General features: G+C 32.1%; 2 protein-coding genes across 3 annotated transcripts; one reads left to right on the top strand and one right to left on the bottom strand.

Annotated features, from left to right (window-relative positions):
- Positions 1 to 21,733: 21,733 nt before the first annotated feature.
- Positions 21,734 to 36,008, bottom strand: LOC119606824 (ataxin-2 homolog). Its single transcript, XM_037960457.1, has 5 exons — positions 34,928 to 36,008; positions 25,834 to 26,198; positions 23,172 to 25,721; positions 22,539 to 22,684; positions 21,734 to 22,454 (listed from the first exon to the last, which is right to left on the bottom strand). Exons 1-5 carry the CDS (start codon positions 35,008 to 35,010, stop codon positions 22,158 to 22,160), a joined length of 3,441 nt encoding a protein of 1,146 aa, XP_037816385.1. The 5' UTR covers positions 35,011 to 36,008; the 3' UTR covers positions 21,734 to 22,157.
- Positions 36,009 to 49,301: 13,293 nt separating this feature from the next.
- Positions 49,302 to 59,526, top strand: LOC119606823 (sodium-independent sulfate anion transporter). 2 transcript variants are annotated; one of them, XM_037960455.1, is made up of 9 exons: positions 49,302 to 49,517; positions 55,191 to 55,466; positions 55,542 to 55,712; positions 55,800 to 56,002; positions 56,509 to 56,845; positions 56,915 to 57,076; positions 57,141 to 57,241; positions 57,315 to 57,500; positions 58,432 to 59,525. In XM_037960455.1, exons 1-9 carry the CDS (start codon positions 49,487 to 49,489, stop codon positions 58,771 to 58,773), a joined length of 1,809 nt encoding a protein of 602 aa, XP_037816383.1. In that variant the 5' UTR covers positions 49,302 to 49,486; the 3' UTR covers positions 58,774 to 59,525. The 2 variants fall into 2 exon arrangements, with proteins under 2 accessions (XP_037816383.1, XP_037816382.1); XM_037960454.1 differs by lacking the exon at positions 49,302 to 49,517 and adding an exon at positions 54,920 to 55,080 and having other exon boundaries at positions 58,432 to 59,526.
- The last annotated feature ends 12,167 nt before the right edge of the window (positions 59,527 to 71,693 follow it).

Here is a 71,693-nt window from a genome sequence, read left to right on the forward strand (position 1 = left end):
AATACATCCCTAATTTCCTGCTACCACCCTAAATTACAAAATCTATTCCCCAACTCCTGCTCAAATACAGACATACATAACTATTCTTACTATAGAAGTTTTCCCTGTGTAAATATTCCCCTAAAAATTCAATAACTTTAAAAAGTTATAAAATCTACAAAAAAAACAAAATTTTATAGTTGTTGCTACAACAAAAACATTATTATTTAATTAACAACAAACTAAGTATTCCATAAAAGCAAAAACAATAAAAGAAAACGCATACAAACTCAAATTAACAGGAAATTTTTCAAAATTCTAAGAAAAAGCGCTTGAGCATAAACATTTTTCAAAGTACAAACGTAATAAATAAATTAACGAAAAAGAAAAAAAAAACAAATATTCGCGCCATCAAAATTGAATTTTGTAGCAACCCTTAATCCCCACTACAAACAGTACCTACACATTTATACCACATACACACATTTCCACACAAAACACACAAACACACTTTTATTAAAGTATAAGGATAACAGGAAGAACTGAATACCGTTAAAACTCTAATAGTAGTAGTTGTTGTTGTTATTATATTTGCTCTACACTCATTATTCATTGTCTGTCATATAGTTGTTGTTGTTCTTGTTTTTTTTTTTTATTTCATTTTCCTCAATTCTAAACTAACTGTTTATTCCTAAGAGTGTTTGTTGTAACGTATACTTAACAAAAATATTGACTATTTTCCTTTTAATCATCAACCCCCTTCTAACGTTATTTTACACTCTTAACACAAATTGAGCGTAAGTAAGTGAGAGTGAGAAAGTAGATTTTCTCATTTAATGTTCTTGCTAATGAGCGAGCCAACGAGAGAGAGACTGTATAAAAGAGGGAGTATTTCAGTATTTTGTTGTATTTTTTGCGTAATATTTTTTTCTATTCTTATTTCCTTTTTGGTCGTTTTTTTTTTTGCTTTCTTCCTTCTTTTTTTCGTTTGTGTTTTGTCTTTTGGTGAATGTTTAAACAAACAAGTGTAAAAGGGCGTCAAGGCGTTCAACTTTAAAGGGCGTGTGAGCAACACTTACAAAACTTTATAAACATTGGTTTTGTTTTGTGTCGTAGAGTTGCCAGGCGAGTAAGAAAATGCTTTTAAGGATAATTGTGAGGGAATGTTTTGAAAGCAATACAAATAGCCCCAATATTGACTTAAAGGAATTTTCACAAATAAGCATTACTTGGCAGATATAGACCATTTTAGTCCGATTATCAGAAAATTATTTTATTTGTGTTTGGTATCTATCGAATAGTTGCCTGATGGTGTAATCTGTGGTGTAGACAAGTCTGTAAACAAATCTATAGACGACTCTATGGATTAATCTATTTACTCGCCTTTGGAATAGTTTATTTGCAGTTTAATGGTCTATGGGCCAGTCTTTTAAATTGTCCATAGACTAGTTTATGGACTAGTATATGAACTATTCTATGGGCCAGTCTATTGTTTCTTGGTCCAATAGTCGGAAAGTGACGCCTACGCATGCAATGCATTTTGTTTAAACTAGGAAAGTATGCTGTGGTAGGGAGAATTGAGGAAGTACTTCTGAAGAATGAATTTTCCCTGTAATGTGTTAAACCACAGCTACTACTTGGATCCCGAAGGAACCCCAACCAACTGACCAGCCAGAACAAGTCCTGAAGACAACTGGCCACCCGCAGTACCGAATTATGTAGTTCTCTGGTTCGACCCCATATCAAATCATTCTATGATCATCACCAGCTTATTGTCACGCAAACTAAAGGTATTGGTAGCACCTCTTTTCCCCGGGGTTGCTATCACTTCAAGGTCATCAAGGTAACATTCCCCCGAGGAAAATTCCATTGTAATATCGCTAGAACAGTAGAATACTGCACACATTGCTCTACTGAATCAATAGAGTCGGAAACCTTATTGTCTCCAATAGGTACCTACGGCCCAGACCTGGGCGATTTCCATTAATTTTGCATTAACATTAAATTAAAAAAAAATTAATTTAATGTAAAAAATATTGCATTAACATTAAATTTGTAAAATTTAATGCATTAAATATCCATTAACATTAAATATTTTTGAATTTAATGCATTAATTTTACATTAACATTAAATATTTTTGAAATTAATGCATTAATTTTGCATTAACATTAAATATATCTGAATTTAGTGCATTAATTTTACATTAACATTAAATAAGCAATAAAATTAATGCATTAATATTCCATTAACATTAATATATATAAAAATTGATAAACATAAATAAAAATACAGCACAAAAGACCTCGATCTAACTAAATACAACTAAAATTAAATAGGTTAAAGTCCTTTCTAATAACTCCTATATTCCATTCAAACTTGTGTGTTTTAAATATGATATTTATGTAAGATTCCACAGACAAAATAAACTAAAAAAGGAATATCTGGGAAGTGATACTATTCTTCTAATATGTATTATCGAGTATAGGACTTATTAGAAAGGACTTTAACAAAATAAACTAAAAATAGAATATCTGGGAAGTTATACTATTCTTTTAATATGTATTATCGAGTATAGGACTTATTAGAAAGGACTTTAACACATTCAATTTTACTTGAATTTAGTTAGACCGAGGTCTTTAGCGCTGTATTCTTATTTTTATAAATTATTTTATACATTAATGTTAATGGAAAATTAATGCATTAATTTTATTATTTATTATTTAATGTTAATGGAAAATAAATGCATTAAATTCAAAAATATTTAATGTTAATGCAAAATTAATGCATTAATTTCACAAATATTTAATGTTAATGTATAATTAATGCATTAAATTTTAAAATATTTAATGTTAATGCAAATTTAATGCATTAAATGTAACCATGTTAATGTTAATGCAATAAACTTGCATTAACATTAATTTTTTTTAATGTAGAAAAAATTGTTAATGCACTAACACATTTAATGCATTTATCCCAGGTCTGCTACGGCCTATACAGTAGAGTAACCCTAAAATAGTCAACGAAGCTCTAGATCATATATGAATGTTGTATTCCAATTTCGGATGGAGGAGATCAGATGGACACCATTTCAAAAAACAAAACACTTCAATACTTCCTTCGAAACTTGAAAAATATGTTTAGTCCAGCAGAGATCACACTGAATGTTCATACTCAAATTATCAAAAGTTTCTGATACTTAAATACTGACTCCATTCAATAATATATAGATGGAACAACATTATATTCATTATAAGCGACTCTATTAATACGACCCCAGTTAGAGATTTTTTCATGGTTGAGCGATTCATTCACTGATTGCTCCCAACTCCAAAGGCCTTGGGCTATAACTGAATGAATAACAATGACATCTATTACTGTCTTCGACAAAAGAATATATAGAGTTTAAAGTTTGACATAGAAGTAGAATAGGGAAAAGAACAGATTCTTGCAGTACCCCTGAATTAATATTGAACTCGTTTGATGAAATTACTACCGACACCAAATACAATTAGTTTAGATATAAATGAACCATGCCACAATCTATCAAACGTCTTGGGTATATCTAGAGACTCCACCTTACTGTTCGCAACACTTCTCCGAACAGAATGCTAGTATGTCTCCCGTAGAACGATCTTTATGAAAGTCTTACTGCCGGTCGTTAAGTAAAGTTTTAGTCTCTAAATACTTGGCAACATTTAATAAGTTTGGAAAGTGCAGAAAAGATTGCTTTTGGCTTATAATTTTCAGGGTTAGCAGCCTATACCTTTTTGGGAATTGTCGTTACATTGGAATTCTAGGGTCTCCAGGTCCAGAAGCCTTTTTAATACTGAAATCAGATAAAACTTTTTGAGCAGCACGAGTTTAAAAGAATATACTATTTGTCATAGTTACTGATACCCTTTCAAGCTGGGCCAGTAGGCTAAAAGATTAGCTTTATCAATCGGGTATGTTTAGTTGTCCCTGAAAAGTGCCGGAATTGAGAACTGGTATTGTCCTTTACACTACTAACGAACAACCAAAAAGTTTTACAACTCCTAGGCATGAAAACACTTCTCTTTAGAACTTTTTTGCCATGATATTTCCTTGATCGAATGTTTTCCTTTTGGTCGTTGAAAAGTCGATTGTATTCCTTTCTATTATCTGAAGACAATTTGTTCCTACGGTCTTTATTTAAGTACATAAGTTATTAAAATTTTACATTGCACTTTTCATTCCAATCTAAATATCGTTTCAAACGCTCTCTGATCCAATCAGATTGCATTATTTTTTTCATGCGACGTCTGTCTATAATTCTTTTGAATCCAATTTAAAAGAATGAAAATTCAGCCCGGTTGTTCGTTCTCCTTCCAGATAAATATTTATGTACATATGTATGTATCTAAGTAGTCTTAATATTTGGTTTCGTTTGCTGCACTATACCAATCAATCCTCTTTAGTAGTGGACTCTATTACTCATGCTGATTCTTTTATTAGACAAAGTAATTTCTATTCAAAACAAGAACTGAAGCATCGATCTTTTTCAGTACACGGTGCTGTTGACAACTCAACAGATACATGCTATGCGACTAAGGGTTGGGGGCCCTGACCCAACCTGTAGAAGCAATTATTGGATTCGTTTGACTTTAGAAATTTCTACTTTCCTTGTCACACCATCTTGTCATGCAAAGGGATCCTGATTTATTGATAGGTCATTTCAGTCTACCAAATACATATGTCTCTAGGTGCTGTTGCCGAATCAACAGAGCATTGTGATGTGATAGAGCGTCATAAGGACGATAAATCTGCCTGAGCGGATCATTTGTGGATGAGGAAGCTACGGCGTTGCTCAAGATATACCAGTTGGTCCATCTCAGAGCCATTCCCGAGATTATAAATTCATCAGGTGTGTTTGTTGGGTTTTGCGCAAACCTTTCTCATTTCATTCAACTGGCACTTCTCCACCTTGTCTGAAAATTATTCCTCTATATGATCGCTTGGCAAGAGATTAGATAACCCGAATACTCCAGCAAAGTGCTCGCACATGAACAGGCAGAACCAAAATTGCCACCTGTGAGTTCTTCATTGAAGTCTTTTAGGGGCGAGTGATAAACCGTCCCAACACTACATAGTAGATGGAAAAGATCACCGTGAAATAAGGCCGTCAAAGCCTCATTTTCTATGTCTCTCTATAAAAAGTCCATAACTTAGGCTGGCAAATTTTTAGCCCAAAGTACACTTTTCTAGAGAATTGAGTAGCGCAAATAAGGAGCTCAAAAGTCACTGATCTATGCTAATAAGATAAAGGCTTAAAGCCCAGGACATTACACAAATTTAACCAGAATTTTCAAACAAAGTTTTGAAAATTAGAAAACCTTTTAATTTGTTGATTTATACCAAAAAGTCCCAAAAATTTTAAAACACTTTTATAAGAAACAATTTTTTTGAGGTAATTTTGAGTCCAAGGACCTTTATAAAACTTTCTACATTTGAATAATCTCATACTATGGCAACCCTTCTCAGTTATAGTTTTAAATTAAAAACGTAATAATCAAAGGAAATTACTTTCAATATACTACGAATACAAACACTATAATAGTACAAAAACACTAATACTACTACTAACACCATCACCACCGCCATTACAACTATAACTATTATTAAACACAACAAAAATAACTGTAAATTTGTTAATAAAAATAAAAAACAACAACTTCATAATGTATTCTAACATATAGTGTATTAGAAAGAAAGTGTGCTTTTAGTTTAAAGTGAGTAAGAGTGAGCGTTATTATAACAATGTAAATGATTGGGAGTGTATGTGTGTGTATCTGAAACTTCCTTTAATTTTATTGTGCTCGTAAATCTTATTATTGTTGTTTTTGTAGTTTTTTTTTTTCATTACTTTACTTTATGTTTAGTATGTGCAAATTTGTAATATTTTGTTGTTGTTAGTGTTGAAGATGTTGTTTTTGTTGTTGTTTTTTTATATTTATTATATATTATTGTTATAAGTAAAAGGTACGTGCGCGACAATGCTTACCAGATAAATAGCAAATACAAGAAAATTTTATGAAAAAAAGAGAAAATAATTTTATATTTTTTTTGTTATATTTTGGTTGAAAAGCTTAAGGAGAATTAAAAAATTTTCTCAGATTTTTTTCCAAACATTTAGCCGGTCGAGGGCGGTGGTTATTTTATAATGTTGAAAAAGGAAATGGAAAAAATTATTAAATAAAAAATAAAAATTAAAAAAATATAAGAAAATAAATTAAATTATAAAAAAAATTGAAATAAATATGTTAAGTGTTAAAATTTTTTATTATTAAATAATTAAAAATTTTGTTTTTTGTTAAAAAAATTAAAAAAAAAATTGTTTTTAATTTTTTTCAAATTTTTTATTAAAATTTTATAAATATTTTTTTAATTTCATAATTTTTTAAATATAAAACAATATTAAAAATTTCCTTTAAAAAAAAATTTCTTAAATTCTTAAAATAAGCAGAAAATTACTGTGTATTCTTGTATTCCAAAAGGTTTTTGTCCTCTTGCAGTAACAGACAGCAAGTAAGTAAGTAAACCGTTATCATATGTACTTGTAAACCATTATATTATACACACATACATACACCTTGCTACATAGTATATATTCTATATTAAAGTGTAACGGCTTTTTAGTAATTTTGTATGTATAAGTGTGCTAAAGAAAAGAAAAACAGACAAACCCTATAACAACAGAAGCAAATCTCCTCTTCTTCTGCTCTTCTGCTCATATGTTGTTTTAGTATACTAAAATTAATAAGAATAAAAAACAACAACATTTGCTCTCCAACAAACTAACGGTAACTGTAAAGCAAACAAAACTAAACTCAATGACTGACTGACTAACAAATGAACAAAACTGAGAAAAGAAAAAATAACAAAACAAAAAAGAAAAAATAAGAATAAAGAACAAAATTAAAAAGGAAACGAAGGAAGTAACGAACTAAACACACACACACATCTAAGTATTTGTATGGACAATGTCATTGTATGTATTATTCGTTTGATTGTTTTCTATTACGAACAACACAAACAAACGAACGAACTAAAGAACGAGAGTAGTTTTTTTTTGTTTCTAACTATTTTTATTTCCTTAAAAACGAGTACGACGAGTATTTTGGTTTGTGTTGTGCTATGTGTTCAATACGTAATAATATTATGTATACGTAAGAGGCATCTTTTTTCAAAAACAATGTTAACAAGTTGGCGATTTGTGTAAAAGGAATAAAGAGCATATGGAATTGCAATTTTGTAATGCAAATTGAAACTGCAAGCTAAATACTACTACAGTCGGTCAGGACATCTATTCTGATCAAGTTCTTCTTAAAATAACGCGTCAAAATAATTTTTAAGTAGGAGCTTAGGGCCAGTAGGTGGTCCAACAAAATTTCTAAATATATATAGTTTTTCAAAAGATATGCTTACGTGTGTAGTTTATATCTTTCAGATCAAGAGCTCAGCTCAAGACAATTTGTCCAATCTTCTTTTAAGTTTGGGGGGCTTCAGAAGCCGGACAATTTCTTTAAAATATCAGCAGTAAAAGTTAAACAACTTGCTAATAAATATATTGGCGCAATAACAAGTTCAAAGCATCTAAAGCTCGCACAAACAGCCTCTATACCGGACATACACCCAAACAACGCTGAACTCCCAGTTGTGGCATTATATGGCTTTTTTCCATAACAGTCCCCCAGTGCATAGCTCTCAACATCGATATTATTTGTTCTTTCTATCCGTTCAAGCCTCTAAGTGATTTTAGAGGATAGTTTCCGATCAAAGATTATGCATAGGAATTTCAAATTGTTGGTCAATAATATCATCATTTCCATGAACAGTGGTTTAGTATTGGTATGAAATTAGGTTAGGTAAACATTTAGCCTTTTTGGTTGAGCACAGCCGTAGTTGAAGCATCCTTCATTTCAAGTAGGTATCCTCTTTCATCGATTAAGGTCTTTAGGAGGCTATTATACGTGGTTACCCAGAGTAAAAGCGAAAAATACCACCCTGTAGTGTAGCGCAAAAAACTAATTTCTTGATAGTTATAACCTCTATTTCACAGCTTATCCAACTATTCCTTAGTGTAGATTGATCCAGTAACGTAACGCCCGGTATATGGAAATTTCAAGCAGTAAACTGATAATTGAAAACTAATTCCGCCTCCATCTCTAGAAATGCCCAAAAACAACCGGTTCTGTAGCCTAATATGATGCAAAACTTTTGAATGCACCCTTGATAAAGCTAGTTGTAACAATTAGCACCCTGATAGTCTCCTCTTTATGCTACTCGCTTTTCCAGTTGAGAAATGAGGGTCTATCAGGCATTTAATAGCTCCACATACTCCAGCCTCTTGCTGATCCTATTGACCATCTGGTTAGACATGGGTTTTTGATATTTATTCCAATATACAGCGGTCCGATTCGAAAGATTGTCAAGAGACTTATTACACTATTCTTCTAACCGAATCTCCAAACTCGTACAAGACAAAGATCCATTTAACTAAGACATTTTGAGCGCATCTACATTGGCATCTATATCCTCTCTATTTTGTTTTATCTATCAGCATGTTATTTGATGTCACGGGTCCATTGGAGGTTTATTTGAATGGCCTTAATCATGATGCTTCATAATTAGACTTCTAGCGAGTTTGTGATTACCTTCTCGCTCTTAAGATTTAGTGCTAACAGCCTTTCCCATAAGCATCTTCTAAATTTTGAGGACACAGCTAAAATGTCCTCTTGCTGCTGGCGGTGGAGCTGCCCTTCTAAATGCCCTTTTAAAGGCTATCTTCCAAATTTTAAAGATGACATATTTACACATGACTAGTCTTGAAGTTCTGGTCAATTTCTACCACAATGAGAGTGACCTAAGGGTTCTCTTTCCTGTCAAACACCACTCATTTCTTCTGTTAATCATTTTGGCGGTCAAGATTTGAAAACACAAGAAGATACCTCTTCTGCCCCTAAAAGCAGAGATATATTTTACCAAGTTTTTTAGGAAAGAAGCACATTGGTTTGATGCACAATCTCAACACCCCTGCCAAACTCTCTGCTCACGTTCCACAGTGGTATAGGAAAAAAAAGAGGGAAATAATTCGGTAACTTCTAAACGGTTAATCCGATTTTAATGAAATTTGGTATGCACAAAGAGGAGGTGTTGTCGAGGCCAACCAGGGGCCGGCGGGGGGTCCTCAAATTAGGACACCTCGGCTATGTTAAATTTTTAAAACGATCCTATTTCTTCATTTGAGTTCCGATTTAATAATAATAATAATTAATAATAGTGCTAGGTAAATTTTTGGTTTTTTGCCTATTATATCCATACCAGGGGCGGGGCTATCGAAACCCGTTACAAAATGATTAAGAACATATTGGGTCATATAAAACAGGTCACTATAATTTGATATCGACTATGCGATTTGAGAATTTTTGCTCAAAATTTAATTTTCCATAAAAAATAGGGTTTTTTTGGATGGACCTGGTCCCCTCGGTATCAAAAATTTTTAGGTTTTGTTTCATTTATCGTATTTTATGTAAAGTCAGCTTTCCAAAAAGTATAAATTCTATATACATCTTCTTAGAAACTTTTTAGATAACTTAAAAAGAAAAAGATACTTTTTTCCCAAAAAAATGACAAAAAATCGCCTTTTTTTAATTTTTTAAATTAAAATGCCTATAACTTTGGACTCAGTCATGATTTTTACATAATTCTTTCACTGCTTGATATATAAACTTGTTGTTAAGCGAATAAAAAAAATGGCGAAAATCGGGAATATTTGGACCCGCTATTATCAAAAAACTAAAGTAAGGACGGTAATAATTTTAAAATTTTAATTTTCAAATGCGAATATCTCCTAAACTATAAGAGATAATTTACTGCTACGACGACATTTTTTATAGTGCTCGATGAGGAGATTCTATATACGAAATCGGAACTCAAATGAAGAAATAGGATCGTTTTAAAAATTTCACATAGCCGAGGTGTCCCAATTTGAGGACCCCCCGCCGGGCCCCTGGTTGGCCTATAAGGTCCAAATTCAAAACCTAAACTCGACAACACCTCCTCTTTGTGCATACCAAATCATCAAAATCGGATTAACCGTTTAGAAGTTACCGAATTATTTCCCTCTTTTTTTTCCTATACCACTGTGCGTTCTCCATTGGTTGTTGGCCCTTGTATCGTTGTTGACCAAATCTTCTACCTTACTATACTGACCCACTGGAATTTTGTCAGTCGTGTCACCGGCTACGTATACTTTATGGCAGAGATCAGGGTCCTCATGACACCCACCACATTTTCAAATGCCTAGCCAACCCTACTTCACTCCGCCCAATGGATTTATGGACGCATACAGTTGATGTAGCCCAATTTTTCGGCCTGGACATTGATGTAGAACCCCTTAACTAGATTATTGTATAGTTTTAACTGTTACAACGACAGCAACAACTGACTGACAACACTTAATTGACTTTACTAGCGATAAATAAGAATTCTTAATATACCTTATACAATAATTTAAAAATATTCATAGCATACTTTTAGCATAAATTAAAAAATTTTAATGAAGCATATTTCTTAACAACTTTAAACATTAACAACACTGTAAAGATAAACGAGTTTCTGTGCTTTTTTTCTTGTATGTGTGCATTTGCAGGTTCACATGATTTTGTTTTTTTTTTTTTGTGTATTTTTTGTTACAGTTTTTCTTTTTCTAGCCTTTTAGTACGAGTAAATGAGAGAGTATGAGAGATAGAGAGTTAATGTGATGACTGTGAAGTGAGTAAAGTAAATGTGTATAGCGGTATGTAAGGGGGAGAGTGTTCCTGTGAGTGTGTGTGTGCGTTTGTGTGTATTATAAAAAATATTCTTGTTGAATTTAACGAATCGTAGAAGAAGGCAATTTCAATGTCATCAAAAAGGGCTGTTGTATGATATTTTGCATTCGATTAAGTATCACAGCCAGCTTTGATGAGCATTGCAAAATACCAACAAAATCATCTGTAAAAAATCAAGCAAATAAAATGACAAAAATAAAAATAAAAAGAATTATCTATTTTAATCTATTTTACTAAGAGTAAAGAGTTTGTGTGTGTTTAAAATAAAAAAAATGTGCCTAAAAGTATGCTTCGTTTATTTGAGTTTTAGTATTTTAAGTTTTTTTACCTCTATTTCATTCTTAGTATTTTGTGCAAGTGTAAGTAAGTGTACGTGTGTGTGTGTGTATGTATGCGAGTTTGCGGGTGTGAGTGTATTATTTTGTGTATTTTCTGTGCAACTTCCGGTGAGATTCAAACAAGTTGTTAGTGTACGTTTCATCATAACTAAAGTAAATGCTGTGCATAGTGTGTTTTTTCCTTTTATTTTTTTATTATTTATATTTATTTCCTTGATTTCTTTCAACTGATAATAATTTTCATAAAATTTCTATAGTTATTGGCAGCATTATTATATTATTTAACAAAAGTTTGATTTATTTATTTTAAGGGCTGCTAAAATAAAATTAACATTATAAATCTTACAGTTTTTCTTTTAGACAATACATACACAAAATTTTCTTGCTTTGAGCTTTAAAAAAAGGCGAAAAAATATTGGCCACAAAGGAAAAATCAAACTCAAACGCTAAAAAAAAGTGCTTAAAATAAAAAATATTAAACTAAATCTTAAGAAATTGTAACAAATTCTTGCGTAACTCTTCAAGATGTTGTGAAATGTTATTATCTTTTAAAAGAAATTTATTCAAAAATTCATATCACAGCCATTTTGATGAGTTATGAGGGAATTGGAAAACATCAACAATTCATAGTTTGTATACACCAACAACATCTCCACCACCACCAGCAGCATCATGACTACCAACGAAACTAACAAGAACCACAACAGCGGTACATCTAACTATCCATTTAATCATACAGCCATCGTTGCGTTCCATTTCGTCCTAAAATCATCATCATCATCCAAGTATACATACAAAGAGTTTTCTTAACAAATTCTTTTACTTTTGTATACATGAGAGTACATGTATGTATGTGTGTATGTTTTTTTTCTTTTTTTCGTTTGAGTGTGTGTATCTTAAAGTTAATTTAATAATTAGTTTCTTTTTACCACTTCGTTAAAAAGGTTTGTGATTTATGTTCTATTATCATATCACAGCCATTTTGACGAGTTTGAGTAAAGAAAACTTCAACAATTCAATTGAAATATTTTACATTGTTCATAAAAACAACAAGTGCATTTTCCAACTACAAACAACAACAACAACAACATCCTAATCATTATCATTTTACAAACATTCCTATATCCTTCAGATCCTTTTTAGTTATTTGTATTACTTCCTTGCAGTTGTGTATCTCTTAAAAAGCAGAAGTTAAACGTTGTAAGAGTTTTTCTTTTTGTACGACAGTCATTGCAAGTGTGTGTGTGTGTGCATGTGTTTTTTCGGTGACAAACTCTTCTAACAATAGAAAACTTTTTAAATTTATTTTGTTTAAATAATTTTTTTTTCCATTCACAGATTTCCTTATCAGGGTGTGGTTGTTGAAATCTTAATGGTGTTTAAGTACAATTTAAAAAATGTTTTATTTCTTTATTTCAGGTTTTAATGTTTTCTATATAATTAAGAAGAAGAACAATCTAATCTGAGTCAGATCAATAAAACTCAATAGTAGTTACTGAATATCATTGAACCCAGTTTATCTTGATAACTTCAGTTCATCGTTCAAATTGGAACCACTATCTTACATTTTTTTGTGAAAACCCGTTAAAATAAACCTGATCCATAAATGGGAGTATATGGAGGGTCTGATTATTGACCGAAAATCATGAAATTTTTTAAATAGATATATCAAGACATGAAGGCTAATGTCATTTTCTAAAGGATAAGTATAACCAATTATTCGCCTTACTTAACAGTATATAACAAAAGTATATATGTTTAAACTGCATTTCGTGGGCCCCATACAGGCTGTGATAGGTGAAATCGTGTACCGATATTGCCCATTTCCAAACAAATCCAGTAAAATATTTACAAACTTTTGTAATGAGTATTGTAGGTGATGTAGTTATTTCATACATTATTTGGTAATGAATGTTTTGAATAGGATTAGTAGCCAATTGTCCAGAGCGTATGTTTTATAAGGAATTAGTTAGTTGTTCTAATCCTAATCGATATTATAAGTTTTTTTAATGAAATGCATTTGTGTAAAAACCATGAGAATGATAAAATAACTTTATAATGGAGCATTGAGTAAGAGAATAGACCTATAAGCATAGAAAATAACTGTAAAACCGATTTTAAATTCGGAAATGTCGGGTAAGCACATTTGTAACCAGTTATTTTTTGGTCAACGTCGAACAAAAATAAATAGTTATTCACCCAAAAAATAAGTATTTACACTTTGCTACAATATTACTTGCCTACCTACCGGGTAAGTAAGGATTTAGCTGGGAACCTTTGAAATAGGGAATATTTGTGAAAGATTTTAACCTTCTAGTAACGTCATTTTGGCTTATTGAGGTATAGATATTACTGCGGTAACTGTAGTAACATCACTAAGGAGATGGCCGTTACTTATGCAGTGCATTGTCTTGAAACTAGAAAAATAGGTTATGGGAAGGAGGATAAAGGGAGTAGTTGACATTTGAATGCAGTACACTGGTGTGTTCTTGATTAAGACGTATGTTGCGCAGCATATTTCACTCTTTTTTATAGAAAACGATTATAAATGTTTCGATAAAATACAAAAACATGGCACTGAAATGAATATAATTATTTATAGCCCATTCAGATCGAGTTAAAATTAAGCAATTTGAGCCCGAAATTACGAATGAAATCTTACCTGTTCAGACCGGTATGTTTGACGCTTGAATTCATAAAATTTAAAACACAGTATTTTATTAAAAAATCCTTTCCTAAAAGAATTAGGATCAAATCCGATCCGCCCTGTTGAGTTCTCTTTTTCATGGAAAATGTTTGTTGGTAAAAACAAACACATTGTATATAGAACAACTAAGGCATCGTCCGATGTACAGAGACTCAGTTTTCTGGACGTAATTCCTAAGAATTTTCCAATCAGTGTTCGTGCGGGATGTTATATCCGGAACAATATCACTTCCAATATATTTGTATCTAATTTCGACGAAAGCCTGACAATGGCTATGAAAGTGCTCCAGAGTTTCTCTGACCTCTATCCATTCTCTAAATTCCTTTGAATGCGCACGTCTCCTGAGTGTCCACTTAAAATACGTATCATCACTAACATCGGATTTATTGTGTAGGTTTCACGTACTTCTCTCGTTAGGGTCACCCTACTCATCTTTATGGTTCTAACTACCGTTTCATTATTGTAAAAGGTCTTATGGGATTCATTCGCCCATATTTTTAATTCGATCCTGTGATAATATTCAATTAAGACTTTTTTACAATCCAATACGGTTTTAGATTTAATCTTATCACCTGATATCGCCCTAATTGCCTTCTGTCTGTCGATATACATATTTATTCTAATCCAATTTACGAATTCCGTTATTGTTTGGACTTCTGCCTGAAAGCAATTATTGTGATTAGATAAACGGTAGTATACTTCTGTTTCTGGGTCTTCAATACAGAACTTCAGGCCCGATAAGTCCCCTAGTTTAGAGTCATCATCCTTGTTGCAACAGATTCTTACGGGTTATTGATCTCATGTTCTGCTTGAAAAAGAACCACTTTAGATTCTTGAACAACAACTTCTGAACTAGTGGTGTCGTGATTAATTTAGGAAATCGTTGTTTGAATCATTATTGCCATTTCAAAGAAGTTCAAAAAAGTTTGGCCCTATACTAGTGGGTTTAAAGTCAAAAATTATTTAATGAAGTTTCTAAAGATCTCCAATAAACGATATGACCAGGAGAAGGGAAGTTATTATCACGAACTGAATTCATTCTACAAAATAATTAATTTTAAGTGAGATTATATCAAATTAGCCAGAAGTTTCGTTGCATTTTTAACCAGAGGCGCCGGTAAGCGTTGCAAGCCTTAGATTGTATATGTGGATTCTCCACGTAATGATTTATGTATATACCTACACCTCAAATTTTTAATTAACGTTTTGGCGATTTAAGTGAAATTAAATTAATAGTACTAAAATTTAGTACTATTAGTTTTAAAACTTAACAGGAACTCTTTACACGACCCCTCGAATATGTTTTTGAAGTTTAGTCACTTAAGGCGCAGTAGTTGATGAGTTCTTGAGATCTATTAACAAATACGAATTATATTTTTGATGATGAATGAAGACACATTTCAGACAGGTGTTTTTGAAGTTTAGTCACATAAGGCGCAGTAGTTGATGAGTTCTTGAGATCTATTAACAAATACGAATTATATTTTTGATGATGAATGAAGACACATTTCAGACAGGTGTATATGCCATCGGTACAGCCGCGAGAAGGATCCGGGACTTGAATCTCGAAAATTTGACTATACATATCTACTTGGACAGCCCTGCATCAATCAAGGCTCTTAACTCCAATGTTATTAAGTCGAAAAGTGTTCTCAATTGTATCCAATAATTAGTGCAAATGACACAACATCACGTTCAGTTGATATGGTTTCCAGGACAGTAGGGCATCCGGAGAAATGAAATATTTAATGAATGTGCAACCAAAGAGTCGACCTTAACTCGACTTAACTCTTGCGCAAATGGATATTCACACTCCCCTGGATCGGAACTCATGTGGTCAAATATCAGCACTGCTTTGGGCCACTCTGATAAAGGATAGAACTAGGACACTCTTGTCCTTTAGTAAGAACTCGATCGGGCACTGCATGATTGGATATATGTCAGAACGTATGGGCTATCCAAGTTATAGCTAATGTAGAAATTATTTGTATAAGGAAGAAGAGGAATCGGTACAACACCTACTATGTGACTGACCAGCCCTACAAAAGCACATACTACTCTATCTTTGTAGAACTCATTTCCATGATCTGGACTGTCTCAGAGATGAGTCAATAGTAAATATAATCGGATTTATTAGAAATAGCGGCTGGTTCACAAGAGAACCGCAGGAACAATATAGTCAACGTAATTAGGAAAAGAAACCATGTATGAACTCTCAACCATGTATAAACTCTCAACATAAGGGTATGGTAATGCTAAGGGTATTACAATGTGCCACAAGGCCTCCAAGTGAACTCGCTAACTATCTAGCAACCCACGTATCCTAACCTAACCCTTAATAAGTAGCTATATATTGAGTTTGTTATTAACGAAGGAAAAGACAACGGTAAGATAAAAAATTTTAAAGAATTGGCTTAATATTTACTTTTTCACATACCAGAGATTCTCCTCATTATAGACGTTTGGACCCAAATTGATTTTATGATTTTCGAATTCAAAACTATAATTAGAAAACATTTTCTCTTCAACCGTTTAGAAATTACTGTTTCTTATTTTCTAAATTCGCCCACTGTGCAGCATTCGATATAAATCGAATTTCTCCTTTTAAATTCTATATAATTTTCTCTGGAAAGCTTTCGCCCCAAAGACACATTGGTATTACTTAATCTTAAAGACAATTCCAGAGTTGGGTTAACTTCTTCTTCATATTTGTGACAATTTTTAACTTAATTTATTGCAAAGGAATTCCACTTTTAAATGCGCAAACTCTATTTCTTGTACACATTTCTATTAAAGGTTTTCTATGATAGCTGTTACTTGAATTTATGGAACTGATAACTAGACATCTGCACTAGTGCGTTAAAAATGACTTACAAGTCACTTGTTTATTTTACGAATACTGTCTGTAGTGCGGCCGAAGTTAAAAAAGCAGTTGATCATCCACACACAACAATAAAAGTGTAAAAGCAAATAAATACAAAAAAAATAGAGACAATAGAGTTAAAGTGAAAAACCAATCGGAATAATGTATGATCTGTTTCGAAATGTTTCGAGACAACTTATGAGTGATTTTATAGATTTAGTGTTAATTTAAACAAAACGCTTTGTTACAAGAATAAAATACAATTAGTAGAGTTTAGAGTTTACTTTTAATCGACAAAACGCAAATAATCAATGGGTGTAAAATATTTTTTAAATTTTTTCACTCATATGCATTCCATAATTTGTAATAAATTGTAATTTCTGAAACAAAGCGACATCAACATGCTTTGTTGAATGCTTTGAAACAACTAAATAAAATTGTTGTATTTTTTACGCCCTTGTTAAGAGGTTTGTTTATGATCGTGTTGTGCACATGTAAATTGCCGAAAATCTTCGCATTCAAAACAATACTAGCGCAGTACTATGGTTACAAAGCATGAAAGTTGTTTGTACGTAAAAGTTCGAACTGATCACACTGATCACTCGTAGGTTTCGAGATGTTTTTGCTATCATAAAGATGTTTTTGCCTAACTATATCAAACACTACACAACTCTCAATGAGCGAGACGAGTAATATTCCGTTTCTATATTAAGGAAGTTGTGTGTGATTATAACTCATTTGTTCGAACCTACACATCCTGCACATGCTTGTTTAATATTTTCACAATAGTGTACGTGTATTTTGATACTATGCAGTACTGTGAATTTAAGAACAAGTATACCCATGCAGATGTTTACTGATAACGGCTGGAATGTTAATGTTAAAGTTGAGCAAAGATCCATGATGAAGTTTTAAAACTCAGCGCTTGACATAAACTCTTTATTGATGAACACTTTGTAACACTTTATAAAGTTTATTTTTTGACCTCTTTATTTGCAAACAAATTTTAAATAAAAAACCAACAAGTATTTTTTGTGTTTTACGTTTTTTTATTATAATTACACGCATATTTGATTTTAAATATTTTTTTGTTTTTTATTAGACTTTTTGCTCCATTTTTTTCCAGAATCTTTTTTTATGTTTTTTTATAAGAAACATTAGATGTACTAAGAAATTTATAAATAAAAATTAAAAAAAAAAATAAGTAAAAATCTCCATAATTTAAAAAACGGAATGATAATATTTATTAAATTTTTATTTCTGTAAATAAAGTGTAATCAAATCTATCGAAAATGTCTATAATTTCAATTGATTTACAGTTCAAATCCTTTCGAAATAGAAATAGAACATTCAATTCTTTAAAAGCCACAATTAAGAAAAACTTCGATGAACTATGAACCCTCGCAAATGTAGCAAATAAGAAAATATAAAAAAGTTTGATTTGTAAAGCCAAAACAGATTCGCAATGCAACCTTGCAAACATAGTAAGTATCAAAATATACGTAACTTGGATTTGCTACAGTTGATTTTGTCTTGTAAATATGCAAAGGCAAAACAGATGGAAGTTTTGAGGTTAAACATACGCTTCATTTTAACAAGTTTTGTGATAAATTGTGATGCTTCCACAGTTTTGTCTTGTATATTTACAAGGTCTATTTTTAGTTGGTTAGTAAGAAAGAAGGATATATGATACAACAGATCCCAAGAAATACACCTGGTCCACTATTTGTTGCCAAAGTCTCTGCTGGGAATCGAACCCACGAGCTTCTTACTGACAGACTAGAACACCTGCAACTAACCTATAAAGGCTAATTTGTAGTTAACCAGGGTTCAAAATACCATATACGTGATCATGTAAGGGAAGTTACGACTAAAATTTTACTTGATTTCGTATGCGTTAGTCCGCCCCCAGAAATTTGTGTGACTATATTGCAAAAGTTTGAAGTATTCAATTCTCCTTTAAATAAACCCTATTTACAAATCTAACCTTCGTAGCATATTTACTATGATTGCAAAAATGCAAAGAAGAAATCGTTTATATTGTTCGATTTCCTATTTTCCATTCCGTACCAGAATAAATTTTAATACTTTCAGGAAAAAGTTGAAAATTATATTAAAGAAGAATATGGTGAGGATTTTTTCTGTAACATTTTTAGGATTGCAAACTTGCTACATTTACAAGAGAGATTTCATTTAAATTTGAAAAGTTATTCTCAAGAATTTTAAACATTTTTGTGACAAATGTCAGGGACCGAATAGCTACTACATTCGATATCGAACATGAACATTTTAGCTTAATTTTGATATTGAAATGATTTCAAAGCCTATTACATCATGTAAACGTATTCGGCCCCGGAGTTTGGAACATATGGCGGAAATAGTTTTGTAACATTTCAACAGAATGTCGGACATGTTTCTAGTTATAGCAGCCAAATGGACGCATAGTTTTATAGCAAGAATTTTGATTTCAATAAATAATTATCTATGATTTGATAAATCTTCTAGAATATCATTTTCGAATTGGCCCAAATCGTTCTATAAATAGCAGATCTATAAGCGAAAATAAACTACTTAGCCATCAACATTTGTATTTTCCAATTTTGCAAAAAACTGTATTAGTTCCAAAACTAGTTCTCGAACGCTTAATGACACCCTGTTTACGTACTATTTTGCCAGAAATTGTCACTTTCGAAACTGGTTCTTGTATCGAATTCTTCAAACTCGTAACTAGTTCTAATAAACAGCTTCTTTAGATCAAGGGTCGAACTAGCGCAAAAGTATATCGATATCGAATGTCCTCACTTTTAAAAAGTAAATTACAATCAATTTTACTCGATCGAGTATGCGATAATTCAATACCAGTTCTGGAACTAGTTCTTTTTTAAGCGATTTTGTTTAAAACTTTAAAATTACTTTAGAATCACAAGTAATGGCGGTTCCAAGGTTGCTATTCAAAAATATGACGTTCGATATCGAATGTCCGCGCTTCAGAAAAGATAATTACAATAAATTTTACTCGTTCGCGTATGCGATAATTCGGTCTTAGTTCTTAAACTAGTTCTTTTTTTCGCCGATTTTGTTTAAAACTATGGAAATACTTTAGAATCACAACAGTGTTCCAGAGATCATGTTCTAGAAGTAATGGCGACATTACTAGTTCCACGGTTGCTATTCAAGAATATGGCGTTCGATATCAAATGTCTGCGCTTCAAAAGGAAAATTAAAATCAATATTACTCGTTCGCGTATGCGATAATTTGGTACCAGTTCTGGAATTAGTTTTTTTTAAGCGATTTTGTTTAAAACTTTAGAATTACTTTAGAATCACAACAATGTTCCAGAGATCATGTTCTAGAAGTAATGGCGACATTACTAGTTCCACGGCTGCTATTCAAGAATCCGATGTTCCAAATGTCTGCGCTTCAAAAAGGGAAATTAATAAAGGGAATAGCATCACAACGATAGAGAACGAGTTCTAGAAGTAATGGCGACGTCAATAGTTCCACGTTTAAAACTTTACAATTACATTAGCATCACAACAATAGAGAACGAGTTCGAAAAGTAATGCCGACATCAATAGTTCCACGCCTGCTATTCAAGAATCTGAAGTGATTCGCTTTGCACTCATTCTAGAACAAAATTTAGTATCTCGAATGGAATTTTATTTGTAAATATTTTAAGATAGAATTTCCATCCGAGAATTACAATGACCTTCTTCTGGAAACTAGTTCTTTTATCAGTGAGTTTATTTAAAACTTTAGAATTACAAGAATGTTCCAGAGAAAGAGTTCTAAAAGTAATGCTGACTAGTCACTAGTTCTATGGTTTTTTTCAATAATCTCTAGTGATTCGTTTTGCACTCATTCTAGAACAAATTCTCAAAATTGTCTGTTTAGTTTAATGAAAGATGTTTTAGGATTTTGTCAGCCTAAATTCAACTTATTTAGAACAGTTCTACAATTACTTGCTTTTTCAGCGATTTCGTTTGAAAATTTAGAATCACAACAATGTTCCAGAGAACCAGTTCTAGGCGTAGAACTAGTTTTTTAGAACAAAGTTTCAAAATTTTCCAGAAATTTCATAACAATCTCAATATTTTTAAAAGATTCAAAAGATTCAATTCTTACAAAAACGTTCAACTTAGGATTATATCTTGATATCTTTTGAAATAAGCAGCATACTTTTAGGATTATTTAAATTAAATTTTTAAGTAAAACATCAATATTTATAATTAAAATTTGATGAAAAAACCTAAAAAACAAAGATTTTTTTTCGACCAAACTAAATATTCTTAAAAAAACGAATATCTGAAGAATATTCCAAAAACATATTAATACAACATTTATTTTTCAATGGCCTAAAAGTATGCCAACTATTTTCTAATTTTTCCAATACAACAAATTACAGAAAATAATTTATAAAAATCCTGTACATCTAATTTTTCTTATTCAAGTTCTAATTGTTATTATAGTTTAGAATTGAATTTATATGACATGTTTTATTTAGGTTCTTTTAACTATTTTGCGACAACATTTAAATAATAACTGAAAAAAAAAAAACAGAAAAACAAAAAAAAATAATAATAATGAAACAAGTATTAAACAAAACAGACAGACAGGGAGTGGGAAAATAAAAGTGGTTGAGGAGTAAAGGAATCATTACAAATTCTAAACATGAGCAAATTTTTCAATACTTTCACTGTTTAAAAAAACATGAAAACGGAAAGATAGAGAGGAGTGGAGAGGAGAGGAAATTACCTATAGGGGGGAACAAAATAACCAAAAAATAACTCATAAAAAAAACACTGAGTACAAGTCAGAATAGAACAGTTTACGACTTAATTTATATGGTAAAAGTAATAGGCGTTGGGACCTTTAGAGGAGATAGGGGAGCTTTTAGGGAAATATCTTTGTTGCAAAGAATTATTTGGACATTTGATTTTGTTTTTGTTTCTTTTTTAATGTGTGATTTTCACAATATTATTTATATCTTTTTGTTTTTTTTTAAGTTTTAAACAGGCAACAATTCACATTCACAGAAGTTTCATTAACCACGTCACTTTTTTTATGATAATTTTTTTGTTGTTGTTTTAATGAGAAAAAAAATAATGAAATTTCTTTAAAAAAGACGTTTTTAACAAAGTAATTACTTAAAAAAAGAGGGACAACATGGGCTTTATCTTCATTTTTGTTTCTATTCTTTAATAATTATGAACCAAAAGGATCTTTTTGTTTATAATGCTGCGGCATCTTCAACGACTTCTTTTTCTTCTTCTTCTTTTGCTTCTTCTTTTATAACTTCTGGTTTCTGTTTATGTTCTTTGTTATGAAAAATTTGTTTTTTTTTTTTTTTTTGTTTTGTTAATAATGAAATAAAAATTTGTTTTAATTACGAACACACAATTTGCCTAAAAACTTCCCCTACTGGGCCGGATGCTGTGGCATTATCAGCTGAGGCTGAAGCAACTGTTGTGGATGTTGCCCCGCCGCTGCTGGATAATAGGGGCTGGTCATCAATTGTGAGGGATGTATTGTTAGGGGGCACACAACATGGTATGAGGCTTGGGTTTGTGGGGCAAATGGTGGCTGTGGTCCCCCGCCAGCAGGGGAAGGTTGTGGCTGTGGATGGAACGTTTGATGTGGTTGACCCGGCGATGGTGTAGTCGATGGTGGTGTTTGTGTTAAAAATTGCAACTGTTGTGGTTCATACATACGGACCTGGAATAGAGAATAGATAGATCCACATTATATGAAAATTACTTTTTAAAGAGAACTTGATCGTTTTTTTGTAAAACAACTTACCATTGGTGGAGCATAAGGCTGCGATTGGAAATGTGGTGCATGTGGTGTTTGTGGATATGAGATGAATTGTGTTTGCAATGGTCCGGTGGCCAATAATGGTTGACCTGTTGCCGCTGAAGCATGCATTTGTGATGGTGTCATGGGTCCTAAAATTAAATTAAAAAAGTTAAATAAAATTTATTTGTTTTCATTAAAAATCGCCTTTTTAAGGCCATTTGCGAAAATTCGAAATTAAGTTCAATATTTCGAATATAGTGGGAAAATACCTTCATTTTAATAAATTTTAAAATTTTCGAAGTTCTAATTTAAAAAAAAAAAATCGAAAAAAACTCGGCTTTTATCCTAATTTGGCATTTCTACAACAACTTTTAATATTTAAAGTAATTTTCGAAAATTCGAATTTAAGTTCGAATTTTTGAAAATACCTTGAAAACTAGCAAAACCGAGTTGCAGACTTGGAAACGTTTCAAAGCTTAAAATTGTTCATGTATACCAGGAAAAAACTCGGGTTTAAATCGAATTAAACTTCGAAATAAGTTCGAAATTTCGAAAATACCTTGCATTTTTGCACATTTAATTGAAAATTAAACAATAGAGCAGATGCAATTCATAAAGAAGACCGCTGACACTTACCATAATTTCCTCTTCTCATGCGCGGCTGTTGGGCGGCCTGTGGATGACCGGGAGCATGAAAAGCTGTTGCCGGTTGTTGTCCCGGCATCATATAGATTGATGCCTGTTGACCACCAGCCGCTGCCAATGGCGCACCTTGTGTATAAATGGTTGTCATAGTGACAGGAGTTTGGGGTGTATGAGGCCGCGAAGGATTTGGAGTGCTGGGACTGCGAGGTGTAAAAGGCTTAGCTGAGGGATTAAGGACATGTGTCTTTTTGACGAGTGGTGCTGAACTCGAGGCCGAACTAGTTGTACCGGTTGTGCCCGATGAAGATGTATTGCTAGAGGGTGGTGTTGTTTTATCCGAGGGTGTAGAGCTACTGTTTGAGGACGACACCGGGGTACCGGCAGCATCTGTTTTTGTAATGGGTGTTTGCTGTTGTTGCTGCTGCTGCTGTTGTTGTTGTTGATTGGGTGTGTTATTATCGACCGCAACGGGTGGTGAAGTTTGTTGTTGCTGGCTATTGGTTTGTCCTGCACCAGTTGGTGTTACATTTTGTGTTGTTGTGGGCTGTTGGGGCTGGGTTGAAGTGCCGACAGTATTTGTTTGTGTTACCTGTGTAGTTTGTTCGGGTATAATGTGTTGCTGTGGTGTTTGTGGTGCCACGTGTTGTTGTGGAGTCTGTGGTGGTGGCACATGTTGCATCGGCATCGATGCTGGTCCTGCGCCATGTTGTTGTGGTACATGTTGCATTTGTTTTTGTGTCTGTTGCTGCTGCTGTTGTTGTTGGGGTGGTGGCAAATTCTGTTGTTGTTGTTGCTGCAAATGTGGTGGTGGACCGTGGGGTTGTTGTTGCTGCTGCAAATGTGGTGGTGGCACATAGTGTTGCTGCTGTTGTGGTGGTGGTCCTCCATGATGTGATTGCTGGCTCTGCTGTGGTGGTCCAGCATGATGTTGCTGTGGCACATGCTGCATAGCAACATGTTGCGATGGATGACCGCTAACATGTTGTTGCTGCTGCAAGTGGGGTGGTTGCTGTTGAGGCGGTGACACCGATGGCTGTGGTTGATGGCCCTTATTAATGTTCATGTGTTGCTGTGATTGTGACGACATGGAAGCAGACTGCTGCTGCTGAGTTGGGGGACCGGGTGAGGGTGACGTGTTGGCCAATTGGAAATCTTGACCAAATTGTCTTAGATCCTGTAATTGATTTTCACGAGAACGCATTTGCCTCTGTGGCTGAGGTGGTGGCTGCTGGTTTGTGGGAGGACCAGACATGCCATGAGGACCACCTGATTGCAAGGGAGGTGAGCTGCTGTTGCCACCTTGTCCTCCGCTATGAGGTGGACCATGTTGCGTGTGTCTACCCTGATTTTGATTATCATTGTTGTAGTTCATCGAGGAGTTCGATGAAGAACCCGAATACTGACGCATAGCTCTTTGAGGCAACGGCTTGCCATCACCTCCTCTGCCGCCAGCATCACCATTCATTTTCGAGGGACCTCTATAGGGAGCGGGACCACCATGCATTGGAGCTGGTGTATAAGGCTGATACGACGATTGTGATTGTTGAGGATTTTGCATTGGCATTGTATTGTAAATGATTTGCTTTTGACCTCCAGCGGAATTGCCGCCCTGAGACATGACACCTCCTCCTTGGGACATGCCAGATGAACCTCCACCGCTGTTGGGTGGTGGTGTATTGCGCACCATTTTCTGGTTAAGAGGCGCGTTGGGTTTGCGTTTTATCATGGAGTTATTACCGCCCTGGTATTTGTTGCCACCATCTTGTTGAGACATCTGCGAAGAGGGTGGAGCAGAACCCTTCATACCACCTGTCATACCGCCGACAGATGATTGCATAGAGTTTGACTGACCACCCATCGAAGAGACAGATGATTGATTGTTGCCCATCATGCGATCGTTACGATCATTACGATCATCGCGATCATGACCACCGTGACCACCACCACGAGCTGAAGAGCCCATAGTTTGTGAGGACATAGCAACAGGCGGTGGGGGTCCAGTAATTGAACGTGTCGGTTTTGTTATGTACCGTTCAGTCATTACGGGTGGTTCGAAACGCTTGCGCTCTCTTTCGCGCTCTCTTTCTCTTTCCTCGCGTTCACGCTCACGTTCCCGTTCTCTTTCTCTCTCCAAATCGCGTTCTCTTTCACGCTCCCTCTCGCGCTCACGTTCTCTCTCACGTTCGCGTTCTCGTTCACGCTCTAAATCAGGACGTGCTACAGCAGCATACATGGCCTCTTCGTCGCCATTCTCTAAATCGAGACGATCCCTACAAGCGGGATTATTCTCAATTTCAGCTGCCAATTTTTCAGCTTTAGCTTCACGTTCTTTGAACTCATCTGAATCGATTTTATCCAAGGGAACAGTATACGAAGATAGAGAATCGTCGAAAGTTGACTGAACTCCAAAAGTATTTTCATTCTTACGAAACATGTCATGGGGATCCCAACCATTGGCAGCATCATCTAATACGATATCAACTTCGCCATTTATGCCAGAAGGATCCCAGGGTTCTAGTTCTTTCTCTTCGAAACGTGAACCTAAAAAGTAAGTAAAGTACATCTTTATATTATTTCTGAACAATCTATTTTATATCTCAACAAATTTAGCTCTGCTATTTAACAGACCAAAAAGGGGTCACTTTAAACTCACCATTACATTTCTCCGAAATGGCAGCATCCGTTTGGAAATTACCACCTGTTGCATACTGTGAATCAAAATCTTTTGCTGAAATACTCACGACCGTGTCGTAGGGGAAAATCATAACATTTGGTACCGATTTCGATTCATCGGGTGAATTTTTACTCAACTTAATGCAAGCAGGCAATTCCAAAGCCACATCGAAATTGGGTGAGAAAGTACGAAAGACACCTTCATAAACATTACCCGAACGTAGACGCATTTGTACAACATTGCCGACCAAAGCAGTGGCAGCATGCATAAAATATGCATTATTGTAAATGCCCTGAGCCTGGGAACGGGATTTATTATTCGGCTGTCTGTTATCATTCGAATATCTGGAAATAAAGAAAATTGTTTATATTAAACATCAAAACATTAATATGGGAAAATATTCATTGGCGAAAAATCTAAAGGTCATTGACTTTAATAATGTGTGAGAAATAAATTTATAAATATTTTTTATTGAAAGTTTTGTTTGAATTTTCTCGGGTTGTGGTGCAGAACAAAACAAAAGCAAATACAATTTAATAACAAATAACTGCAACAAATCTACATATGTATATACTTATGTATGTATATTTTGTTTAGTGGAATTATGATTCATGGAATTAAAAGTAAACAACAACAAAAAAGTTGCTTATTAAGAAAAGCATTTGAAATTTAATAATTTGTGCAAATTAAAATTATCGTTTTTTATCTCCCAAAACCCCCAGACGGCGTCCAAATAATATCTTACGCCGATGACTGCTCGATATTGGCCACGGGCAACAGTTTTGATAAACTTTTACCTATGAGATCTATCTCCAACAAAATCCTCAGCAACTCTCTTTACCACTTGGACAAAGGAAGTAGGGCTAGAACTGGATGTGACAGTCAATGCGGAAAAAATCCCGACTGTAAATCAGCCTAAAATTCTTGGTGTCACATTTGATAGACTCCTTATGTCCTCCGGTCAGTGGTAAACGAAGCGCCAGTGTCGACTCCTAGAGTTAGCGTTCCCACGACAATTGGATCTTCGCTCCTGAACGACCCGAGTCATACTTGGCCAAAGATTGTCAATCCAGCGACTGTTTTATCAACCGAAATTTTTTTCCCCAGGAAAGAACTATCGGCCACAGTCGAACTGTTACAACAACAACAACAACAACTCCTAGAGTTAGCGACACACAATAGAAGAAGCTACAAAGCTGTCAAAACGCACCACTTAGAACAGTAACAGGCTGCATCAAATGACGTCTGAAGAACACCTGCATGACGAGACATAGATGCGTTCAGTTACGGAAGATAACATCATGCTGACAAAGCAGTTCCTAGTGTCATGTCTTCGGAAGGGCCACCACAGAAGAGTAGGGAATAATTTTTAAACTATATATACGTGTAATTTCAGGTGTCGCTGCCACAACAACAACAACAACTGTCAGTGAATGTCCCTGCCGTAATAGATTAGATGAAATACCTTCATAATATTCAGGATCTGGCAAAGTGTCTACGCTGTCCAGTGTCCCATAATTAATGATAGCAGTATTCTTATATGCATTCTGCTGAGGCGCGAGCAGGAAGTATTATATAGAGACCTAGTGGACCTCGACAGGTGGTTTCATTAAACCACCAAAACAAATTGGAAAAATAAATTACAGTTTGTAATAGTAATACTAGTACTGGCTAATTCAATGGTCATACATTTATCTTCATACTTAATGTGTCCAGGGACCCATATTGGCGTTATCCTTATGTATATCTCGTTTTTTTTTCGTTTAGAGATATTCTTAGATTATACTATAATATCGTAAAGACTCCCGTTTAAAGAAAACTGCAATAGCTTGACAATCTGAAGGGTAATCTTATCCCGAATGCGAATGAAGAAGTCTCTACCCATCCTACAACTTCACTTATAAACGACAATGTAAACTTTTATTACAACAGTGGACGAGTGAGACTCCGCTACTAAATAACTTTCCGGGATAAATAGAGTGAAAAAGATTGTCAAAAATCGTAGTCAATGAGCCATAAGAACTGCGGTGAACTGACTGAAGAAGTACTAATACTAAACCTCCTATGTCTACAAGACATCAAGACTGTTTCGCGATTATGGGACATCTCTTAAACATATGACAAACTATCGATAATGTGGCTCGTGATAGACGTAACAGATGGTTCTCTCCTATAAGAGTGGACAATAAAAACATTTATTGGAATTTCTCAGATAAGTTCATCACGGATGAGCATGCGATTACAATTGGATACTCTTTACTTTCTTTTTAAGATTACTGATACTTTGACAGTCCATTGTCCGGCACAATTTCACTTCGATTTGCAGATTATAAAGAATAGGGATGCGATTTACATATAGGATAAGCCAGAGCTAATAAATAAATTGATCTCCTTTTTTCAAAGCCGACACAATGCAGAAACTAGTAGGAAAGCTACCAATCTAAATGCTTGCTTAAATAGCAAACTATTTTGCTTTTAATATAGAAACTCCTAAAGGAATTCAAAGTCCAGAAAGATTTAAAAAAAACTCATACTACAGATCGATTACCAGATGATTGCAAAGTCTTTAAAACAAAAATTTTAAGGTTTCCTAGTTGGTAAAGGTTAAACATTACAAATTTAGATAAGAATAACTCAAAAGGATTAATAATGTCAAATAAGATGGAACTTTGGTACGCCGGACTTTTGTAGATCTTAGAGTAACTATCCCTATTATTGGTACCATCTGCGGTTAGAATCCAGACTGTCACGGGAACCTTGAAGGTCTTTAATAGGAAGGTAGTACTAAAAATGAGATGTTGAAAGTTAAATTTATCCCTGCTCTGGGAAAAAATATCATTACAATTAATAAAATGCATCTCGCTTTTTTAGGCCTCTTTATTATACTGACTCTACTAGTGTGATTCGTTTTGAATCATACGATAACTCAACAAACCTATTGAAACCTTAGCGTTTAACTAATGAAATTCCCTATTATTTCTTTCAACACTGTAGCCTATTTGTAATTCTATACATCTATTTATCATTCCCACTTCAAATGTACTTTAATTTCACTAGAAATTTTAAAAGCAAAATAAAACATTATCTAATTAAATAAATGACAAACAAGATATTTGCAAAATTCATGAGCTTCCTCTTCATATTTAAAATCGAAAAAAAGCTCAGATTTAAAAAAAAGAAAATAAATAAATAAAAACAAAAAACATTTTTTTTAAATAGAATGAGGCCACATAAATACACAAAACAAAGTCAAGAATGCACACATGAATAAATAAATTAATATGAGTAAGACTAGTCGTCGATTTTTGTATTAGGAAATATACAATATTATACTTTTTTTGTTTTTATTTATTTATGCAAAGTAATATTTACAATATATGTTGAACAGAACAACAACTACAAGAGAAATAAATAATAAATGAAAATAAAACCATAGAATAAATACAAGTTAGCATGAATGGAGGAGAACGAGCGAGTAGTAAGTAAAATGCAGGCAGTTAAGATACAATGTAGAAAAAATTTATAAAATGAACAATTATTATTATGAGCGATACTCGCACTACTCGTGCACAAAAGTACAAATAGCAACAACAGCAGCAGCAGAAGCAGCAACATCAACATGCATATTGTAGACATTTTAAATTAAGGTCAATTGAAATTAAAAATCAATTAAGTCTACGTGTGTTTTAGAGGGTTTGTTTAGGCCTTTTATTGTGAATATGTTTTAGTTTTTTTTCTATTGTTTTTTGCTTAGATTTTTTCACCACACATGCATAAGGGTACAAAAGCCACAAAGATTCTCTAGCACTATATGACTACATGTATACATGTTTGTGGTCTATTCTATTCTAATGATGGATACTATTTACAATGAAAGCTTTGGTGATGATGATGATAGAATTGTCACTATATACAAGCACAAAAACTTCAACCAAGTGATATTGATAATTTATCTATGTGAAGGACAGTTTGTTAGACAGAATACTATCATAATTTTGTGTACAAAAATAACATAAAAAACTGAATATAAGAAATTCTTAAAAACAAAATATTAATCTCTAACGATAAATCAGGTCAAGTTTGGGTCAGGTCAAAATTTTATTATTGTTGTGAAAAGAAAAACATGCAAGGAATTGTATGTAATAGTTAAGGTTAAAAAAACAAATAACATTTTAAAGGAAAATGTGTGTATTTACTAGGGTGATCGACTCGATTTTTCAACCGGTTTTAAAACCGGTTTTTTCTGCTTTACCAGTGTCGGTTTTTTCTTAATGTTGATTTTTCGAATATCGAATAACCCGGTTTTTTCAGTTTTTAAAAACCGGTTTCGAATACTTTTATTTGCTTTGTATTCAAAGATTATTTAAATGAAATTTTTAAGTAAATAATAATACAGCCCGTCTAAATTTTAAAAACATTCGAGTCGAGGAACTAGCGTATATTTTTCTACAGCTCCTTTGGTTAAACTTCTTTGATTTTCCTAATTAATTAAAAAAATGTATTTGTAAAATTGATAACTGTTTGATAAAATTTTATCAATCTTAAGATTATATTCCAATTACAATAATTAATTTTCGGCTGAAATTTTATGGAAGTGTTGGAATGCCTATGCAAATTTCCTAAACAGGGCTTTTAAAATAAGCTAGGATTACATAGTACCTTATGTTTAACAGAAGTGTCCCACTTTTTTCCTAATTTTTTTATATTAAAGAAATAATGTAAATCTGTTAAAAATCATTTCGGGCCATGTTTTATTAATCAAATTTAAACATAAACATTAAGTTTTTTAAATTAAAATATATTTTTTTTTATTTATAATGAAAAACCGGTTAACCGGTTTTTTCTGTATTTGAAAAATATCAACCGGTTTTTTTAAATGTCAACTATTCAAACTATTCGAAAACCGGTTTTTGGAAAATGTCGAATAATCGATCACCCTAGTATTTACAGGTAAATCATAAATTTTGAAATGCAAAAACAAAAAATATAGCGTTTATTCCTAGAGGAAAATACTGCTGTTTGCCATTTTTATGTTTAAATTCTATTTATTTTCTTGGAACAGGGAAATTCTAAACTGTAAAGAAATTTCTGGGAAAATCACAGTTTAAACGGTTTTTAAGTTATTTTCAAAATATGTCATAATAAAAAGGTAAGAAAGGAAAGTAAAAGTAAAGAAATTGTTTATATTTCCAAGAATTAATTTGTGTATTTTTCTAATTAACAAACCATTTAAAGCAAATGGATTTCTAGTTTTGTATTTCTCTTGTTAAATTAGTAAAAAGATAGACATACATTTATAAAATAACATTAAAGCATATCGTCAACTGAAATGCAACATGCGTAACAACCAAATATTTGAAAACAACTTTTCGTTTGATAATGGTCCACTGCATCAGAATACTAAAAAACACCGGCTTTATTAACATTCGACTCAACTCATTTCCACCCTTAAGAAAGTCATAGTCATATAATAGACAATGTCTAGCGACATAATTTTATTCAAATGTGTTAATTGGTTACTGAATATAATACATGTAAGAAAATGTAATGTTTATAAAAACAATAGCTTTTATTTTATTTTGAAGTGTTATTATGACCTCTTGCACGTTAGGTAACGATATTTATTTTAATATACAGGAGCTTTGTATTCTGTTACTGTTCTGTTATATTTAACGATTGTGCTTCATCGACATAATATTACTAGGAGACTGTAGCACTTTTTATTTAACAACTTTTTGTAAATCATCAACCAAAATTGAGTATTCTTAAATAGTTTTAAAATTCTCAATCCAAATGCCTGGATCAAGAGCAAAAATTTTCGAAAATACTTGAGCTTCAAATCGATCCTTAACTAAAGTTGATTTTACACTCACTTTGCCAGAAAAAATTATATCTGTTGTTGGGGCTGTCGACCCCAACAACAACTAAGTGAACCAGAATCAACCATAAAGAGAAATTCCGAAATAAAGTACTAAAAGCTCTCGCTAGCACCTCCTGGGGCATGTATAAGGAAACAATCACGTCGACATATAAAGCAATTGATCGCATTCTCGCTAATAACGCTGCCTCAATATGGACCCCTTTATCTCAATGACACACAATGGCAAGTATGGAAGACATCAAGATGATAAATATGGATCACTTACACGAGCAAACCAGTGTATGACATACCACCAGGCTAGACAATTCCTGGTGGCATGCCATCCTATCCCAACCATCAAATTTTAATGGAAGATCCCCCCTCAACACATTCGGACAGAATTTCGGCGTTATATTACATCCAGGATGTTGCCCCACCTGACGTTGACAGATCCTCCCCCTCGACACATTCGGTCAGAATTTCGGCGTTATATTACATCCAGGACGTTATCCCACCTGACGTTGACAGATTGTCGATAATAAACGCACAGAAGACATAGCACAAAAAGGCGATAAAAGAAGGCATTAATGGCTACAGGTGCAATAAAGTCTTAAATCAAGAGGCAATTACCCAGGTAAACTAGTTCTACACTCGCACAGTAAAGAGCCAAGAACGAATTGTTCCAAGCCCTCACTATACAGTGCATTTTTTAACTGTCCCCATAGGCCCACAAATTTAACACCCATAGACCTATGGCTAAGACCGACTGATGTAGCACAATTTCTCTAGCTTCCAATAACATCTCATGACACCAATAATAATTAATTTTATTGAATATTTTCAGGAAAGAACATCCAGTCATAGACAATCTGTTACAACAACTACAACTAAGCGAACGATACAAGATACATATTCTTTAAGATTTATGTAATAGTAATGAAATGAGGCTTACAAATGTAAAGTGTTACAAAAAAGTATGTTCACTTTTAAAATATGGCCATTGCACCAATCTGCTAATAATATAAAAGATATTTTTAGAGATATATGCATATAAAGTCCATATAAATCTTATTAGTAACGATGCATTTTGTTTTCTTCAACTAAAAGACTTGTAAGTTAGTTACGTAAACGTAAGTTTTTATTTCAAATTAAAGTACAATTGAAGCGATTACTTATGAAAAATTACTATGTTCAAATATAGGCCAGGCAAACGCCAATAGGAATTAATACGCAGGACATAATTGTGATAACTCAAGATCAGAAATTGGCCGGAATTACAAAAATTTTGCGTTCGATGTTGTCTAGGTTATCTTGTTGGCATAGAGCAGCTATTTAATGTAACACCAAAGAAAAAACTGAATACATACATAGATTAAATCACAAGCCCGCCTGTTTTCTTTAATAATTTTGTCAACCGAAATTAGCTTAACGAGATTTTGTTAAAAATTTGCAAACTTTCTTGAAAAGTGTATCTATGATTATAAGGAATAGGGGTATTCAAGTAAAGACAAAAACGAAATGCTTCGTTCTTAATGAAAACCATTTGGAATCCTTCGATTCTTCTCTTTTTAATACATATTTACTATTCAATATGAATTGATTGCGTACTTTCTTCGAATGTTGTGGCTTTGTTTTTTTATTATTAATTGTTAATTGGACCACAATAAAACAAAAACGATTTGAAAGACAATTTATTAAGAGTTTTACCAACCAATTCCACGAAATTGAAAATTAAAGTTTACATTTTTGCTATAAAGTATATTTTCATATAGAGATGGAAATATATTGATTGAAACAAGTTCAATGAAATTGCAAATAGTTTGCCTCATATGAGTTTTATAAATTTTTCAAATACTATGAATCATCAGCAACCAACCCAAATTATACTGCACCTAAAAACATAGTTACTTAGGGTAAATATAAAACCATAATTTTCAAGATAACATGGTAACATTCTGATCTTTTTTCAGAGGAGTCCAATCAGAAGGATTTTATGATTTCAAACTAGGGATGATGGTAGGTGTCTGTTAATATTTCATGTTGTGTCTTCCCATTTTTAACACATTTTCCTATTATTTGACCACTAAGAAGTCAAAAACTCCCTCAGAATTTGGGCTATACCTATTATCTTAATAGATCCTGTTTTTATGGTCAGCAACAAGACAAACGCGTTTATCAATGCAGCACTACACTCACAGCCCATATGAGTCAACCAAAATATGAGTGTATTATACAACGCGGAAGCTGAATACTTTCCAAAGCCCGACATTTGAAAAACTCTGTACCCGCCCACAAGTTTTTAATAGAATAAATAAGAATTACGGAAAAATATAATCATTTAACAGGAAATTAAATGTTGGTCAGATTTAAGTGAGTAGAAAGGTTTAAAATGGTTATATACCATAAGGTAGAACTCCACTCGAAGTCCGCTGTGGTCAATAGTGGTTCACTACTGTATAATGAGACAGAATAGTCATAAATAGTAAAACGAAAGAAGAGAAAGCAATATTGGACAAGAATACAGTCTAAAGTAAAGTAAAAGTGGAAAAGGAATTATATTCCTCCATTAAACCTGTTTATGCCCTTGATAAAAAATAGCAGTATACAAGTGCTACTACTAGAAATGCTTCCTAGTTCATGGTGGAACCTATTTCCTAGCCTCTTACTAAACAATATGTAAATCAATAATCCACATAAAAAAAATAAAGAGTTCTTCCCCGAATAAGGGGACCTATATACCTTAACCTATAATTTGTAAATATCTTGTTGCAATTTACAAAAATCGTATTAAAATTTTTGAATTTTCAAATAAAAGTTAACAAAAAAATAAACACTTGTTACAAATCTTATAAAAAAAAAATTTCTATTTCAATTCAAAACACTTCGTTTTGAAATCACACGAAGAAGGGAACAAAATAAATGATAAAAAAATAAATTGACCAACTGGCAAAAATAAAAACAACTCACAACTCCAATGCCACCAAAGAAACTTTTTGATACACACGCACACACATGTTTTTACAATTACATAATATTTTGAAAAAGTATTAAATTTTATTTTATTAATTATTTATTTATTTGTTATAACACCAAATATTAAAATAAAAAAAAAACAATTTCCAAACCGAGTAAAACAAGGAAATGAAAATGCGCTTGCAATGCACAAAATAAAATAACGAAAATTTAAAACGTACAATGCAAATATAAACTTACCTTGAGATACCACCACCACCAGTGGATATACCGCCTCCTCCGCCACCACCACTGGGGCGATTTTTGCGTTTATTGTTGTTCATTTTGTTTTCCCTTTACTTATTGATGGAACGAAAAAGTTATTGACTGCAACCAGCGAGAAAACAGACAAAATATTTTTAGGCACAAACAAAGGTTTTTCTTAGTTTCCTCCTCCTCTTGGTTTTTTATGTTTTTTTTTTTTTTTCTTTTAAGCTTTTTGCACAAACTTATTTGCTTTTTGTAGCGAAAAACACCAGCTTTTTTGTATTACTTTCGTTTTGCTTTTTGTTACTTTTTTCTTTAACTTGTTTTAAATTTATTTATTTTTTGCCAACTTCACTGCATTAATGTGTGGTGTTTGATGAATGTTGATTTCTTCTCTTTGTAGAAATCGTTAATTTCAACGCTAGTTGTATTTTTCCTTTTTTCTTGTACTTTTTTTGTTTTATTTGTTTATTCAACTTCTTTTGTTTCTTGTGTGTTTTCCCTCGTTTTTTTTCAATTTTACGGGTTCATGCAGTTTATTTTATCTTCGTGTTTTTTCTTGGAATTTCTTTTGACTATTTTTGTTTTTCCCTTTTGAAATAAATTCTGCCTTTTTCTCTGTTCTTTGATCAGTGTGAGTTGTTGTTGGTATTTCTTGTTTGCTGTGTGAATTCTTCTATTTCTTTTTTTGGCTTCAACTTCGCTGCAAAATTTTCACGTTTTTCTTTTTTCACCTTTCCTTTTTATAGTGTTATTCGTTCGCCTACCTCTGCTAACGCTCTGTCGCTGTTCTGCTTACAAACACACTTTGCACTGACTGATTTTCCTTCCAAATTAATCTTGACCAACTTTCGCCACGTAATATTCTTTGTAATAAGTGCTTGTCTTCCTGAATATGTTCTTCTTCTTGTGTGACGATGTTAACTACTTACTTTTCTTATATATTTGCTAATTTTAAGTTGATAACAATTATTTTTTAACAAATTTTTTAATTGCTATTTTAACTTTTACTTCGGCAATTCCACATATGCGTGACAACCGTAGACCTGTGCTGACATAAATTAAAGACGGTGGCTGTCACTAAAAATGTTGACGGCGGCATAAAAACGACTGTAAGCCGGCTAAGTTTTCAACTCTGTTTTAAAATTTACCAACGATACACATAGTAGCATTTTGGACAAAATTTTTTAACAGTGTTAGGATCGATTAAGGCCAAAATAGAATGTAACTAAATATAAAGTGTTAGTTATGCAACAATCATGATAAAATTTAGCTGAGATCAAGTTTATATGTTCAGAAATCAAACAACATGATTCAAAAGTCGCAAAGGTGAAAAGTCGTATCACATCTTTATATAAAGTCCCCTTTAGAATTTTATTTAATGTTTATAATATGAGCGTATTTTATTTAATCTTAATCATGTTACCAAATTTTATTATATAAAAATAACAAAAAGGCGCCTTAAGAAAATAAATAATCATAATTGACTGATAATTGAAATGAGTACCGCGATTGAAACACGATTTTTAAATCTTAATTATACAAATAAGAAATAAGTCCATCAACTTTTTTGAGCATCAGTTCATAAGTACCCATAACTTGCTAAACTTTTACTGGCATTAAAATGCTGCTATAAGAAACAAGTTTTGTAGGAACCAATGCATTATTGACTCTTTCTCTATATAAGATCAGAAAATATCTTTGACATTACTGACATAAAAATAACCGTATAACCCTATAACTTCTTTAACGAAAAAAAGTTTACTTTTAATCAATCCTAGCAAATTTAACAATGATTCACTCTTTCAAATACGGAAGAATTATTTGATCCAAGCTCTCATTAAAGTTCGTATTCCAATGCTCATATTGAGTTTAAACTAGTATTCGGCATATCCAAATATAACACACCTACTTTTCTGAATTTACAAGTAGTCGTACACTGACAAAATTTACGGCGGCTTTTATTTTGTTGCAACGGCTAGGTTAAGTCACCGAATCGCCGTTGATCTGTGCGTGACAACCGTAAAAAAGTGCTACCTGATTATCAGAATCATCGAGGTGCCATATCAAAGAAAAGTTATGAAATGTAAAAATAATCGCTAGAATTAAAATCAGGTAATTTGGTTTGCCAAATGAATAGGAAAAATATCGTTTTTTTAATTTGAAAAATATCATGATTTCGCATAACATTTATTCATTAATTTAAAATACAATATAGAACACAGAGATATAAGTCGAGATGGGTCAAATCCGATCATTTTGCATTGGCTTGTATCTCCGATAGAAAAGCACAAATTTTAATAAATTTTTTATATTAAAAAGTAGAGTGTACAATGTGTAATTCACCAGTAATGTATTTTTTTTAAATTCATATTAGTGGCAGCACTCAATTCAAGTGAAATATGTTGGCAGCAGTGATGAACTGTTAGATATTGTATTACTACTTCGCAGGGTGTTCAGCTTTTTAGCAGATTCTGCATTTCGCAAATATGCCTTTACCATTGACCAATTTTCTTCTTCTAGACTATAGACTAGACTATAGACTACACTATAGACTAGACTATAGACTAGACTATAGACTAGACCAATTTTCTTCTTCTAGACTATAGACTAGACCAATTTTCTTCATCTAGACTATAGACTAGACTATAGACTAGACTAGGCTATAGACTAGACTATAGACTAGACTATAGACTAGACTATAGACTAGACTATAGACTAGACTATAGAATAGACTATAGACTAGACTACAGACTAGACTATAGACTAGACTATAGACTAGACTATAGACTAGACTATAGACTAGACTATAGACTAGACTATTACTAGACTATAGACTAGTCTATAGACTAGACTATAGACTAGACTATAGACTAGTCTATAGACTAGTCTATAGACTAGACTATAGACTAGACTATAGACTAGTCTATAGACTAGACTATAGACTAGACTATAGACTAGACTATAGACTAGACTATAGACTAGACTATAGACTAGACTATAGACTAGACTATAGACTAGACTATAGACTAGACTATAGACTAGACTATAGACTAGACTATAGACTAGACTATAGACTAGACTATAGACTAGACTATAGACTAGACTATAGACTAGACTATAGACTAGACTATAGACTAGACTATAGACTAGACTATAGACTAGACTATAGACTAGACTATAGACTAGACTATAGACTAGACTATAGACTAGACTATAGACTAGACTATAGACTAGACTATAGACTAGACTATAGACTAGACTATAGACTAGACTATAGACTAGACTATAGACTAGACTATAGACTAGACTATAGACTAGACTATAGACTAGACTATAGACTAGACTATAGACTAGACTATAGACTAGACTATAGACTAGACTATAGACTATAGACTAGACTATAGACTAGACTATAGACTAGACTAGACTATAGACTAGATTATAGACTAGACTATAGACTAGACTATAGACTAGACTATAGACTAGACTATAGACTAGACTATAGACTAGACTATAGACTAGACTATAGACTAGACTATAGAATAGACTAAAGACTAGATTATAGAGTGGAGTATAGGCTAGACTATAGACTAGACTCTATAAACTAGACTATAGAATAGACTAAAAACTAGATTATAGAGTGGAGTATAGGCTAGACTATAGCCTACACTATAGACTAGTGTAGTGGGGGTACTGCAATATTTTCCGACAATCTGCGACAATCTAACTACAGCACCTACTTCCAAGCGGAAGTTGGTTCATTCACAGAATGTATATCAGTGTTTTAATACACAATTTCCACAGATAATTCTAATTCTCACCATTGACGTCTTACCAACCAAATCTAGTCTGATCTAAGCGAATTACGGAAGTTACATTTAAGTTTTATAACTATCTATGTGATAATGATGTAAATTCACACCTATTAAATCTTATCTGCTTTCGCCATCTTTATTACCGAAATCAGTTTAGAAAAAATATAATAAATTTATAAAATTAGTTTAAATAATAGAAATTACGTAAAAAGACTAGTTGCTTATAAAAATAATAGGGCATAATAATTTTTAACGCTTTTAGTTAGTGGCGCATTTAATCTTAATTAAGCGTTAAACCAACATTAAGTTTTATAAACCCAATAAATCTAAAAAGCATGTTTAAACAACTTGCCGCACTATTGACCAGAAAAGAAAAAAATATTATTTATATAAAAAATAATAATAAACAAATAATAACATCGATAAAAATATTTATTTAAACAAAAAATAAAAAAATAATTTTTCTTTTATACTGTTATTATTATTAAAAATATAAATATAAACTTTTCTTGGAATGGAAAAATATTGAATCAAATTTAAATTGAAATTTTTCCACTTGAGCAAAAATTGACAAATTCTTTATGAACGCAAAAATTAATACATATTTAATCAATAAAGTAAATTTTGCGTTTTATTTTTTTGGCAACACTTTTTTCATTTTTAGAGTTTGTAAATTATTTTGACAAATAGCTAGCGAAAAAATAATAAAGTATTTTATCAATAAATATGGCAATAATTGACACTTGCACCATACGGTATGTACTTGTAGTATTCGATCAAAAAATAGCTAAATTTCATTAACACTTTTACACATTCTTAATTTGTTATACATGTACTTTGGATTAAAAATTTGTGATTTATTTTAAGTATAAAAATAAATAATTTTTTATTTATTATTTTGCGACTTTATTAGTATTTGATCGAGTACGTTATATAAATATTGAAATCTAAACTTTAACAAATGAGCCCATCTTTTAATTAATGGACTGACGGCTTTAGAAAGTGATTCTGAGTCGATTGGTATACTTTAAGGTGGGTGATGGACCAATATTTTCGGGTGTTAGAAACATGAGCACAAACGCATAATACCCTCCTCACTATTGTGGTGTAGGGCATAAACACCACGGTAACCCCACGACATTTTTGGTACTTTTCTAACATATAAACTTTTGATAAGTAGTCCACATTATAGTACTCAAGACTTAGACCAGTATGAAGTCTATTCTACACATTTTCTAATCTATAGTCTAGTTTATAGTCTGGTCTACAATCTAGTCTATAGTCTAGTGCATAGTCTAGGGTATAGTATAGTCTATTCTATAGTCTATTCTATAGTCTATTCTATAGTCTAGGCTGCAGTCTATTCTATAGTCTAGTCTATTCTATAGAATAGTCTATAGTATTGTCTATAGCCTAGTCTATAGTCTAGTCTATAGTCTCAAGCTTCCAGGCAGAAGTACGAGCAATAACGGAATGCGTAAATTGGATTAGAATAAATATGGCGCCCACAGCGCTTAATATATTTACCGATAGCCAGAAGGCAATTAGGGCGATATCAGGCGATAGAATTAAATTGGATTGTAAGAAAGCTTTAACTGAATACTCTCCCAGAGGTAAGGTTCACATCATATGGGTACCAGCCCTCTCGGGAGTAGTCGGTAACGAAAGGGCGAATGTAATAGCTTTAAAAGGTAGGGAGCTCGAGGCAGTTAACCTGACAAACGCGAAACCATTCGACGCAACAAAAGCTGAACTAAAAATATGGGTGAAAAAATCCCATAAGGCCTCTTGGAATAATGAAACAGTGGGTAGCACCACGAAGATCCTATGGGGAAACCCTGATGAGAGCAAGACGAAAAATCTCCTCAAAATGAGCAAGTCTGAAGTTAGTATGAGGGTACGTATTCTGAGTGGACACACAGGATTACGAGCACATCTATGCAAAATTGGACGTGCGGATTCAGACGAATGTAGAGCATGTGGAGAGGACAGTGAAACTCTAGAGCACTTTCTTTGCCACTGCCAGGCATTCGACGAAGTTAGATCCAAATATCTGGGAAGTGATGTTATTTCGGAAATAACATTCCTGACTAACACTGATTGGAAGATTCTTAGGAATTACGTTCAGGAAACTGAGATTATGAACACTGAAAATTAATTCATTCAGTTCCCTTTTTTTCATGATAAGGAGCGCACAACAGACCCGATAGTGGCCTAGGTGTATTTCTTCGGATTTGACCTAGTCTATAGTCTAGTCTATACACTAGTCAATAGTCCAGTCTATAGTCTAGTATATACTCTATCATATAGTGTAGTCTAATCTATAGCCTAGTCTATAGTCTAGTCAATATTCTAGTCTATAGTCTAGTCTACATTATGGTCTCTAGTCTAGTATATAGTCTAGTATATGGTCTAGTCTATAGTCTCGTCTAGTATATCCTAGTTTAGCCTAGTTTAGCCGAAAATTATTTAAGTACTTTAAATCCTGAAAAGTACTATTTTTGTTATAAATTAGTACTTTTTTTAAAATTTGAGTTTTTCATCCCTGATTAAAATCATTTATTAAGCTTGCTACTACTATAATGTAAGTTATCGGGGAAACGAATGTTCCACATATTAAGGAATAAAACAACAACAGTACCTCCTGTTTCGTGTATTCCATGTAATGAATTAAGCATTTATAAATCCTAGAATTCGACAACAACGATACGTTCCCGAGAAGAAATCGAGTATTACAAGACTCTAAATAAAACCTTCTCGAATTAGAGAATGATTTTGACACTTTTAGCTCACACGGATTGAACATACATGTTTGTCAAAATGTTTAAATTTACTACCGTGGAGGGTGCTTAAGCTAAGTATATATTCATATATTTTGATACAAACTTCATACCTAAGATTTGTCTCTAAAGCATCTATTAGTTCTCTGGTAGGTAATAGAAAGACCGGAAATTGTTAATCCAATTCCCACAATACCGAGGGAAGCCTTAGTTTATTTCTTCGAATTTTTGTGTTTTGTTATTATAGAAATCGTGTTAAAGAAAGAATTAAAAGAGGTCCAGCAACAAATTAAAATTCATTTATATATAAATCCTGATATTCATGTGCTTATATAAACAGTTCTAAATAATGTAACGTAATCTATTCTCTATAAATTGTATAAAACGCAGTTTTCGTAATTTTCTCACATCGTGTTATTAAAAATTCTATTAAATCTTAAAGAAATTGCATTGTTTATTTTAATAATCTCATAATATTTTTGCAAACTGTTTACTTTAATAATAATTTTTATCTTAAAATTCAATTCCTTGAAAAAATATATTTTTGTATTCTCAAATCCAGTAATAACTTGTGTCAATCTAGTTATACGCTTCAAATTAATCTTAATCATAGAAGCTATATACATACATATTAATTAGTAAAATCAACACAGATCAAAGAAGAAAATATTTATCTAAGTAATTACACTGGCTCCTCAGATAATTAAGAAACTGTTATGATAATGGTACGGACAAGCGGTTCAACTTTCTCTAGGTCGAATATTTATTTTTCAGAACGATCTAACAGAAAACTTCCTTTTCCTTTAAAAAATCAATTTTACAAAAATTTTACCAAAATGTTTTATTGAACTTTTAATAAAACATCTTGATCGAAAGTTAGCGTTTAAGTAAATCACCAATCACAATGACTAAACATAAAAATGTTTAAATATTTATTTTATGAATTAATTTAATTATGCTATCACCCAAGTGTAGTCAATTTGTTATTGTAAATGGGGGTTAAAATTCTGTACTTATGTATTTCTTCTAACATCTGTTTACATAACAAATATTTTTGTGCCGATCACACGCTCAGTGTCGCAGTTTCCCACTTTGATAATGAAGAAATAAATACTTAGAAAAAATGAAAAATTTTTATAAATTTAGAAAAGAATGAAGAATTTAGAGGTGTGTATATTAAAAACGATGTATTTGCGGACATATTGTTATCAAATACGAACAGCAATCGTTTTAGAATCGTCATTACTACTATAAACAAACGATTAAAATGAATTTATCAAAATTGCGAAGGCAGTTTGTAAAAAAATTTCTGAAAATTTGTTAAATTTGTAATTATATTTTATTTAATAACTGGAGAGTAAGATTCCCACCAGAGGTGCTGGGAAATGAGCGCACAACAGACCGGATGGCCTAGGTGTATTTCTTCGGATTTTATGTAACATACATACATATATATATATAGACTAGACTATGGACTAGACTATAGACTAGACTATAGACTAGACTATAGACTAGCCTATAGACAAGACTATAGACTAGACTAGCCTATAGACAAGACTATAGACTAGACTAGATTAGCCTACTAGACTAGACTATAGACTAGACTATAGACTAGACTATAGACTAGACTATAGACTAGACTATAGACTAGACTATAGACTAGACTATAGACTAGACTATAGACTAGACTATAGACTAGACTATAGACTAGACTATAGACTAGACTATAGACTAGACTATAGACTAGACTATAGACTAGACTATAGACTAGACTATAGACTAGACTATAGACTAGACTATAGACTAGACTATAGACTAGACTATAGACTAGACTATACTAGACTAGAACTAGACTATAGACTAGACTATAGACTAGACTATAGACTAGACTATAGACTAGACTATAGACTAGACTATAGACTAGACTATAGACTAGACTATAGACTAGACTATAGACTAGACTATAGACTAGACTGAATAGACTAGACTATAGACTAGACTATAGACTAGACTATAGACTAGACTATAGACTAGACTATAGACTAGACTATAGACTAGACTAGACTAGACTAGACTATAGACTAGACTATAGACTAGACTATAGACTAGACTATAGACTAGACTAATAGACTAGACTATAGACTAGACTATAGACTAGACTATAGACTAGACTATAGACTAGACTATAGACTAGACTATAGACTAGACTATAGACTAGACTATAGACTAGACTATAGACTAGACTATAGACTAGACTATAGACTAGACTATAGACTAGACTATAGACTAGACTATACTAGACTAGACTATAGACTAGACTATAGACTAGACTATAGACTAGACTATAGACTAGACTATAGACTAGACTAGACTATAGACTAGACTATAGACTAGACTATAGACTAGACTATAGACTAGACTATAGACTATACTATAGACTAGACTATAGACTAGACTATAGACTATACTATAGACTAGACTATAGACTAGACTATAGACTAGACTATAGACTAGACTATAGACTAGACTATAGACTAGACTATAGACTAGACTATAGACTAGACTATAGACTAGACTATAGACTAGACTATAGACTAGACTATAGACTAGACTATAGACTAGACTATAGACTAGACTATAGACTAGACTATAGACTAGACTATAGACTAGGCTATAGACTAGACTATAGACTAGGCAATAGACTAGACTATAGACTAGACTATAGGAATATTGTTAATACAAACTTGTTTTTATATACTTTGTTAAATATTGATTGAATTTTGTAAATTTTCTATAAGTAGGTTTTTGAAATATTGTATGAAAAAATATTTATAAATTATTCATTCTGAAATAAAACTTTCAACATAGAAATACATTTCTACAGGTTATGGGCTATTAAAAATTTAGAAATGTTTTCAAGAGAAGAAATTAAATCAACCGTCACAAAGCTCAATGGAGCCAATTATTCAGATTGGAAGATTAAAATGGAATTAATTTTAATTAAAGAAGATCTGTGTGATGTTGTTTCAAAACCTAAACCCGCAGTACCGGATGCTAACTGGATAAAGAGAGACGGACAGGCAAAGGCATGTATTGGTCTCATGGTGGAAGATGCACAATTAATACATTTCAAGAATTCGGAAAATGCTTTGAATTATTGGAAAAATTTGCAAGATCATTATGAGAAACCATCTTTAAGTACAAGGGTACATATAATGAAGACCATATGCAAGATGCAACTGACAGATGATGAAAAAATGGAAGCTCACATTAATGAGATGATATCCTACATAGATCAATTAGCTGTCATGGGTGACCCACTAAGCGATTCGTGGGCGGTAGCTATGTTATTGAGAAGCCTTCCAGATACATATGATCCACTTATTGTTGCTTTAGAAGCTCGTAGCGATGACCATCTAAATTTTAACTTTGTCAAAGGAAAGTTGATGGAAGAAGCAACTCGTAAGGTTCATAAGAGGTCATCATCAGACACATCGGTGTTGAAAGTTCAAAAGGTAAACCAGAAGAAAGAACGACACAACTATTCCAAGAAGTGTTTCTACTGTGATAAAGCAGGTCATTTTAAGAAGGACTGTAGAATTTATAAAGAAGCCTTGGCTAAGAAGAATAAAATAAACGTGGCTGGAAATTCAAAGGCAAAACAAAGCATTCAAGAGCATTGTTTTTGGCTTGGTAAATGTGGTAAAAAGGACTGGTTTTTAGACTCTGGGGCTACATGTCACATATCTAATCAAAAACATTTCTTTACGAGTCTGGATGAAAATCATATTGAGTCGGTAAATGTGGCAAATGGTTACCAAATCAATTCGCAAGGTAAAGGTTCGGGTTATATCGAAGTAATAAAAGAAGATAATTCAACCGAAAGAATTTTTATCAAAGAGGTTCTTTACGTTCCATCGATTGAATGTAATCTTTTATCAGTGAAAAAGTTGGCTGAAAAAGGTTACGGTGTATATTTTTATAATAAAATATGCAAAATTTTAAAAAATAACGTTATTGTGGCGATTGGTGATTTGGTGAAAGATCTATACAGACTAAGGGTGAAGCATAATGAAGTCAATTTAATAAACAATGACAAACACAATGGATGCATACATGAATGGCATCGCAAGATGGGTCATAGAGATGTAAATGCTGTAAAGAATATCTTGAAGGATGCAAATATTAAGTTAAATGAATGCGGAAATAATGGAGAATGTGAAATATGTCTCAGTGGTAAGATGTCTCGAAAGTCATTTCCAAATAAATCAGGTGAGCAGTCAAAAGCTTTACTTGATCTGGTACATACAGATGTGGCCGTGATGAATGTGTCTACTCCAAGTGGTTATCGATATTTCGTTACTTTTATCGACGATTTTAGCCGATATTGCGTAATATACTTATTGAAAAATAAGAGTGATGTTTTTATGAAACTAAAAGAATATTTTCATTATGTTGAAACCAAATTTAATAAAATTCCTAAAATATTACGTTCAGATCGTGGAGGTGAATACCTTGGAGACAATGTTAAACAGTTTCTAAAAAGCATAGGTACACAACAACATCTAACCGCGCCATACACTCCGCAACAAAATGGAGTGACAGAGAGGAGAAATCGGTATTTGGTTGAGATGGTAAGGTGTATGCCAGCGGATGCGAATTTACCAAACATTTTTTGGGGAGAAGCAGTGGTAACAGCAAACTTCGTTCAAAAACGAATTACGACAAGGTCTAACAAAAACATTCCCTTTGAGTTATGAGAAAATAAGAAGGTTGATGTAAACCAATTTGAAGTTTTTGGTTCTGAAGCACATGTACTTATACCAGCGCAAAAACGTAAAAAATTGGATCAGAAAACTGAAGTATTGATATTCGTGGGATATTCCGAAGAGTCAAAAGCGTTACGTTTTTTGAATCTTACGAATTTAAAGATTGTAATAAGCCGAGATTACAAAATACTTAAATCTACTTCGAGAAAAATCGAAATGGTACAATCGAATTCAGAAGAAGTTGAAGTAAATTTAAACGGCAACAATTCAGACACACTAATTCAATATCACGAAAGTTCAACCTCTAACAATGAAGATTATTTCTCAGTAGATGAAGAGTTTGCAGTACAATCTGAAGATGAAGATACTATTAATGGTTCCAGTGATTCAAACGATTTAACGGTAATTTCAAATACTAGCGAATCTAATGATGTAGAACTTATTTCAGACCCACAAGTTAATTTGAGAAGATCTAATCGTTCGAATTTGGGTGTATTGCCAAAGAGGTACGTAAATTTAATAAAAAACGTTGAACCCAGTACATACAAACAAGCCATAGAATGTGACGAAAAGGAAAAATTGGTAGAAGCTATGAATGAGGAAATGAAATCATTAGAAAACAACAAAACTTGGAAGGTAGTACCATTGCCCGAGGGACGAAAAGCCATTGGATGCAAGTGGATTTACAAAATAAAACGTGGTTCAGATGGCGAAATTTTAAAATACAAAGCTCGATTGGTTGCGCAGGGCTTTAGCCAAAAGTACGGTGTGGATTATGACGAAGTTTTTGCTCCTGTCGTCAGACAGTCTACATTGAAAATGTTTCTAACAATTGCTGGTTCTAAAAATTAGAACGTCAAACACTACGACATAAAAACTGCGTTTCTAAACGGAGAACTTGATGAATAAATATATGTACATGCGGCAACCAGTTGGATATGAAGTAACAAATAATAGAAAAGATAAAATGGTATGTAAACTACAAAAAAGTTTGTATGGCCTTAAACAAGCAGCGCGATGCTGGAACACAAAACTGTTTGAGGTACTCAAACAGGAAGGGTTTGTTCAAGGAAATGCAGATCCATGTTTATTAAAAATGCAAATTAATAATGAATTCATTTTCATACTTGTCTACGTAGATGACATTTTGGTAACAGCCAAAGCTGATGAACATTTTAAAATCGTTGAAACGATACTTCAGAACAATTTTGAACATACAAAACTTGGAGATGTACATTTTTATCTTGGTGTCAAAATTGAGCGGGCGGATGATGGTTTTTATAATATTCATCAAAGTCAATACGTTGATTCAATTGTTTCAAGAGCTGGTTTACAAGAAAGCAAAGTTTCTAAAATACCAATGGATGTCGACTATATTGCATTAGATCGGAAAGATTTTTTATTTATGGAAAACAACGAAAAATATCAAGAGCTAATTGGATGTCTAATATACCTTTCAGTAAATAGCCGTCCAGATATTTCAGCAGCCGTTTCCATATTAAGTCAGCATGTCAGTCAGCCAGCTGAAAAAGATTGGACGGAGTTGAAAAGATTAATAAAATACCTAAATGGAACAAAATGTTTGAAATTAAAACTCGGAGGTAGTAGATGTGAAGGACTTGTTGGTTATGTAGATGCTGATTGGGCACAAAACCGAATCGACAGAAAATCCTTTAGCGGTTACGTTTTTAAATATAATGGTGGTTGTGTAAGCTGGTCATGTCACAAACAACAGTGTGTATCACTATCGTCTACAGAAGCCGAATACATAGTGCTAGCTGAAGCAACACAGGAAACGATATGGTTAAGAAAACTCGTTGAAGATTTTTGTATTAAACTCCACGAACCTACTACAATTTTTAAAGATAACCAAAGTTGCTAAAGTTAGTTGGTTCCGAAAAATTCAGCAAAAGAACAAAACATGTGGATACCAAATATCATTTTGTACGAGATCTTAAAAATAAAAATATTTTGAAATTATTATATTGCCCTACAGATGAAATGCAAGCAGACATATTGACAAAACCTCTGTCCTATATTAAATTTTCAAAATTTAGAAATTTGTTGAAGTTGTATTAAGGAAGGGTATAGGAATATTGTTAATACAAACTTGTTTTTATATACTTTGTTAAATATTGATTGAATTTTGTATAAGTAGGTTTTTGAAATATTGTATGAAAAAATATTTATAAATTATTCATTCTGAAATAAAACTTTCAACATAGAAATACATTTCTACATAGACTAGACTATAGACTATAGACTAGACTATAGACTAAACTATAGACTAAACTATAGACTAGACTAGACTAAACTATAGACTAAACTATAGACTAGACTAGACTAGACTATAGACTAAACTAGACTATAGACTAAACTATAGACTAGACTATAGACTAGACTATAGACTAGACTATAGACTAGACTATAGACTAGACTTTAGACTAGACTATAGACTAGACTAAACTATAGACTAGACTAGACTATAGACTAGACTATAGACTAGTCTATAGACTAAACTATAGACTAGACTATAGACTAGACTATAGGCTAGACTATAGACTAGAATAAATGTTTTTTTGATTTAAAAATTACTTCGCAGACCGACTTCATAAAAACTTAAATAATGTTCTAATTCCTTGTAGGTTAATGTCGTATGACGATAGACGTTCGCTCGTAATTGGGGATATACAACATTCATTCATAATTACATGCTAAACAAATCTGATTATCTTTTATTTATTTACTTAAGTACTTGATTTTTTTGCTAATTATATCACAATATTATCACATCCCTCAGTCACTTTGATTTCATCTCGGAATCAACTGATATTCATTCGCATTATCGCAGTTGTTCTGTTGTTGTTGTTGTTGTTATCGTTGGAGACAGAGAATGGCACAAAAGAAAATGTCAAGAATTAAAAAAATAAATATTAATCGCATAATTTTGATCTACATGTATGTATTTTTTATTTAATATCACGACAGCGTATAATTTTTTTGACAGTTTTCATTCAAACGCGTTTCTCAGCGGTCTGATCCATTTTTTTGAAAAACGAATTTAATAAAAAAATAGATAAAAGTAAAAATCTTTTTAATGTCGTCCATGGTATTAGATATTAGTCAAGGAAGTTATAATAAATAAATAAAAATTAAAAGTGTTTTAGTTTTGGAAAAAAATTAATAATGAAAAATATTAATAATTTAAAATTTGAAGGTGGGTTTCGACGAGTTTTAAAATAACCTTTATAATATAATAAAGTGACAAATCATAATATTAAATGTAAAAACTATCACTAAAGATCCAGTTATGTAGAACTATATTTTGTAACGAGCTAATATTATGATGCATTAGAAAAGCGCGAAGTTTTATAAATTTATACAGTCCAATCTATCGACTTTAAAATAAAGGTTTAACATCTGTTAAATCTACTTTCTTCTTCGAGATATTTTAACCTAAAGCTTAAAAGAACTCTATACATTGACAAAATCAGTATTTTTAATTATATTTCGCCTTCACGCTGATATTTCGTCTCAAATGTGATTAAAAAACGGGGGGTTTTCAATCCTCACGACACGATATCTGAAAACTTGATGTGACAGAGAAATTCTTCTTCCAGATGTTTTAACGTAAAGCTTGAAACAACCATAAATTGACAAAACTTTATTTTTAACTACTTTATTTTTAATTACGTCTCAAATATGATCAAAAAGCGGGGGTTTTTCAATCCTCACACACGATATCTGGAAAACCTAAAGTGATAGAGAAATTCTAAGATTTGTTTTAAATGTTACTTAATTCTTTAAAAAAGTATACTTTGTTTTGAATTTCAGTCCAAAGATATAACGTTTATCGATTCTTGTCAGGAACTAACAAATACAAATATTTCAAGATTCGCCACCATAACCACCAACCTATCGTTATCGCTAAAAGAGCCCTTACCCCTTAAATGTCGTTATCGGGTTATTTTGTCAATTCCACGATCACTTTCAATACTGCGGCTGGGCAATTTAATATTATAAAACAGTTTTGTTCAAGAACGATCCATTAATTCGGCATTGGTTGTAAATTTATTTCCCAGGAACCCATTGCACTTCAAATAATTTAGGGAAAATTTTAAATATAGAGACTAGACTATAGAGTAGACTATAGACTAGACTATAGACTAGACTATAGACTAGACTATAGACTAGACTATAGACTAGACTATAGACTAGACTATAGACTAGACTATAGACTAGACTATAGACTAGACTATAGACTAGACTAGACTATAGACTAGACTATAGACTAGACTAGACTAGACTAGACTATAGACTAGACTATAGACTAGACTAGACTATAGACTAGACTATAGACTAGACTATAGACTAGACTATAGACTAGACTATAGACTAGACTATAGACTAGACTATAGACTAGACTATAGACTAGACTATAGACTAGACTATAGACTAGACTATAGACTAGACTATAGACTAGACTATAGACTAGACTATAGACTAGACTATAGACTAGACTATAGACTAGACTACTAGACTAGACTATAGACTAGACTATAGACTAGACTATAGACTAGACTACTATAGACTAGGCTATAGACTAGACTATTCCCAACAGACAATACAATACACAAACCTTAGGTGTTATGAAAGCAGTGTTTCATTTCCTGGAACGTTTGTGAGCAGGAATTTAAGACCCTTGGAGTCTTATTTATTCGATTTTCTGCATAAGATAAGAAAATTACGTTGTTTTTATATTATTAGTTAAAGTAATTTGTACGAGTTTTAGAACGTGCATTTTATAAGGGACCCACATCCAGTTATGGACTAGGTTTCGGATATAAAAAAACATGATTTTATAGTAAAGATGAGTAAATATTTGTTTGCAATATATATGGAAGTCGTTATAAAAACAAAATTTTAAGATTAACTTTTATTTTAATTTATAAACTAAACCCCCGAATATTATGATAAAATAAAATCATATCTAAAACGTAAACAAATAAAATTTATTTATGAATACGCCACGGCGCTAGGAATGACAAATTATATACATAAATAAATAATAATAATATTTACATTTCACAAGTCTAATTCTTTTATTAAGATTCTAAAGAAAATAATTTTTGCAAATAAATTAAGAAAACACTGAAATAGATATAAAAATAGATTCGTATGAGCGCTTACAAATTGAATAAATAAATTTAATTTGAGTCAGAAAATAAAGAATATATGTTAAAATTTTGTTCTCTATTATCACACAGTTTGAAATTGAAAGTTAGATTTTCATACATCAGTAGAAATCTTTTCGAATTGGGATTTTTTTTTTTTTTTTTTTGGAAAAATCAACAGAATGCAAAACAATTGTGTTAATTGAATAATTAAACATATATATAATTAAACATAGTATTCGAATGAATTACACTGTGCTACATTTAAAAAAATACTTAAGGTCCCTTCAGACGATCAGGCTTTACGTACGACAAGTCTAATGAAATAGTAAAATGAAATTCCATCCGTTTGACAAAAAAGAGAATAAAAGTCGTATGATTGGTATAAAACAATAACAAAGTAAGATGGAAACAGCTGTTTCACTTTTTTTGTATGTGTTTACATAAAAATACATCCCTGATCTAGTGCGACTTGCTTGTTTTTGAATGAAGAGAGCCATACGACTGTCAAATTTTCCATCCGTATTTTCTCTCAATGTGTGATGGTTTCATTACATATTGGGTTTATACGATCCTATCCGTTCTCTTCCACACAAAATTTTGACAGATCATATTACTTGTGTGCTCGTGTGAAAAGGGCTGGCGACTTTTACTCTTCAATATTTAAAAGATCAATCGATCAAAAAAGGCCTTCGAAATTTCAAACATATTTTTTTTACAAAATATACATCACTCTAGTGGTGGGTATTATGTGTTTGTACTGATGTTTGTTTTTTATTCACCTTATATTATAAGAATCGGTACAGGATCATAATTAATCATACTACATCGTTTGACCCAAGCCTATTGAAAATGATTGAAATCGGTCCACTATTTCGCATAGTCCCACGTGCATCATATGGTCCGTCATGGCCGAATATACTTTATCATGCATTTGTGCTGATGCTTGTAACGCATAAAAATATTGGTTTTACATTCATCTTAAAGGCCGACTGAGAAAATTATTGAAATCGGTTCGATTAAGACATGTTCATTCAACTGTTAGACGTATGGTTTAAGCCTATTCAAAATTGTTGAAATCGATACATTATGTCACCAAGATCCCACACAACCGGACCTTCCGATTTGGCTCATTTTAGCTCATATAAGCCTATGTAAGTAACACTACAGATTTTCGTAATGATCGAACCTTATTTGAACAAATTGCAGGCAAAATTAGAAGATTCTAACTCTAATAGTTTCCAGATATACGAATTTTGCATTATATTGAAAGTCCGCCCATTTTTTTCCCAAATGTTCAAGTGGATGTCAAAGCTGTTTGTGATGATTTTTTTTTTATTTGTATGGAAGGTGCCATGCCTCTTATTGCAAGTTCAATTATTTTGTTCCAAACTTTCAAATGGAACTCAATGATGATTTTACTTCTAATAGTTTCTCAGATATATGTAAGAATTTTTGTATTTCAGCATATGAATACTGAAACGCCCATGGATTTCAAAATTGTTCCTGCAAAATTTGAGTATTTTAGCTCTAATAGTTTCTCAGATATACGAATTTTTGTATTTAATAGTTTGCCAGATAAACATATTTATGTATTAAATTCATATTTGTTGTGTCATGCCCCCTATTGATAGTGCGCCCATTTTTTGTCATAAATACTCACTATAGTGATTCCGACAAAATTTGAGAACTCAGATATAATTTAAGATTTTCCTTATATAGGAGGTACCATGCCCCTATTTCTAGTCAGTCCATTTTCCCCCATATGTGAATGTTAAAGCTGTTCGTGCAAAATTTGAAGATTCTAGTTCTAATAGTTTCCCAGATAAATGAATTTTTGTATACAATTCCTATGGAGGTCCCCTATTGATAGTCCACCCATTTATTGTCTTAAATGCTATGCACACTAAATTTTTAAAACTCTAAGCCCCATTTTCTCATTGTCTGGTTATTTTTTACCGAAACGATAGATTGACAGTTTTTAAACAAAAATTATTTTAACCAGCTGAATATCCACCGGTCAAACGCTAACCGAAGGTTGAGATAAAAATTTAAAATATTCTTTATATGGGAGTTGTCGCACCCACTATAGCTAGGCTGGCCATTTTTGTTTAATACTTATTTTGTATGTGGGCGTGGCACCTCGTCTATAGTTCCTTCTAGATATACATATCGGAATTAATGTAAAAATCACTATAATTGGTTTTTTTTTTATAAAAAAATAAATCATTTTTAAAATATACTCATAACTATTGTAGGGTATCATTATATGGTCGGCCATGTCTGACTATATTTTCTTATTCGTTTTTTGCGTAGAACATTGTAATTACTTGTGAATTATACAGATAAATTCACATATTAAATATATAGTGGGGATTTCCCTTTAAATACAGGGGTTTTAAAGGCAAATTATGAAATAGTTATTGACATTATGTTTGTTCGCGTACTCGATAATTTTGTTACAAAAATTCTGTTACTGGATTCTGTTAGGATATTTTAAGGAGTTATGATAAGGAGAAATTAAAAATTACTCCTTATCACGCCTATTATTGATATTAATTTCAGTTAAAATTTCTGTCTATTAAACGAGAAGTTAGTGGTTCGAACCCTAGTTGATATCAAGAGTTTGTTAGAAAACCCATTTATATATTATTTTATGCAAAAAACATTTCAAACAGTATGATAAAATAACTTATTAATGTATCATAAAACATCTGTGTAACTGTGTTTAAATCCGAAAAAGTAGGATATTTGTTTCATAAAACTTACCTGCTTACTAATGCTAATACCGTTTAATTAAATGAATAGTTTAATTGTTTCCCTGCTAACTGTATTGATCTCTTAAATTTTTAAAAATTAGTTTGTTCCCAGATGCAGATAACAGTCATTCCCACTAACGTCTAACCAGGCAACCAGGTGGTATTCGTATTTCATCAAGTAGTTAGGTACTCTTTGTAAACTCTTTGAAAATTGCGAACTGTACCTTGCTCACAAGGTTTACATGGACAGCCACCCAGCCAGACGGACGGACGAACATAGTTAAATCGACTCAGAAAACGATTCTAAGCCGATTAGTATACTTCAAGGGGTATACTAATCGGCTAAAGTGGTGTAGGCTATAATGGTTTCATAAAGTTGGGCTTGACCTTTCTATTCATTTGCAATAACTTTTCTTTCTGTTAACTCCTCCAATTAAGTTTTCAACACCCGGTATTTTAAACACTAACTAATTGCTGCAGGCAAAGTAAGTTTTTGTTTCAGACAGATTTATTTATTTTATTTTTTTTGTTTTTATAAAAAAAACAGTAAAAAAACATTTCAATTTACGTCTGCTGAAGAGATTTCGGGGAATAGAATAATATTTAATTATTGTTTAATAATAACACAGAAAAGTTAACTAACAGAAGCTCAAATAGAATTAAATAAAATTAAACTGAAATTAACTATTGTCAGTGAGAGACATATTACGGTGCGCAATGCGAATTTTTAATAAAAATAATTTATGCAGATTAATCAGCACGAAAACTAAACGAAATTTAGATTTACATAAAACTGAAGAACATGCGGCTAAAGACAATAGAGAACCCATAGCTATAATATATAAAAGTACTATTTAGAAACTTATGAACAATTTTTAATAATTAAGCAAATATGATAATTATTTAATTAAATAATTTAATGAAATTTGTGTGTATGTATATTCTGTATAATTTTAGCCAAAGATGACGACAATAATTATCCGTTAAAAAATGGTGATTGTGCAGATTTGAATATCGATATTATCGATGATAAATATACAAAACCCAAAGAACCTCATTGGTTTTTCCGGCGTGTTTTCATTTTGACCTGGATCCGTTTGTATGATCGTGAGAAGGCTATAGCGGATTTAATTGCTGGCATTACTTTGGGTTTAACCATTATACCGCAGAGTATTGCTTATGCTGCCTTGGCGGGTTTGTCATCCGAATATGGTTTATATACAGCATTTATAGGTAAGATTTTTTTTATCATTTTTCAGAATGAAAGTAGAGATTTATTATTTTTTTAATGATTTATTTTTTTCACAGGCTCTATAATCTATGTTTTCTTTGGTACCATACCTCAAGTGTCCATTGGTCCCACCAGTTTAATGGCTTTATTGGTTTTACAATATTGCTCCGATAAACCGGTACAATTTGTAATTGTTTTAGCTTTTCTAGCGGGTCTAGTTGAGTTTCTAATGGGGGTCTTCCAATTAGGTAAGTTAAATCAAATCTGAATTTTTCAGAATAGTGCTTTTTAGAATAAAATTTATTTCCGAAATTCTTTCTTTTATTTTCCTTAAGGTTTTATTGTGAGTTTTATACCCTCTCCCGTTACTAAAGCTTTCACCACGGGTACAGCTTTAATCGTGGCTCTGGTGCAACTTAAGAATTTATTGGGTATTCGCATCAAGGGAGTACCTTCGCCCATTCAAATTTGGGAGGGCATCAATATACCTGATGCTACCGTTGGCATTATCTGTTTAATTGTTTTGCTATCTCTGAGAGTAAGTTAAACTAAGAATTACATGAAAAATGTCGAAATCCAGGGACCAGAGTATACTTTTTTAAAGGTCTGAGCTGCGGAATCTTACCTGATGAATTTTACGAACTATTTATATTATCACAACTGTTTAAAAAACCTTGTTTTTCATCATATTTGAGAAGTTATATAGCGAAAACCGCTTTTTAAGTCTTCCGAAATACGGTAGGACTTTGGGTTCCAAACATAGATTTAACGTTTGTCATATTCTGATCCTTCTCTGGCTACATCTTGGCTTTATTTGCAGCGAATTTATAGGAATCTTCTCCCATAAAAGCCTTTTATTGTTTAGATATTTATCTCTTATATTCATTGAGGTAAATATCGTCTTTGATAGGTTCGCGATTCGAAAATATTCGACTTGTCTCAACCTATAAGCTAGTTTATGTAAATACGTCGTACAAACCTTCATAAAAGTATACTCTCGACTCCGAGTTACAAATATCTAATATGAATTTTTTTCCCTTCCAGCAACTTTCCAGCGTCAATTTCAAAAAACAAACTGATAAAACACGACGTTTGAAGAAAATTCTCTGGTACATTAGTATTTCCCGTAATGCTCTCGTAGTTTTCTTCTGTGGTCTTTTAGCTTATTTGTGGATACATAAAAGTTCTCTGCAGGCTGTGCCATTTTCATTATCGTCCAAAGTTCAATCGGGCATGCCTAGCATCAAATTGCCACCTTTTGCTTTTGAGCATAATAATAGAACCTATGTTTTTACCGATATTTGTCGTGAATTGGGTAGTGCCATAATAGTGGTGCCCATAGTGGCGGTATTGGCTAATGTGGCCATTGCTAAGGCTTTTGGTAAGTTATACTACTTGATTTTAAAAATGCAAATAAATATAATTTCATAAAAATCCTTTTCTAAATTAGTTAAGGATGGTCAATTGGATGCTTCTCAGGAAATGTTAACTCTTGGTTTATGCAATTTGGCTGGTTCGTTCTTTAGTGCCATGCCTACTTGTGGTGCTTTTACAAGATCAGCTGTAAGTAATGCTAGTGGTGTGAGAACTCCCATGGCGGGTATTTATACCGGTAGGTTTTTTCCATTTATAAACTATGCATTCATTTAAACTTACTATTTTCATTTTAATTTCAGGCATTATCGTGCTTTCGGCTTTATCTATTCTAACGCCCTATTTCCAGTATATTCCTAAATCCTCCTTGTCAGCAGTTCTTATAGCAGCTGTTATATTTATGGTATGTTTGGAATTATATTAATTTATAGGTTCCAAATTTATATATTTATTTTTAATATTTTATTTTTTTAAAGGTCGATTTTGAACCGTTGAAAACTCTGTGGAAAACCAACAAAAAAGATTTCTTAAGCTGGTCTGGTTGTTTGGTGGTTTGCTTATTGGCCGGTGTGGAAATGGGTCTTTTGTATGGTATTGTGGTTAACATGATATTTGTACTCCTACGATTGGGTAATCCAAAATTGGATGTTGGCTTGAGAAAGGTAAGCTTAAGAAGCATTACCGATCGATCGATCGACCTATCTATCTATCTATATATTTATCTATCTATCTATCTATCTATCTATCTATCTATCTATCTATCTATCTATCTATCTATCTATCTATCTATCTATCTATCTATCTATCTATCTATCTATCTATCTATCTATCTATCTATCTATCTATCTATCTATCTATCTATCTATCTATCTATCTCTCTATCTATCTATCTATCTATCTATCTATCTATCTATCTATCTATCTATCTATCTATCTATCTATCTATCTATCTATCTATCTACTATCTATCTATCTATCTATCTATCTATCTATCTATCTATCTATCTATCTATCTATCTATCTATCTATCTATCTATCTATCTATCTATCTATCTATCTATCTATCTATCTATCTATCTATCTATCTATATCTATCTATCATCTATCTATCTATCTATCTATCTATCTATCTATCTATCTATCTATCTATCTATCTATCTATCTATCTATCTATCTATCTATCTATCTATCTATCTATCTTATCTATCTATCTATCTATCTATCTATCTATCTATCTATCTATCTATCTATCTATCTATCTATCTATCTATCTATCTATCTATCTATCTATCTATCTATCTATCTATCTATCTATCTATCTATCTATCTATCTATCTATCACTATCTATCTATCTATCTATCTATCTATCTATCTATCTATCTAGCTATCTATCTATCTATCTATCTATCTATCTATCTATCTATCTATCTATCTATCTATCTATCTATCTATCTATCTATCTATCTATCTATCTATCTATCTATCTATCTATCTATCTATCTATCTATTCTATCTATCTATCTATCTATCTATCTATCTATCTATCTATCTGTACAACAATTATAAATCATTCTTTCTGTCTCTCTTTACAGTGTGACAGCATGACATATGTTTACATCCAGCCACAAACTGACATTTACTTTGCCGGTGTGGAACACTTGCGTACCGAAATTCGTGCCGCCTGTTCTTTATATAGAAATGATTTTCCCATCGTAGTCGATTGTTCACGCTTTATGCTCTTCGATGCCACTTTCGTTGAAATGATCAACGCAGTAGCTAAAGATCTCAAAGAGAATGAAGTCATGTTGATTCTTCAGTCAATGAGTCTGAAACAACAACGTTTATTACCCATTAATTCGAATATTAGATTTGTAAATGACACCACCATAACAGTGGATGATTTAATGCCAAATAAGGAAAGTACAACGACATAAATTTTAAGAAAATTTATTACAAAAAAGAGTCTAGACTTTGTTAAACAAAAAGACGAAAAAGATTATTGTAAACAGTTTTTGAACGTTATTGCAAATATTTTCGTATGACGTTGCAAACTGTCACATTTGTTGTCATAGCTGTCATTCTCTCTCGGTCAGGCAGTATTGTGAGAAAATATTAATGAATGGATGAAGTAGTTTTCTTCTTCTTCCTGTGCCATTTTTATCTCTTACAATATTGCATGCATCTTTATTAATTACAGAGAGTCATGTGTATTATTCCGTCTAAAATGAACTCGCAACTTAATTTTTTAATTAAATATTTAGTTTATTTATCTAATATTTTAAGCTGTTTGTTTTGCTGTAGAGCAGCTATAATTATTTGTTATTATTTTTGTTTTTGTTCGGCGTCATTAAAATAGAGAGTGTTATTGTAAATATACTACACTGTAGTATTATAGTATGTAGTATTATTTTGTAAATTTCACACTCGACATTTTTGTTGTTGCTTTTTAATATAATTATTTTCCTAGTTAATTGACATTGATAATGTGTGATTTTATTGTTATTTGTAGTATTATTAAGTTAGTTTTTTTTTAGTTCTAAATTCATAAATAATTTGCATTTATTATGGCAATTATAAAAACTATGTAAGTGTATGTGGAATAATAATTTGAAATTCAAATTATTATAATTATTTATAAGAAAAACTTGACAATTTGAATAAATAAAGAATTATGTTTTTATGAATGAAAATAAATAAATGTTGTTGTATTTTTCATCCAAAAGAACTTTTCAAAGGCCAGGTTCGAGAATGAATTCTATTCAGAACTAATTCATCCTAATTGTAATTTATAGAATTTTATTTCCGACCCCTCATATAAAGCTTAATTAATTTAACCATGTTCGTCAGTTTATGTGTCCTCATGTACTTAAAATTCAGTATTGTGAAGACCTTTGATATCTGAGAGATTGGAATCTTCGGAAGTTTTATAAGTCATGCTTTCGAGAAGTTTGCTATCAGCAAAATCGGTTCATAAATATCAGAGATATGAGCAAAAATACGAAACAATCCATAAAAAATTGATATGGCCTAGTTAAAAAAAATTATACAACTTGTGGTCAAGTTATTATGGTTGGGTTTTCTTATATAAAGTTACATCTCTCTCTATAGTCTAGTATAGTCTAAAGCGTAGTGTATAGTCAATATTCTAGTCCATAGTCTAGTTTATGCACTAGTATATAGTCTAGTGGCTCGTCTAGACCTATATACTATATATAGTCTACTCTATAGTCTAGTCTATAGTGTAGTTTATAGTCTAGTCTATAGACTAGTCTAGTCTGTAGTCTAGTCTACAGTGTAGTCTATAGCCTAGTCTATAGTCTAGTCTATAGTCTAGTCAATAGTCTAGTCAATAGTCTAGTCTATAGTCTACTCTATATTCTACTCTATAGTCTAGTCTATAGTCTAGTCTATTGTCTAGTGTATAGTCTAGTCTATAGTCTAGTCTATAGTCTAGTCTGTAGTCTAGTCTGTAGTCTAGTCTATAGTCTAGTCTATAGTCGAGTCTATAGTCGAGTCTATAGTCCAGTCTATAGTCGAGTCTATAGTCTAGTCTATAGTCGAGCCTATAGTCTAGTCTATAGTCTAGTCTATAGTCGAGTCTATAGTCTAGTCTATAGTCGAGCCTATAGTCTAGTCTATAGTCTAGTCTATAGTCTAGTCTATAGTCTAGTCTATAGTCTAGTCTATAGTCTAGTCTATAGTCTAGTCTATAGTCTAGTCTATAGTCTAGTCTATAGTCTAGTCTATAGTCTAGTCTATAGTCTAGTCTGTAGTCTAGTCTATAGTCTAGTCTATAGTCTAGTCTATAGTATAGTCTAGTCTATAGTCTAGTCTAGTCTATAGTCTAGTCTATAGTCTAGTCTATAGTCTAGTCTATAGTCTAGTCTATAGTCTAGTCTATAGTCTAGTCTATAGTCTAGTCTACAGTGTCTAGTCAATAGTCATGTCTGTAGTCTACAGTGTCTAGTCAATACTCTAGTCTATAGTCTAGTCTATTGTCTAGTCTATAGTCTAGTCTATTGTCTAGTCTATAGACTAGTCTATAATCAAGTCTATAGTCTAGTCTAGTCTGTAGTCTAGTCTATAGTCTAGTCTGTAGACTAGTCTATAGTCTAGTCTATAGTCTAGTCTATATTCTAGTCTATAGTCTAGTCTATAGTCTAGTCTATAGTCTAGTCTATAGTCTTGTCTATAGTCTAGTCTATAGTCTAGTCTATAGTCTAGTCTATAGTCTAGTCTATAGTCTAGTCTATAGTCTAGTCTATAGTCTAGTCTATGGCCTAGTCTACAGTCTAATCTGTAGTCTAGTCTATAGTATAGTCTAGTCTATAGTATAGTCTAGTCTATAGTCTAGGCTATAGTCTAGTCTATAGTCTAGGCTATAGTCTAGTCTATAGTCTAGTCTATAGTCTAGGCTATAGTCTAGGCTATAGTCTAGTCTATAGTCTAGGCTATAGTCTAGTCTATAGTCTAGTCTATAGTATAGTCTAGTCTATAGTCTAGGCTACAGTCTAGTCTATAGTCTAGTCTATAGTCTAGTATATAGTATATTCTATTGTCTAGTCTATAGTCTAGTCTATAGTCTAGTCTATAGTCTAGTCTATAGTCTAGTCTGTAGTCTAGTTTATAGTCTAGTCTATAGTCTAGTCTATAGTCTAGTCTATAGTCTAGTCTATAGTCTAGTCTATAGTCTAGTCTATAGTCTAGTTTATAGTCTAGTCTATAGTCTAGTCTAGTCTATAGTCTAGTCTATATTCTAGTCTATAGTCTAGTCTATAGTCTTGTCTATAGTCTAGTCTATAGTCTTGTCTATAGTCTAGTCTATAGTCTAGTCTATAGTCTAGTCTATAGTCCAGTCTATAGTCTAGTCTATGGCCTAGTCTATAGTCTAGTCTATAGTCTAGTCTATAGTCTAGTCTATGGCCTAGTCTATAGTCTAATCTGTAGTCTAGACTATAGTCTAGTCTATAGTATAGTCTAGTCTATAGTCTAGGCTATAGTCTAGTCTATAGTCTAGGCTATAGTCTAGTCTATAGTCTAGTCTATAGTATAGTCTAGTCTATAGTCTAGTCTATAGTCTAGTCTATAGTCTAGTCTATAGTCTAGTCTATAATCTAGTCTATAGTCTAGTCTATAGTCTAGTCTATAGTCTAGTCTACAGTGTCTAGTCAATAGTCTTGTCTGTAGTCTACAGTGTCTAGTCAATAGTCTAGTCTATAGTCTAGTCTATTGTCTAGTCTATAGTCTAGTCTATAGTCTAGTCTATTGTCTAGTCTATAGACTAGTCTATAATCAAGTCTATAGTCTAGTCTAGTCTGTAGTCTAGTCTATAGTCTAGTCTGTAGACTAGTCTATAGTCTAGTCTATAGTCTAGTCTATATTCTAGTCTATAGTCTAGTCTATAGTCTTGTCTATAGTCTAGTCTATAGTCTAGTCTATAGTCTAGTCTATAGTCTAGTCTATAGTCTAGTCTATAGTCTAGTCTATGGCCTAGTCTATAGTCTAATCTGTAGTCTAGTCTATAGTCTAGTCTATAGTCTAGTCTATAGTATAGTCTAGTCTATAGTCTAGGCTATAGTCTAGTCTATAGTCTAGGCTATAGTCTAGTCTATAGTCTAGTCTATAGTATAGTCTAGTCTATAGTCTAGGCTATAGTCTAGTCTATAGTCTAGGCTATAGTCTAGTCTATAGTCTAGGCTATAGTCTAGTCTATAGTCTAGGCTATAGTCTAGTCTATAGTCTAGGCTATAGTCTAGTCTATAGTCTAGGCTATAGTCTAGTCTATAGTCTAGGCTACAGTCTAGTCTATAGTCTAGTCTATAGTCTAGTATATAGTCTAGTCTATAGTCTGATCTATAGTCTGGTCTATAGTCTGGTCTATAGTCTAGTCTATAGTCTGATCTATAGTCTGGTCTATAGTCTAATCTATAATCTTTCCTATAGTCTAGTCTATAGTCTAGTCTACAATACTCTGTTTGTTATAATTTATTACTATTCTAAAATTTCAATTTCCCATGCCTGATTTGTTAACAAAATTAGAGATTAATTGGTTGTCATGAACCAGAGTTAAATACATCATCAAAAGTTGTGTCGCTTATCGCAATCAGCCCGATGAATGTGAACATGATGTTCTTCAAATAAAACCATTCTAATTCATGGTATTATTAAAATCATAAACAATATTATGAAAAATATGTTTAAAGCATAAGTAATTCCAATTATTAACAAACATTACCTAGTAGACGATGACCTTCATGATTTTCATCACAGACAGATATTGTGTAAAACAGATATTTAAATTGATGTATAATGGTAAAAGAGAATGTCTATAAATAGACTTGAATTAAATCGTCAATAAGATTTTTTTGTTCTGTAATAAATTTGGATTAGTAATGTTGTGAAATATCAGCAAATGTCTACTAAATAATTTTAAGTAATCCGGGAATAAATTAGCTTTGTTTAAATTGGTATCAATTTTAATAAAAAATCGTTTTAAATTTTTAATTTGTAGATCAGAAACTGCTAGACTCAACCTTGCAAAAACGGAAATTGTATTTTCATAAGAAAGACGAAAATTTCAGACTATGCTGCAACGCGGTTTCCCAACATAACAATATCAGTGACCAACAGGTTAAATACATCCCAGGAGACCACACTGGAGCAGAATATTTGATCACTGACCGGCCAACTGCTTTATATTTACAGCCAACAAGGTTTTTTTGGCCATTCCCAAAATGCTGCCGGGTGACAGGATGGAAATCGGCCTGTAGGATTGACCCTATGTCGCACTCATCCCTGATTATAGTATCGATTTGATTCTACCTTTTTTCCAGGCATTAGGTATTATCAGGCTGCTCGTTGACAGGTTAAAAACCCCGCTGTCCAAGTTGTTTCTGCATCAGCAGCGTTGATGGGCTCTGCAACTTCAGAAGGGATGTAGGATTGTGAAATGTCCAAAACAGGAAGATTTTGCAGATTGCGAACAACACTTCGTTTCGTCTTATCTCTCTCCATCTTCCTTGAAGAGAGACCGAACTGTAGACCACAACTTACCAACACCTGAGCTCAAGTCGCAGTTCTTCAGATGACCTAACTAAGGGGGGTGTGATGTACTTCGCATGAAATCAAAACGCGCGAAGTTGTTTTGGTTGGGTCGATGGGTTAGTGGTCTGAGGCTAGAGAAACTACTGCTCTCCAGATTGCGTTATTTATCAGACCAGGGCTCCCTATTGTTATGTCTTTGGAGCAGGCGGAAGGTGAATTCGTCGATTTGTTCCGCCAGTGACGACTAGAGGCTAGAGTGCCAGAGCCGATGGTCCGCGTTGAAGTCCCCAAGTACTAGGCGTATATCGCCGTCTAGTAGGATCCCAGTGACGGGACAGCTGGCGGAATGTATACATTGTAGAGCTCTAGGTCGGTTCCCCTCGATCTGACTGCAATACCTTGAACTTCAAGGTATTGATGTATAGCGTTGAGATCGAGGGAAAGAGCTCTATACTGCACTGTGTTGTGTAAGATCAAAATAACGCACAGTTACTCTTTTTTATACCCACCATCAAAAAAGATGGGGGGTATATTGATTTTGTCATTCCGTGTGTAACACATCGAAATATTGTTCACAGACCCCATAAAGTATATATATTGTGGGACCTCGTAAGATTCTAAGACGATCTAGCTATGTCCGTTCGTCTGTCCGTCTGTCTGTTGTTGGCACGATAGCGTCCACAAAAATAGAGATATTGAGATGAAATTTTCCCAAAATATTTCTTATTGATCAGAAATGTTTGGTATTGAAAATGGGCAAAATCGGTCAACGATTTCACATAGCCCCCATACAAATGTACCCCCCGGAATATTGTATGAAGAGCTTCAAACATTCACAAATTCGTTGTTTATGAAGCAAATGCCACAAAATTTCGCATAAGTCAATTTTTTGACTACCGAAATAAAATTCTGAATTACGGCGGAAATAGCACCACAATTGGCCCTACCCCCCATATAAGGTCCCCTTTTTAAAATGACTATAATACTGATTACTGGCTTAAACATACAAATATAGCGATGAAATTCGACATACATAGGTTTCAAGCAAGCCAATATCTCTCCACCAAATTTTATGTGGATCGGTCCATAATTGACACTACGCCCCATATAAAGTCCCCTTCAGAAAATGACTTTAACGCTCATTATTGGCGTAAAAATACGAGTATTGAGATGAAATTTGATATAAGTATGTGTTATATAAGCCAAAACCTTTCCACCAAATTTTATGCAGATCGGTCCATAATTGACCCTATCCCCCATATAAGGTCCCCTCCAAAAAATTACTTTAACGCTCATTACTGGCTTAAAAATACAAGTATAGCGATGAAATTTCACAGAAGTAAGTTTTATACGAGCCAAAATCTCTCTACCAAATTTTATGTGGATCGGTCCATAATTGACCCTACAACAAAGCCCCCCCAAATAAGGTCCCCTTCCGAAAATGACTTTAACGCTCATTATTGGCGTAAAAATACGAGTATAACGAAAAAATTTGACATAAGTAAGTATCTTAGGAGCCGAAACATTTCCACCTTATTTTACGTGGATCGGTCCATAATTGACCCTACCCCCCATATAAGGTCCCCTTCGTAAAATTACTTTAACGCTCATTACTGGCTTAAAATTACGACTATAGCGGTGAAACTTAACAGAAGTAAGTTTTATACTAGCCAAAATCTCTCTACCAAATTTTATGTGGATCGGTCCATAATTTACCCTACCCTCCATATAATGTTCCCTTCAGAAAATTACTTTATCGCTCGTTATTGGCGTAAAAATACGAGTATAGCAAAGAAATTTGACATAAGTAAGTACCTTAGGAGCCAAAATCTTTCCACCAAATTTTATATGGATCGGTCCATAATTGACCCTACCCCCCATATAAGGTCCCCTCCATAAAATTACTTTAACGCTCATTACTGGCGTAAAAATACGAGTATAGCAATGAAATTCGACTCAAGTAAGTTCTTTCAGATCCAAATTCTCTTAACCAAATTTTTTGTGAATCGGTCCTTAATTGACCCTCCCCACATATAAGGTCCCCATCAGAAAAATAATTTAACGCTCATTACTGGCCTAAAAAATGAGTAAAGCGATTAAATTCGTTATAAACATGACATGTATGAACCAAGATGGTTCTACAAAATTTTACGAGGATCGGTCTGTAATAGACCATCCCCCATATAAGGCCCCTTCAGAAAATGACTTTAAAACTAAATACTGGCTTAAAAATACTAGTAGATCAATGAAATTCGACATAAACTAGTTTTGTGTGAGCTAACATCTCTCTACAAAATGTTGTGGGGGTCGGCCCATAATTGACCCTACCCCCCAAATACTCTAACGCTCATTACTGGCTTAAAAATGCGAGTACAGCGATGAAATTCGACACTGATAAGTTCTATAGGAACCGAAATTTTTACAACGCTCATTACTGGCTGGAAATTATACACAAATATGATTTGTATAAATAAAAATCGTTCTACGAGATTTAAGGATGATCAGTACATAATTAGTCTTACGCCCCATATAAGGTCCCCTTAAGAAAATTACTTTAATTGGCTGAAAATACGATTACCGACATAAACTAATTTTAAGCTAAAATCTTTTTACCATATTTTATGAGGATCGGTCCATAATTAACCCTAACCCTGTACAAGGCCCCTTTAAGAAAATTACTTTAATGTTCATTACTGGCCTAAAAATATAAGTAGAACTATAAAATTTGAAATAAGTAAGGAACTGAAATCTTCCTACCGTCAAATCCGAAATCTTCACTGTCAATAGTTGAATCATTAAGAGAACTATTTCAAATATTACCCTGATGTTCACATTAGTATCGATATATAAAAATAAGATATTCAAAATATCAAAGTTTTTTTATGTGGCAGTGATTTGATGGTGGGTATATAAGATTCGGCATAGCCGAATATAACACTCTTACTTGTTTCATTTTACCTTTTCCTTAGACTTTACGTACGTAAAGTGTGAACGTGTAAAGGGAACTTCAGATGGAATCGTTGAATACAACTTTAATGCATTGGGTGTAAATGTAGCAAGCATCAATTGTTCCTTTCCCTTACTTACCATTTCTATTTTGAGGGCGAATTTTGAGGTGAATACAATTGATTTTTTTTAATATTATTTTTGTTTAAATTTTTATTCATTTTTTTTCTCAGTTTTATTTCAATAAATAAATTATAAGTTATAGAAAAAGTATAATAATACCGTATAACAATTGTTTATTATTATTTTTTTGTTTGTTATTATTACTTTTCATTTTATTAATTTCTTTTAGCTTTTTTTAATTTATTAATTATTCAAAGAGTTTTTTTTTGTTATTAAAGTTTATTATTTGCTTTTAAGTTGCTTGTAATGTTGTTATTGTTGTTGTTATTATTGGTAGATTTCAAATTTTGTGGGTTTTTTTTTTGAAATTGTTTTCGTTTTGTATTTAATGATTGGCTTTTTTTTGAACAAAGAAAAGAAACCGAAGAAATTAACAAATATTTTATTTATTTTTTTTTTGTAATTTTTATTTATTTTTATAATTTTTTGTTTTTTTTTTTTCATAAATTTATTAAATTTTCAATAACTATGATTGTGTGTATTAAAATTAGAAAATATTTGTTTTTGTTTGGTTTTTTGTTTTTGTTTGGTTTTTTGTTGTTGTTATTTTGTTTGTTTTTATTTTAAATAATAGAATTAAATAGAAAAAGAAAAACTAATTTAATTAAACTAAATATTGTAGATTTTTGCGTGGGATAAGTTAGAGTTTTTTTTAAATAAATTATTTCTTTTGTTTTGTTTCATTCCATTTCATTCCATACTTTCTTGTTTCTTAGGCTTAGAATTTTATTTGCAGTTGTTTATTGTTTTAAATTTGTTGAAATTTTGTGTTTTTTTTTTTTTTGTAATTAATTACTTGTTATATATTTATTTTGTGGTTTATTGTTTAAATTTTTATTCGTTTTAGGGGGATTATGGGGATTTTGTGTGAAATTTGTGTTTGAGGGTTTATAATTTTTATTTCTGTTAATTTACAATGAATATTTAAGTGTATTTTGTTTGGTTTTTCTTTCAGTGTATGTTGATAACGTTTGGTTATATTTGTCTACCATTTTTTTTAAATTTATTTATGTAGGATTTTAAAGTAAATATTTTGTGGATTTTCTGTAACGGGATTGTATAGAATTTAGTACTTTTTTGTATTTTTTTTTTTTAATATATTTATAAATATGTTTGTATATGTTTATTTTAATGTAAGTATGTACGAATTTATGTACGTTTTCATCAGAATTACTCATAAATATATTTTTTTCTTTAATAATTTGTTTTCTTTTTCATTTTGTATTTTTTGTTTTATAAATATATTGTTTAAAGCAAAAAAGGTACATTTCAAAGTATAATTATTTATGGCATTTTGTTAAAGGTTGTTCTTTTTGTTGTTGTTGTTTTTTTTCTATTATTGTATTATTATAATTATTATAATAATATAAAATTTATAAGTTAGATATATTTTTATTAATTTATGATATATTATGCTTTAATAGGAAACTTGTTTGTTTAAATTTAAAATAAAGCACTAAATTTTGGAAATTTTTTTTATATGCATATAAATTTAATATTTTCATTTGTTTTTAATTAATATTTTTTCTTTTTTTTTTGTTTTAGTTTATTACAAGCCAAAGAAAATATTTTTAGTTTAATTATTTGCTTTAAATAAGATAAATTAAAAAAACTTAAATAATTAATAAAAGAATAAAAATTAAATTATTTATGTTAATTAATGTTCTAAATGTTATCTATAGTATGTATCTATGTATGTTTTAAATGTTTATATGTATAGTTTTAAGTATTTATAGTATGTAATATGTATGTAGTAGTGTTATGTTTGTATGTATTTGTTATTTATAATATTTTCATCTAATTGTTTTTGTTTTACTTTTAAATTAATTTATTTTATTTTTCTTTACTTTGTATATGCTTGGTAATTATTATTGGTCTATTCGCTTTGGTTTCTTTACTTTACGAGGTTTTAGTTATTGCAATTATATTTCATTTTTTTTTTACTTTAAGTTTTATTTTTCGGGCATTAGAAGCAATAAAAGTAATAAAAGTATATGCTGCACTTACGTTTAATTTCTTGCAGTGTAGTGAACGGTAAATGTTAAAGAAAAAGGTAAACAGACAATAACAGTGTTGCCGTCTTGTTAATGCTAAATACGTTTAATAAGTTAAAAATGAAATGAAAGAGAAGTGTTTTTAATTAAAATTCTGTCCATAATTGGAAATGGAAAACAAACCCAATTGATTGATTTTGGAATTATTTGATATATTAAAGTTATTATATGTATTTCATTTCAAAAGAAAACACACTCCATGTCATTATCTATGGAATACGACAAATGTCTGGCGTGGTAGTTCTGAGACGAGTGTATACCTAGCACCCAATTTTCATGACTTTAGCATACAAATCGTACGAAATACTCATGTAAACCGTTTATAGAGGTTAACTCGCACGTCCGTACGTATTTTTTGAGAATTTCCTAACCACAACTTTAATAACAAAATAAACTGATAACTGTTGTTTCCATGAGTTTTGCGTATCGTTCGCACTAGTTTAAGGTTAAATATTCCCACCACGTGTTCTACGTTTTTCGCATTCTACCCAGTTAGATTGTTGGATGATTAATTAGTAAACTGAGTCTTTTTTGACTCCTTTTGATGGGGAAAAAAAGATTCCATTTAATGATTAAAAAGTTATTTATTCGAAAAAGCAATAACAAAATGTACAACAATCATAAATAGATCATCCAGGAGTTCGAAATACAATTATTTATAAATTTATTTTGTAATTATATTTCGCGCAGTTGGAAGATCAAAAAGTATTTTTTTATTGAATTTGTCTATAACAGACATAAAAATGTCTCAGAAAAGACTCAAAACTTACTAAAATATAATTCGAAAATTACTCTAAAACGAGCAGTTATTCGACTCATTAATGACTCAAACAATATTCAAAAAAGAGTCAGACACTTTTAGATGATTCGCTCCCGACGAAAGTGTCATTTATGATGAGAAAGTGAGCTCATAAAAGATTCTTTAAGAAGATTCGCGTATAGGGTAACACTTTTTTTCTCGACGACAGTATATAAATATATAAATCGTTAAGAAGAGTCATAAATGACTCGAATGTGATAAAAATTTTCAAAAAATACTAACTGGGTACTCTGTTAAAAAGGTAGAATCTTCTAGATGTGTGCTGCAAAAATATTTAAAAGTAAAAAAAATATTATTTATATTATTTTCATAACCATAAGTGCAGCACATTAAAATAATTAAACAAATGTTTTACAATGAATTAGCTCAAAATTAAATGAAATTTATTAAAAAAAAAACTTGGTGTTAATATATATTATTATAATTTTAGTTTAAAAACAATTTTACAAATTAATGCTTTTTTATATAAATACTCAAAAAGAACTGCCGAACCGATTAAAAGACTTCTTCAAATGATAAGAAATATTTCTGATAAAAAGCTTCTCATTTTAGGCCTTATTGATGCCATGGACATCGAAGACAAAGTTGATACGTCTTTGGGTTGATAATTGTCCGCCTGGGAGTAACAATTTGATTATTGAGACTTTTTTCTTGTTGTGGACCGTTAATGATTGATGCTAATAGAATAACCCGGAAACGACCGACCCTTATAAATTGGGCTGATAGGAAAAACTGCTGCGAAGTTGACCGGAACCTTAAACATTCATTAAATGATATATTAATAAAAAAACTAATTTATAAAACCCTAATATCTTGCTTAGCTTACACAGAACTAATGTTGATTTTTATCCCCTTTTAGTTAAACGTCTGAATAGTCTGAATTTAATAATATAAGATTCCTATTTAGATTGAAAATAATAAATTCTATACATTTAAATTTGCGATGACTTATCGAGAGAAGCACGAGAAACCTCCTCAGAATCAGCAAATTTGATGATAGTATGAAGTTGTCTTTGGCTAAGTAGACACTCAGAATTACTGACACAACTCTATAAAACCGGACGAACGGATTCAGACAAATGCAGGGCGTGAGTAGAAAATACTAAACACTGGAATTTAGATCCAAATATGTTGGAAAATTGTAAGACCCTACATACAGGAAACTGAGGTTCTGAACATTGGACAATAATACCTTTGAACTATAAAAGATTTTCCCATCAACTTTTTGTAAAGGAAAACGTAACAGATTTGTAATTCCTTATATTGCAAATCCGAATACGTTTGAAGGTTCTTGAAATGACAATTAATTTAATATAAAATAATGCAGACCGACAAATTTTTAATATAGAGACCAAAATATACTCTTCTAAGGGATTGAGACATGCTGAATCCAAATCTGGCCTTATAATTTCTACATCATATCTATGCTTTGAGACATCGTGTCCTGAAGTTTTTGGCCTTTTTTGAGACGTTATAACAGCTCCTAACATCTGACATATCTTCTCACCTAAAGCTTCATATAAAAATAAATTGACAAAAATTGTATTTTTTCGTACATTTCCACTATTTTTCCTATGAACACATACTTTTTGAAATGTTTAAAAATCTACTGTAGTTTCTGAGATATCATCCGTTGAAATTGACGTACGTACAGACATCGTTGAGTGGAATCAGAAAGTGATTTGAAGACGATGGGAACATCCTTAGATAGGTGTTCATCCAATATTTTGTTCGTTATAAACAATATTTACAAAGCATAATACCCTTCCGCACTATAGTAGTAGGGTATAAATACCTTAAATGTACC

The sequence above is a fragment of the Lucilia sericata genome, unplaced genomic scaffold (genome assembly GCF_015586225.1).
Source record: "Lucilia sericata isolate MDLA Ls3-8-SP2 unplaced genomic scaffold, ASM1558622v1 Contig000626F_arrow, whole genome shotgun sequence".
NCBI classification, from domain to species: domain Eukaryota; kingdom Metazoa; phylum Arthropoda; class Insecta; order Diptera; family Calliphoridae; genus Lucilia; species Lucilia sericata.

What these genes read in the sequence shown, in the direction of transcription:
- LOC119606823 (XM_037960454.1), top strand. Translation starts at nt 54,951, where the DNA reads ATGCGAATTTTTAATAAAAATAATTTATGCAGATTAATCAGCACGAAA. An exon ending in CATAGCTATAATATATAAAA is followed by an intron (nt 55,081 to 55,190) that starts GTACTATTTAGA and finishes GTATAATTTTAG; the next exon opens with CCAAAGATGACGACAATAAT. An exon ending in AATGGGGGTCTTCCAATTAG is followed by an intron (nt 55,713 to 55,799) that starts GTAAGTTAAATC and finishes ATTTTCCTTAAG; the next exon opens with GTTTTATTGTGAGTTTTATA.
- LOC119606824 (XM_037960457.1), bottom strand. Translation starts at nt 35,010, where the DNA reads ATGAACAACAATAAACGCAAAAATCGCCCCAGTGGTGGTGGCGGAGGA. An exon ending in GGTGGTGGTGGTATCTCAAG is followed by an intron (nt 26,199 to 34,927) that starts GTAAGTTTATAT and finishes CTTTATTTCCAG; the next exon opens with ATATTCGAATGATAACAGAC. An exon ending in AGCCTTATGCTCCACCAATG is followed by an intron (nt 22,455 to 22,538) that starts GTAAGTTGTTTT and finishes TCTCTATTCCAG; the next exon opens with GTCCGTATGTATGAACCACA.